The sequence below is a fragment of the Colletes latitarsis genome, unplaced genomic scaffold (genome assembly GCF_051014445.1).
Source record: "Colletes latitarsis isolate SP2378_abdomen unplaced genomic scaffold, iyColLati1 scaffold0013, whole genome shotgun sequence".
Classification (NCBI taxonomy): Eukaryota; Metazoa; Arthropoda; class Insecta; order Hymenoptera; family Colletidae; genus Colletes; species Colletes latitarsis.
Genome location: NW_027488368.1, coordinates 6,362,039 through 6,434,127, shown reverse-complemented (window position 1 = coordinate 6,434,127; position 72,089 = coordinate 6,362,039).

Genomic DNA, 72,089 nt, shown 5'->3' with positions numbered 1-72,089 from the left:
CCCAGTGCGCCCCGACGGCCAGCACCAGTGTGTCATCCGCATAACACACCGTGCTGACGCCGTCGGGGAGGCCGGCCCGCATCACCGAGTCGTACGCGATGTTCCACAGGAGTGGCCCGAGGACCGACCCCTGCGGAACACCGCAGTACACCTCCCTCCGCATATCACCATCCCGGCCCGGATACTCGATCCACCTGCCGCGGAGATAATCCCCGACGACCGCCCTGAGACAAGAGGGGACTCGATGATATTCGAGTCCCCTCCTTATCTCTTCCCAGGGGAGGGTGTTAAAGGCATTGGCAATATCCAAAGATATTGCCAATGCCACCCCTCCCCGGGAGACGGCCGCCCCCGAGAGGGCCCTCACACGACCTATCGCGTCGATAGTCGATCGGCCCCCCCGGAAACCGAACTGGCAGTCGGCCAGACCGGGATCACCCCGCGACAGGTGCTCGACGAGGCGGGCAGCAATCACACGCTCGAAGAGCTTGCCCACCTCGTCGAGGAGACAAATGGGCCGGTATGAAGAGGGAGACTCCGCGGGCCGACCCTCCTTCCGGAGGAGGACCATCCTCGCCACCTTCCAACTGGGGGGGAATCGCCCGTCCCTCAGGCAGCGGTCGAACAACCGCCTGAGGTCGGCCCCAAGGACGCCCTGGGTCAAGACCCAAACCCGGCCGGGCACACCATCCGGACCCGGGGCCGTGTTACGAACCCCGAGCCGTCTGATGGCCGCTGCCAGCTCCTCCTGCGTGACCCCCAGCTCGGCCGTCCACTCCACTGGGACAGCCGCCGCCGCCGGAGGACGCGGTCCCCTCTCCCCAATTGGGAAGAGTGTATTGACCACGTCCTCCAGCAGCCGGGGGTCAAGACCCTCGGTGACGGGGGGCGCCCAGGGGCGGAGCTTATTCAGCACCACCTTATATGGGCGCCCCCATGGATCGTCATCAAGGGTCTGGAGGAGCTCCTTCCATGCCCGGGTCTTGGCCCGTTTGATGGCGACCTGCAGAGCAACCCGCGCCACGCGGTATGCTCCATACAGGTCATCAGCTGTCCTCGCTCGCGCCACGCCGTCGCCTGTACGTTGACGACGGCGCGCGCGGGTGTACTGGCGTCGGGCGCGGACAGTCGCGACTCGCAACTCCGCGATCGCGTCCGACCACCAGTACACCGCCCGGCGAGGAGAAGCCCGCCCGAACCGAGGCATCGCCGCGTCGCAAATACCCGCGACCAATGCTCCGAGCCGGGCGACCTCCTCCTCTATGCTCGGCAACTCGGCCGCTCCCTGCGGCCAAGTTGCAGCGAGGGCAGCTGCCATCAGGGCGTCCTTGTCCAGGCGCCGAAGCGCCCAGCGGCGTGGTGGGGTGCCACGCAGGCGGCCGTGTCGGGATGCACTCGCGGCGGCAGAGACCTCCATCCGGATGTACCGGTGATCGGAGAGTGTCTCTGCCCCCGCGACCACGTGCCAACCCGACACCATGCGCACGGCGTTGGGGGTCGCGAATCCAACATCCACGATGGACCCCCCATATCGCCGCACGCATGTGTGCTCCGACCCCCGGTTCAATACCCGGAGGTCGAGCCCCGCCGCCCAATCGCCCAGGATCCCGCCGCGAACGGAGGTCCTGGGGGATCCCCAAGCCACCGACTTGGCATTGAAATCCCCCAGGACCAGCACCGGCCGGGCCGTGTAGCGCTGCACGCATGCCGCGACCTCGGCCAAGTACAGCTCGAACGCAGCGTGACCGCTACGGGGCGAAATGTAGCACCCCACCACAGCGACTCCCCCCCAGTCCACGGCGACGAATCCCCGACCGCGCTCCAACAAGGAGAACGGTGGGGACCCGTCGCCCCCTCCCCATACCGTCGCCACCAAGCCGTCCGCGTCGCCTACCCAATGAGGGTGATCAGGGACGCGGTACGGCTCGGCGGCGACCGCCAGGCCAACCCCCCACTCCGCGAGGACTTGGGACATCAAGTCCTGTGCCGCGCGGCAGTGGTTGAGGTTGGCCTGGAGGAGGAGGCGGGGCGGCATTAATTAATGGCCGCGCCAGCCTCCTCCCGGCCGTCCGTCCCCGTAGCACCGTCCACCTCCATGGAGGACGATGCCACCGCCCTCGGCACCGGAGCCGGTGCAGCCCGCCTCTTCCTCTCCTTCCGGGAGGGGGGGGGGGAGCACTTCTTGCTCCCCACCCTGTGATCGGCTGGCCTCCCCATGTCCGCACACAGCGGGCAGTGGGGGGCCGCCGAGCACTGGCTCGCACGGTGCTCTTTGGCACCGCAGCGGTAACACTGACCGCTGCGGTCCACCGGCGAGGTGCACCACTGCCTCACGTGCCCCAATTCGAGGCAGCGGTGACACTGGAGCGGGCGCGGCGCGAGGATTTCCACTCGCGCCGAAACCCACCCCACCAACACCCTCCCGGATTCCGCCACCTTACGGGCGGCGGAGAGGGGGCACCGGGCCCACACCGACCCGAGGCCGGAGGGCGACCTGCGGATCTCTCCGATCCGCAGGTCCTCCACAGGCCAGTCCCCCGCCCTCGCAAGGGCACGGGACACATCCTGTGCGCTGACCGAGTCGTCCAGCCCACAAACGCGCATCTCCGTGCGCTTCGTGGGCCGGGCGACCCGGACACCTCGCTCGCCCAGCTGCTCCCGGAGCCTCTGGGCGAGACGATCCGCCTTCGCGCCGCCTTCTGCACCGGGGATCTCCAGCAAGAGACCCCCGGTCACGGCCCTCTTCGCCCTCACGGAGGCGATGCCCAGCTCTTCCAGGGAGATATTCTCCCTGGCGAGCCGCATCGCCTCCGCGAGGGTCAGGTCGCCCCCCTGCGCAACGGTCAGCGCCACCGCTGCCGTTTTTGGGGGACGACCTGGTCGTGCCTTCCCGACCTTCGCGGCCTTTACCTTGGCCGCCGGCGGCGGAGGCGGAGGCTGCGGTTGCGAGGCCTTCCTCGCCGCCCGCTTCGCCTTCCGCCCCACCACCTCACTCCACGCCACCCCCCCTTGGGAGGGTGCTGTGGAGGACGCGACCACCGCGACCACGGGTACACCACCCCTCTTGGGGGTCGCGACCCGGGGCCCTGGTGCCGCAACGCTGGGCGGAGCCTTCACTCCGCCCTTCTTTGCCTTCCCCGACTGTACCGGAACAGGTCGGGGAGGCACCACCTTCCTGCTGACCGCTCTTCCGGCGAGTAGCTCCTCCCGGAAGGCGGCCAGCTTGCCATCAATCATGTCCCCAATCCTCCTCAGAAGATCGTCTTCTGAGGAGGACGGGGACTTCTTCACGGGCGGAGTGCGGGTGGAGGGGCCCGCGGTGCCCCGCACCACTGCCGCCGCACTCCGCTTATTTACCTCCGCCGAGGGACGCGGCGGTGGAGGAGGAGGGAGGATGGGAGGGAGGGCCGCGCTGTTCCACAGCGCCTCTGCCCTCCTCCACCCCTGTCGCTCCTCCTCCAACAGGAGCTGCAGACGGGCGTTCCGCCCTCTGAGCTCCCGCGCCGCCTCCCTCATTTCCTCCGCCGCGGCCTTCAGGGCCTCCGCGCCACCGCTTTTCTGCCCCTTAAAGGCGCAGGCAGCGGCGACTTTCTCCACCCGCCTCAGGGACGAGGAGATCCTCTCCGATATCTCCTCGGTCACCTCGTCCCTGAGGCAACTCAGCCTCACCGACGGGCTCATCGCCCCGCCCACCTCGACGACGGCCTGCCCCGTCCTCTTCCTCTTAGAGCCTATGTGGCTCGTGCTGGAGGAGAAGGACGAGACCGACGCCGTCTCGTCGTCCTCCTCCACCCTCCACGAAGCCGGACCTGGCGCTGAGTGGGGCGCGAGCGCCGCCACCCTAACCCCAACCCCGTCTCCGTCCTCCCCAACCGACAAAACCCGCCCCATCCCCATTTTATTTTCTGTGTCCATAAGAATCCCACGAGATGGTCGGAAATAAAGGTCCACCCGGGCAGAGCCGCCTTACCCGGGTAAGCCTAATACACCGGGGGTTCGGCAGGTTCCCCGGAGGTGGTCGCTTGGGATTGGGCCTTCTCCCCCAACCATGCATCCCATCGCCGCGCACCATAGCTTAGGATTGGAGGGCGATTTTATAGAGTCGCCATACTCGTGGCCCAGGCGGTTAAGCCAAGACCCCCGTTCCTCCTGCCGTCACGTACCATTCACAAAACCAATAGGGAATTGTGAATGGGTCGTTGTGACGACCAACAGCAGGCTTACGGTGTGTGTATGACTCGGGTACCCCGGGTTCGTTAAGCCTGTACTGCAGCTGAAAGGCTGGCAGCCCCTGAGGGATGGTCAACAAGTATGCGAAAAATGCGAAACTACGAGCCAGATGAGGGCAAATACCAGATCTAACCCAAACGTAACCAGCGTTATCCTCGAAAATATTACTCGAAACCAGGTTTAATTGACTGTTTCGGAGTGGAAACATATTACTACAGGATCCAAATCAGAAAAAGCCCAGGATCTGGCCAACAAGTATGCGAAAAATGCGAAAGTACGAGCCAGATGAGGGCAAATCCCAGACCTAACCGAGACATAACCGGCGTTATCCTCGAAAACATTGATCGCAACCAGGTTTAATTGACTGCTTCGGTGTGGTACCGCAATAGTACGTGATCCAAACCAGTAAAAGCCCAGGATATTGCCAACAAGTATGCGAAAAATGCGAAGGTACGAGCCAGATGAGGGCAAATCCCAGACCTAACCCAGACATAACCGGCGTTATCCTCTAAAATATTACTCGCAACCAGGTTTTATTGACTATTTCGGTGTGGTACCGCATTACTGCGTGATCCAAACCAGAAAAAGGCGAGGATCTGGCCAACAAGTATGCGAAAAACGCGAAAGAATGAGCCAGATGATTGCAAATACCAGACCTAACCCAGACATAACCGGCGTTATCCTCGAAAACATTAATCGCATCCAGGTTTAATTGACTGCTTCGGTGTGGTACCGCAATAGTACGTGATCCAAACCAGAAATATCCCAGGATCTGGCCAACAGGTATGCGCAAAAAACGAAAGTATGTGCCAGATGATTGCAAATACCAGACCTAACCCAAACATAACCAGCGTTATCCTCCAAAATATTAATCGAAACCAGGTTTAATTGACTGTTTCGGTGTGGTACCACATTACTACATGATCCAAACCAGAAATATCCCAGGATCTGGCCAACAAGTATGCGAAAAATGCGAAAGTTCGAGCCAGATGATTGTAAATACCAGAACTAACCCAGACATAACCAGCGTTATCCTCTAAAATACTAATCGCAACCAGCTTTTATTGACTGTGTCAGTGTGGTACCACATTACTACGTGTTCCAAACCAGAAAAAGCCCAGGATCTGGCCAACAAGTATGCGAAAAACGCGAAAGTATGAGCCAGATGATTGCAAATACCAGACCTAACCCAGACATAACCGGCGTTATCCTCGAAAACATTAATCGCAACCAGGTTTAATTGACTGCTTCGGTGTGGTACCGCAATAGTACGTGATCCAAACCAGAAAAAGCCCAGGATCTTGCCAAGTATGCGAAAAATACGAAGGTACGAACCAGATGAGTGCAAATCCCAGAACTAACCCAGACATAACCGGCGTTATCCTCTAAAATATTACTAGCAACCAGGTTCAATTGACAGTTTCGGTGTGGTACCGCATTACTACGTGATCCAAACCAGAAAAAGTCCAAGATCAGGCCAACAAGTATGCGAAAAATGCGATAGTACGAGCCAGATGAGGGCAAATACCAGATCTAACCCAAACATAACCAGCGTTATCCTCGAAAATATTACTCGAAACCAGGTTTCATTGACTGTTTCGGTGTGGAAACATATTACTACGGGATCCAAATCAGAAAAAGCGCTGGATCTGGCCAACAAGTACGCGAAAAACGCGAAAGTATGAGCCAGATGATTGCAAATACCAGAACTAACCCAGACGTAACCAGCGTTATCCTCTAAAATACTAATCGCAACCAGCTTCTATTGACGGTTTCAGTGTGGAACCACATTAATACGGGACCCAATCCAGAAAAAACGCTGGATCTGGCCAACAAGTATGCGAAAAACGCGAAAGTATGTGCCAGATGATTGCAAATACCAGAACTAACCCAAACATAACCAGCGTTATCCTCCAAAATATTAATCGAAACCAGGTTTAATTGACTGTTTCGGTGTGGTACCACATTACTACGTGATCCAAACCAGAAATATCCCAGGATCTGGCCAACAAGTATGCGAAGCAAGCGAAAGTATGTGCCAGATGATTGCAAATACCAGATCTAACCCAAACATAACCGGCATTATCCTCTAAAATATTAATCGCAACCAGGTTTAATTGACTGTTTCGGTGTGGTACCGCATTACTACGTGATCCACACCAGAAAAAGGCCAAGATCTGGCCAACAAGTATGCGAAAAATGCGAAAGTACGTGCCAGATGAGGGTAATTACCAGACCTAACCCAGACATAACCGGCGTTATCCTCTAAAATATTAATCGCAACCAGGTTTAATTGACTGTTTCGGTGTGAAACCACATTACTACGGGATCCAAACCAGCAAGGGGCCAGGATCTGGCCAACAAGTATGCGAAAAACGCGAAAGTATGAGCCAGATGATTGCAAATACCATAACTAACCCAGTCATAACCAGCGTTATCCTCTAAAATACTAAACGGAACAAGCTTTTATTGACTGTTTCAGTGTGGTTCCACATTACTACGTGATATAAACCAGAAAAAGCTCAGGATCTGGCCAACAAGTATGCGAAAAATGCGAAAGTACGAGCCAGATGAGGGCAAATACCTGAGCTAACCCAGACAAAACCGGCGTTATCCTCTAAAATATTAATCTCAACCAGGTTTAATTGACTGTTTCGGTGTGGAACCACATTACGACGGGATCCAAACCAGTAGAAACGCAGGATCTGGCCAGCAAGTATGCGAGAAACGCGAAAGTATGAGCCAGATGATTGCAAATACCAGAACTAACCCTGACATAACCAGCGTTATTCTCTAAAATACTAATCGGAACCAGCTTTTATTGACTGTTTCAGTGTGGTACCACATTACTACGTGATCCAAACCAGAAATATCCCAGGATCTGGCCAACAAGTATGCGAAAAAAGCGAAAGTATGTGCCAGATGATTGCAAATACCAGATCTAACCCAAACATAACCAGCGTTATCCTCCAAAATATTAATCGAAACCGGGTTTAATTGACTGTTGCGGTGTGGAACCACATTACTACGTGATCCAATTCAGAGAAAACGCAGGATCTGGCCAGCAAGTATGCGAAAAACGCGAAGGTATGAGCCAGATGATTGCAAATCCCAGAACTAACCCAGACATAATCAGGGTTATCGTCTGAAATGCTAATCGGAACCAGCTTTTATTGACTGTTTCTGTGTGGTACCACATTTCTACGGGATGCAAACCAGAAAAACGCCAGGATCTGGCCAACAAGTATGCGAAAAATGCGAAAGTACGAGCCAGATGAGGGCAAATACCAGACCTAACCCAGACATAACCGGCGTTATCCTCTAAAATATTAATCGCAACCAGGTTTCATTGACTGTTTCGGTGTGGAACCTAATTACTACGAGATCCAAACCAGAAAAAAACCCAGGACCTGGCCAACAAGTATGCGAAAAACGCGGAAGTACGAGCCAGATGACGGCAAATCCGAGACCTGACCGAAACATAACCGGCGTTAACCTCTAAAATACTAATCGGAACCAGCTTTTATTGACTGTTCGGTGTGGAACCACATTACTACGGGATCCAAACCAGAAGAAGGCCAAGATCTGGCCAACCAGTATGCGAAAAATGCGAAAGTACGAGCCAGATGAGGGCAAATCCCAGTGCTAACCAAGACATAACCAGCGTTATCCTCCAAAATATTAATCGCAACCAGATTTAATTGACTGTGTCAGTGTGGTACCACATTACTACGTGATCCAAACCAGAAAAAGCCCAGGATCTGGCTACAAGTATGCGAAAAATGCGAAAGTACGAGCCAGATGAGGGCAAATCCCAGACCTGACCGAGACATAACCGGCGTTATCCTCTAAAATATAAATCGCAACCAGGTTTAATTGACTGTTTCGGTGTGGTACCGCATTACTACGTGATCCAAACCAGAAAAAGGCGAGCATCTGGCCAACAAGTATGCGAAAAATGCGAAAGTATGAGCCAGATAAGGGCAAATCCCAGACCTGACCGAGACATAACCGGCGTTATCCTCTAAAATATTAATCGCAACCAGGTTTAATTGACTGTTTCGGTGTGGAGTCACATTACTACGGGATCCAATCCAGAAAAAACGCTGGATCTGGCCAACAACTATGCGAAAAACGCGAAAGTATGAGCGAGATGATTGCAAATACCAGAACTAACCCAGACATAACCAGCGTTATTCTCTAAAATACTAATCGCAACCAGCTTTTATTGACTGTTTCGGTGTGGAACCACATTACTACGGGATCCAAACCAGAAAAAGCCCAGGATCTGGCCAACAAGTATGCGAAAAATGCGAAAGTACGAGCCAGATAAGGGCAAATCCCAGACCTGACCGAGACATAACCGGCGTTATCCTCTAAAATATTAATCGTAACCAGGATTACTTGACTGTTTCGGTGTGGAGTCACATTACTACGGGATCCAATCCAGAAAAAACGCTGGATCTGGCCAACAAGTATGCGAAAAACGCGAAAGTATGAGCCAGATGATTGCAAATACCATAACTAACGCAGCCATAACTAGCGTTATCCTCTAAAATACTAATCGGAACAAGCTTTTATTGACTGTTTCAGTGTGGTACCACATTACTACGTGTCACAAACCAGAAAAACCTCAGGATCTCGCGAACAAGTATGCGAAAAATGCGAATGTACGAGCCAGATAAGGGCAAATCCCAGACCTGACCGGGACGGTACCGGCGTTATCCTCTAAAATATTAATCGCAACCAGGATTAGTTGACTGTTTCGGTGTGGAGTCACATTACTACGGGATCCAATCCAGAAAAAACGCTGGATCTGGCCAACAACTATGCGAAAAACGCGAAAGTATGAGCGAGATGATTGCAAATACCAGAACTAACCCAGACATAACCAGCGTTATTCTCTAAAATACTAATCGCAACCAGCTTTTATTGACTGTTTCAGTGTGGTACCACATTACTACGTGATCCAAACCAGAAAAAGGCCAAGATCTGGCCAACCAGTATGCGAAAAATACGAAAGTACGAGCCAGATGAGGGCAAATACCAGACCTAACCAAGACATAACCGGCGTTATCCTCTAAAATATTAATCGCAGGCACGTTTAATTGACTGTTTCAGTGTAGTACCACATTACTACGTGGTAAAAGCCAGAAAAAAGCCAGGATCTGGCCAACATGTATGCGAAAAATGCGAAAGTACGAGCCAGATGAGGGCAAATCCCAGTGCTAACCAAGACATAACCGGCGTTTTCCTCTAAAATATGAATCGCAAGCAGGTTTAATTGTTTGTTTCAGTGTGGTACCACATTACTACGTGATCCAAACCAGAAAAAGCCCAGGATCTGGCTACATGTATGCGAAAAATGCGAAAGTACGAGCCAGATGAGGGCAAATACAACACCTAACCGAGACATAACCGGCGTTATCCCCTAAAATATTAATCGCAACCAAGTTTAATTTACTGTTCCGGTGTGGCACTGTATTACTACATGATCCAAACCAGAAAAAGGCCAAGATCTGGCCAACAAGTATGCGAAAAATGCGAAAGTACGAGCCAGATGAGGGAAAATACCAGACCTAACACAGACATAACCGGCGTTATCCTGTAAAATATTAATCGCAACCAGGTTTAATTGACTGTTTCGGTGTGGAACCACATTACTACGATATCCAAACCAGAAAAAACGCAGGATCTGGCCAACAAGTATGCGAAAAACGCGTAAGTATGAGCCAGATGATTGCAAATACCAGAACTGACCCAGACATAACCAGCGTTATCATCTAAAATGCTAATCGGAACCAGCTTTTATTGACTGTTTCCGTGTGGTACCACATCACTACGTGATCCAAACCAGAAAAAGGCCAGGATCTGGCCAACGAGTATGCAGGAAATACGAAAGTACGAGCCAGATGAGGGCAAATCCCAGACCTAACCGAGATATAACCGGCGTTATCCTCTAAAATATTAATCGCAGGCACGTTTAATTGACTGTTTCAGTGTAGTACCACATTACTACGTGGTAAAAGCCAGAAAAAAGCCAGGATCTGGCCAACAAGTATGCGAAAAATGCGAAAGTACGAGCCAGATGGGGGCAAATCCCAGTGCTAACCAAGACATAACCGGCGTTATCCTCCAAAATATTAATCGCAACCAGGTTTAATTGACTGTTTCGGTGTGGTACCGCATTACTACGCGATGCAATCCAGAAAAAACGCTGGATCTGGCCAACAACTATGCGAAAAACGCGAATGTATGAGCCAGGTAAGGGCAAATCCCAGACCTGACCGAGACATAACCGGCGTTATCCTCTAAAATATTAATCGCAACCAGGTTTAATTGACTGTTTCGGCGTGGTACCGCATTACTACGTGATCCAAACCAGAAAAAGGCGAGCATCTGGCCAACAAGTATGCGAAAAATGCGAAAGTACGAGCCAGATGAGGGCAAATCCCAGACCTAACCGAGATCTGTGTGGAACCACATTACTACGAGATTCAAACAAGAAAAAACGCGGGATCTGGCCAACCAGTATGCGAAAAACGCGAAAGTATGAGCCAGATGATTGCAAATACCAGAACTGACCCAGACATAACCAGCGTTATCCTCTAAAATACTAATCGGAACCAGCTTTTATTGACTGTTTCTGTGTGGTACGGCATTACTACGTGATCCAAACCAGAAATATCCCAGGATCTGGCCAACAAGTATGCGAAAAAAGCGAAAGTATGGGCCAGATGATTGCAAATACCAGATCTAACCCAAACATAACCAGCGTTATCCTCCAAAATATTAATCGAAACGAGGCTTAATTGACTGTTTCGGTGTGGAACCACATTACTACGTGATCCAAACCAGAAAAAGCCCAAGATCTGGCCAACAAGTATGCGAAAAATGCGAAAGTACGAGTCAGATGAGGGCAAATCCCAGACCTAACCGAGACATAACCGGCGTTATCCTCTAAAATATTAATCGCAACCAGGTTTAATTGACTGTTTCCGTGTGGTACCGCATTACTACGTGATCCAAACCAGAAAAAGCCCAAGATCTGGCCAACAGGTATGCGAAAAATGCGAAAGTACGAGCCAGATGAGGGCAAATACCAGACCTAACCCAGACAAAACCGGCGTTATCCTCTAAAATATTAATCTCAACCAGGTTTAATTGACTGTTTCGGTGTGGAACCACATTACTACGGGATCCAAATCAGTAACAGCGCTGGATCTGGGCAACAAGTATGCGAAAAACGCGAAAGTATGTGACAGATGATTGCAAATGCCAGACCTAACCCAGACATAACAGGCGTTATCCTCGAAAACATTAATCGAAACCAGGTTTAATTGACTGTTTTGGTATGCAACGTCATTATTACAGGATCCAAACCAGAAAAAACCCAGCATCTGGCCAACAAGTATGCGAAAAATGCGAAAGCACGAGCCAGATGAGGGCAAATATCAGACCTAACCCAGACATAACCGGCGTTATTCTCTAAAATATTTATCACAACCAGGTTTAATTGACTGTTTCGGTGCGAAGCCACATTAGTACGGGATCCAAACCAGAAAAAACCCAGGATCTGGCCAACAAGTATGCGAAAAATGCCAAAGCACGAGCCAGGTGAGGGCAAATACCAGACCTAACCCAGACATAACCGGCGTTATCCTCTAAAATATTAATCGCAAGCAGGTTTCATTGACTGTTTCGGTGCGGTACCGCATTACTACTTGGTCCAAGCCAGAAAAAGGCCAGGATCTGGCCAACAAGTATGCGAAAAATGCGAAGGTACGAGCTTGATGAGGGCACATCCCAGAACTAACCCAGACATAACCGGCGTTATCCTCTAAAATATTAGTCGCAACCAGGTTTAATTGACTGTTTCGGTGTGGTACCACATTAGTACGTGATCCAAACCAGAAAAAGGCCAAGATCTGGCGAACAAGTATGCGAAAAATGCGAAAGTTCGAGCCAGATGAGGGCAAATACCAGACCTAACCAAGACATAACCGGCGATATCTTCTAAAATATTAATCGGAACCAGCTTCTATCGACTGTTTCAGTGTGGTACTACATTACTCCGTGATCCAAACCAGAAAAAGGCCAAGATCTGGCCAACAAGTATGCGAAACATGCGAAAGTACGAGCCAGATGAGGGCAAATACTAGACCTAACCCAGACAAAACCGGCGTTATCCTCTAAAATACTAATCGGAACCAGGTTTAATTGACAGTTTCAGTGTGGTACCACATTACTACGTGATCCAAACCAGAAAAAGCCCAGGATCTGGCCAACAAGTATGCGAAAAATGCGAAAGTATGAGCCAGATGATTGCAAATACCATAACTAACCCAGACATAACCAGCGTTATCCTCTAAAATACTAATCGCAACCAGCTTTTATTGACTGTTTCAGTGTGGTACCACATAACTACGTGATCCAAACCAGAAAAAGCCCAGGATCTGGCCAACAAGTATGCGAAAAACGCGAAAGTACGAGCCAGATGAGGGCAAATACCAGAACTAACCCAGACATACAGAGTTATCCTCTAAAATACTAATCGGAACCAGCTTCTATAGACTGTTTCAGTGTGATACCACATTACTACGTGATCCAAACCAGAAAAAGGCCAAGATCTGGCCAACCAGTATGCGAAAAATGCGAAAGTACGAGCCAGATGAGGGAAAATCCCAGACCAAACCGAGACATAACCGGCATTATCCTCTAAAATATTAATCGCAACCAGGTTTAATTGACTGTTTCGGTGTGGTACCGCAATACTACGTGATCCACACCAGAAAAAGGCCAAGATCTGGCCAACAAGTATGCGAAAAATGCGAAAGTACGTGCCAGATAAGGGTAATTACCAGACCTAACCCAGACATAACCGGCGTTATCCTCTAAAATATTAATCGCAACCAGGTTTAATTGACTGTTTCGGTGTGAAGCCACATTACTACGGGATCCAAACCAGAAAGAGGCCAGGATCTGGCCAACAAGTATGCGAAAAACGCGAAAGTATGAGCCAGATGATTGCAAATACCATAACTAACCCAGTCATAACCAGCGTTATCCTCTAAAATACTAAACGGAACAAGCTTTTATTGACTGTTTCAGTGTGGTTCCACATTACTACGTGATATAAACCAGAAAAAGCTCAGGATCTGGCCAACAAGTATGCGAAAAATGCGAAATTACGAGCCAGATGAGGGCAAATACCTGAGCTAACCCAGACAAAACCGGCGTTATCCTCTGAAATATTAATCTCAACCAGGTTTAATTGACTGTTTCGGTGAGGAACCACATTACGACGGGATCCAAACCAGTAGAAACGCAGGATCTGGCCAGCAAGTATGCGAGAAACGCGAAAGTATGAGCCAGATGATTGCAAATACCATAACTAACCCAGACATAATCAGGGTTATCGTCTGAAATGCTAATCGGAACCAGCTTTTATTGACTGTTTCTGTGTGGTACCACATTTCTACGGGATCCAATCCAGAAAAAATGCTGGATCTGGCCAACAACTATGCGAAAAACGCGAAAGTACGAGCCAGATGAGGGCAAATCCCAGACCTAACCGAGACATAACCGGCGTTATCCTCTAAAATATTAATCGGAACCGGGTTTAATTGACTGTTGCTGTGTGGAACCACATTACTACGTGATCCAATTCAGAAAAAACGCAGGATCTGGCCAGCAAGTATGCGAGAAACGCGAAAGTATGAGCCAGATGATTGCAAATACCATAACTAACCCAGTCATAACCAGCGTTATCCTCTAAAATACTAAACGGAACAAGCTTTTATTGACTGTTTCAGTGTGGTTCCACATTACTACGTGATATAAACCAGAAAAAGCTCAGGATCTGGCCAACAAGTATGCGAAAAATGCGAAAGTACGTGCCAGATGAGGGTAATTACCAGAACTAACCCTGACATAACCAGCGTTATTCTCTAAAATACTAATCGGAACCAGCTTTTATTGACTGTTTCAGTGTGGTACCACATTACTACGTGATCCAAACCAGAAATATCCCAGGATCTGGCCAACAAGTATGCGAAAAAAGCGAAAGTATGTGCCAGATGATTGCAAATACCAGATCTAACCCAAACATAACCAGCGTTATCCTCCAAAATATTAATCGAAACCAGCTTTATTTGACTGTTTCGGTGTGGAACCACATTACTACGGGATCCAATCCAGAAAAAACGCAGGATCTGGCCAGCAAGTATGCGAAAAACGCGAAGGTATGAGCCAGATGATTGCAAATCCCAGAACTAACCCAGACATAATCAGGGTTATCGTCTGAAATGCTAATCGGAACCAGCTTTTATTGACTGTTTCTGTGTGGTACCACATTTCTACGGGATGCAAACCAGAAAAACGCCAGGATATGGCCAACAAGTATGCGAAAAATGCGAAAGTACGAGCCAGATGAGGGCAAATACCAGACCTAACCCAGACATAACCGGCGTTATCCTCTAAAATATTAATCGCAACCAGGTTTCATTGACTGTTTCGGTGTGGAACCTAATTACTACGAGATCCAAACCAGAAAAAAACCCAGGACCTGGCCAACAAGTATGCGAAAAACGCGGAAGTACGAGCCAGATGACGGCAAATCCGAGACCTGACCGAAACATAACCGGCGTTAACCTCTAAAATACTAATCGGAACCAGCTTTTATTGACTGTTCGGTGTGGAACCACATTACTACGGGATCCAAACCAGAAAAAGGCCAAGATCTGGCCAACCAGTATGCGAAAAATGCGAAAGTACGAGCCAGATGAGGGCAAATCCCAGTGCTAACCAAGACATAACCAGCGTTATCTTCCAAAATATTAATCGCAACCAGATTTAATTGACTGTGTCAGTGTGGTACCACATTACTACGTGATCCAAACCAGAAAAAGCCCAGGATCTGGCTACAAGTATGCGAAAAATGCGAAAGTACGAGCCAGATGAGGGCAAATCCCAGACCTGACCGAGACATAACCGGCGTTATCCTCTAAAATATTAATCGCAACCAGGTTTAATTGACTGTTTCGGTGTGGTACCGCATTACTACGTGATCCAAACCAGATAAAGGCGAGCATCTGGCCAACAAGTATGCGAAAAATGCGAAAGTATGAGCCAGATAAGGGCAAATCCCAGACCTGACCGAGACATAACCGGCGTTATCCTCTAAAATATTAATCGCAACCAGGTTTAATTGACTGTTTCGGTGTGGAGTCACATTACTACGGGATCCAATCCAGAAAAAACGCTGGATCTGGCCAACAACTATGCGAAAAACGCGAAAGTATGAGCGAGATGATTGCAAATACCAGAACTAACGCAGACATAACCAGCGTTATTCTCTAAAATACTAATCGCAACCAGCTTTTATTGACTGTTTCGGTGTGGAACCACATTACTACGGGATCCAAACCAGAAAAAGCCCAGGATCTGGCCAACAAGTATGCGAAAAATGCGAATGTATGAGCCAGGTAAGGGCAAATCCCAGACCTGACCGAGACATAACAGGCGTTATCCTCTAAAATATTAATCGCAACCAGGTTTAATTGACTGTTTCGGCGTGGTACCGCATTACTACGTGATCCAAACCAGAAAAAGGCGAGCATCTGGCCAACAAGTATGCGAAAAATGCGAAAGTACGAGCCAGATGAGGGCAAATCCCAGACCTAACCGAGATCTGTGTGGAACCACATTACTACGGGATTGAAACAAGAAAAAACGCAGGATCTGGCCAACCAGTATGCGAAAAACGCGAAAGTATGAGCCAGATGATTGCAAATACCAGAACTGACCCAGACATAACCAGCGTTATCATCTAAAATGCTAATCGGAACCAGCTTTTATTGACTGTTTCCGTGTGGTACCACATCACTGCGTGATCCAAACCAGAAAAACGCCAGGATCTGGCCAACAAGTATACGAAAAATGCGAAAGTACGAGCCAGATGAGGGCAAATCCCAGACCTAACCGAGATCTGTGTGGAACCACATTACTACGAGATTCAAACAAGAAAAAACGCAGGATCTGGCCAACCAGTATGCGAAAAACGCGAAAGTATGAGCCAGATGATTGCAAATACCAGAACTGACCCAGACATAACCAGCGTTATCCTCTAAAATACTAATCGGAACCAGCTTTTATTGACTGTTTCTGTGTGGTACGGCATTACTACGTGATCCAAACCAGAAATATCCCAGGATCTGGCCAACAAGTATGCGAAAAAACCGAAAGTATGTGCCAGATGATTGCAAATACCAGATCTAACCCAAACATAACCAGCGTTATCCTCCAAAATATTAATCGAAACGAGGCTTAATTGACTGTTTCGGTGTGGAACCACATTACTACGTGATCCAAACCAGAAAAAGCCCAAGATCTGGCCAACAAGTATGCGAAAAATGCGAAAGTACGAGTCAGATGAGGGCAAATCCCAGACCTAACCGAGACATAACCGGCGTTATCCTCTAAAATATTAATCGCAACCAGGTTTAATTGACTGTTTCCGTGTGGTACCGCATTACTACGTGATCCAAACCAGAAAAAGCCCAAGATCTGGCCAACAGGTATGCGAAAAATGCGAAAGTACGAGCCAGATGAGGGCAAATACCAGACCTAACCCAGACAAAACCGGCGTTATCCTCTAAAATATTAATCTCAACCAGGTTTAATTGACTGTTTCGGTGTGGAACCACATTACTACGGGATCCAAATCAGTAACAGCGCTGGATCTGGGCTACAAGTATGCGAAAAACGCGAAAGTATGTGCCAGATGATTGCAAATGCCAGACCTAACCCAGACATAACAGGCGTTATCCTCGAAAACATTAATCGCAACCAGGTTTAATTGACTGCTTCGGTGTGGAACCACATTACTACGGGATCCAAATCAGAAAAAGCGCTGGATCTGGCCAACAAGTATGCGAAAAATGCGAAGGTACGAGCTTGATGAGGGCACATCCCAGAACTAACCCAGACATAACCGGCGTTATCCTCTAAAATATTAGTCGCAACCAGGTTTAATTGACTGTTTCGGTGTGGTACCACATTAGTACGTGATCCAAACCAGAAAAAGGCCAAGATCTGGCGAACAAGTATGCGAAAAATGCGAAAGTTCGAGCCAGATGAGGGCAAATACCAGACCTAACCAAGACATAACCGGCGATATCTTCTAAAATATTAATCGGAACCAGCTTCTATCGACTGTTTCAGTGTGGTACTACATTACTCCGTGATCCAAACCAGAAAAAGGCCAAGATCTGGCCAACAAGTATGCGAAACATGCGAAATTACGAGCCATATGAGGGCAAATCCCAGACCTAACCGAGACATAACCGGCGTTATCCTCTAATATATTAATCGCAACCAGGTTTAATTGACTGTTTCAGTGTGGTAGCACATTACTACATGGTCCAAGCCAGATAAAGGCCAGGATCTGGCCAACAAGTATGCGAGAAATGCGGAAGTACGAGCCAGATAAGGGCAAATCCCAGACCTAACCTAGACATAATCGGCGTTATCCTCTAAAGTAATAATCGCAACCAGGTTTAATTGACTGTTTCGGTGTGGTACCGCATTACTACGTGATCCAAACCAGAAAAAGGCCAGGATCTGTCCAACGAGTAAGCGAAAAATGCGAACGGACGAGCCAGATGAGGGCAAATACCAGACCTAACCCAGACAAAACCGGCGTTATCCTCTAAAATATTAATCTCAACCAGGTTTAATTGACTGTTTCGGTGTGGAACCACATTACTACGGGATCCAAATCAGTAACAGCGCTGGATCTGGGCTACAAGTATGCGAAAAACGCGAAAGTATGTGCCAGATGATTGCAAATGCCAGACCTAACCCAGACATAACAGGCGTTATCCTCGAAAACATTAATCGCAACCAGGTTTAATTGACTGCTTCGGTGTGGAACCACATTACTACGGGATCCAAATCAGAAAAAGCGCTGGATCTGGCCAACAAGTATGCGAAAAATGCGAAGGTACGAGCTTGATGAGGGCACATCCCAGAACTAACCCAGACATAACCGGCGTTATCCTCTAAAATACTAATCGGAACCAGGTTTAATTGACTGTTTCAGTGTGGTACCACATTACTACGTGATGCAAACCAGAGAAAGCCCAGGATGTGGCCAACAAGTGTGCGAAAAATGCGAAAGTACGATCCATATGAGGGCAAATCCCAGACCTAACCGAGACATAACCGGCGTTATCCTCTAAAATATTAATCGCAACCAGGTTTAATTGACTGTTTCATTGTAGTACCACATTACTACGTGGTCCAAGCCAGAACAAGGCAAAGATCTGGCCAACCAGTATACGCAAAATGCGAAATTACGAGCCATATGAGGGCAAATCCCAGACCTAACCGAGACATAACCGGCGTTATCCTCTAATATATTAATCGCAACCAGCTTCTATTGACTGTTTCAGTGTGGTACTACATTACTACGTGATCCAAACCAGAAAAACCCATGGATCTGGCCAACAAGTATGCGAAAAATGCGAAAGTACGAGCCAGATGAGGGCAAATACAACACCCAACCCAGACATAACCGGCGTTATCCTCGAAAACATTGATCGCAACCAGGTTTAATTGACTGCTTCGGTGTGGTACTGCAATAGTACGTGATCCAAACCAGTAAAAGCCCAGGATCTTGCCAACAAGTATGCGAAAAATGCGAAGGTAGGAGCCAGATGAAGGCAAATCCCAGACCTAACCGAGACATAACCGGCGTTATCCTCTATAATATTAATCGCAACCAGCTTTAATAGACTGTTTCGGTGTGGTACCGCATTACTACGTGATCCAAACCAGAAAAAGGCCAGGATCTGACCAACAAGTATGCGAAAAATGCGAAAGTACGAGCCAGATGAGGGCAAATACCAGACCTAACACAGACATAACCGGCGTTATCCTCTAAAATGCTAATCGCAACCAGCTTTTATTGACTGTTTTGGTGTAGTACCGCATTACTACTTGGTCCAAGCCAGAAAAAGGCCAGGATCTGGCCAACAAGTAAGCGAAAAATGCGAAAGTACGAGACAGATGAGGGCAAATCCCAGACCTAACCGAGACATAACCGGCGTTATCCTCTATAATATTAATCGCAACCAGCTTTAATAGACTGTTTCGGTGTGGTACCGCATTACTACGTGATCCAAACCAGAAAAAACCCAGGACCTGCCCCACAAGTATGCGAAAAACGAGAAAGTATGAGCCAGATGAAGGCAAATCCCAGACCTAACCGAGACATAACCGGCGTTATCCTCTATAATATTAATCGCAACCAGCTTTAATAGACTGTTTCGGTGTGGTACTGCATTACTACGTGATCCAAACCAGAAAAAACCCAGGATCTGCCTAACAAGTATGCGAAAAACGAGAAAGTATGAGCCAGATGATTGCAAATACCAGAACTGACCCAGACATAACCAGCGTTATCCTCTAAAATACTAATCGGAACCAGCTTTTATTGACAGTGTGGTACCACATTTCTACGTGGTCCAAGCCCGAAAAAGGCCAGCATCTGGCCAACAAGTATGTGAAAAATACCAAAGCACGAGCCAGATGAGGGCAAATACCAGACCTAACCCAGACATAACCGGCGTTATCCTCTAAAATATTAATCGCAACCAGGTTTAATTGACAGTTTCGGTGTGGTACCGCATTACTACGTGATCCAAACCAGAAAATGGCCAGGATCTGGCCAACAAGTAAGCTAAAAATGCGAAAGTACGAGCCAGATGTGGGCAAATCGCAGACCTAACCGAGACATAACCAGCGTTATCCTCTAAAATATTAATCGAAACCAGGTTTAATTGACTGTTTTGGTATGCAACGTCATTATTACAGGATCCAAACCAGAAAAAACCCAGCATCTGGCCAACAAGTATGCGAAAAATGCGAAAGCACGAGCCAGATGAGGGCAAATATCAGACCTAACCCAGACATAACCGGCGTTATTCTCTAAAATATTTATCACAACCAGGTTTAATTGACTGTTTCGGTGCGAAGCCACATTAGTACGGGATCCAAACCAGAAAAAACCCAGGATCTGGCCAACAAGTATGCGAAAAATGCCAAAGCACGAGCCAGATGAGGGCAAATACCAGACCTAACCCAGACATAACCGGCGTTATCCTCTAAAATATTAATCGCAACCAGGTTTCATTGACTGTTTCGGTGCGGTACCGCATTACTACTTGGTCCAAGCCAGAAAAAGGCCAGGATCTGGCCAACAAGTATGCGAAAAATGCGAAAGTACGAGCCAGATGAGGGCAAATACCAGACATAACCCAGACATAACCGGCGTTATCCTCTAAAATATTAATCGCAACCAGGTTTAATTGACTGTTTGAGTGTGGTCCCACATTACTATTTGGTCCAAGCCAGAAAAAGGCCAGGGTCTGGCCAACAAGTATGCGAGAAATGCGAAAGTACGAGCCAGATGTGTGCAAATCGCCGACCTAGCCGAGACATAACCGGCGTTATCCTCTAAAATATTAATCGCAACCAGGTTTAATTAACTGTTTCGGTGTGGTACCGCATTACTACGTGATACAGACCGGAAAAAGGCCAGGATCTGGCCAACAAGTATGCGAAAAATGCGAAAGTACGAGACAAACGAGGGCAAATACCAGACCTAACCCAGACATAACCGGCGTTATCCTCTAAAATATTAATCGCAACCAGGTTTCATTGACTGTTTCGGTGCGGTACCGCATTACTACTTGGTCCAAGCCAGAAAAAGGCCAGGATCTGCCCAACTAGCATGCGAAAAACGCGAAAGTATGGGCCAGATGATTGCAAATACCGGAACTAACCCAGACGTAACCAGCGTTATCCTCTAAAATACTAATCGGAACCAGCTTTCATTGACTGTTTCAGTGTGGTACCACATTACTACGTGATCGAAATCAGAAAAAGCCCAGGATCTGGCCAACAAGTATGCGAAAAATACGAATGTACGAGCCAGATGAGGGCAAATCCCAGACCTAACCGAGACATAACCGGCGTTATCCTCTGAAATATTAATCGCAACCAGGTTTAATTGACTGTTTCCGTGTGGTACCGCATTACTACGTGATCCAAACCAGAAAAAGCCCAAGATCTGGGCAACAGGTATGCGAAAAATGCGAAAGTACGAGCCAGATGAGGGCATATACCAGACCTAACCCAGACATAACAGGCGTTATCCACGAAAACATTAATCGCAACCAGGTTTAATTGACTGCTTCGGTGTGGAACCACATTACTACGGGATCCAAATCAGAAAAAGCGCTGGATCTGGCCAACAAGTATGCGAAAAATGCGAAGGTACGAGCTTGATGAGGGCACATCCCAGAACTAACCCAGACATAACCGGCGTTATCCTCTAAAATATTAGTCGCAACCAGGTTTAATTGACTGTTTCGGTGTGGTACCACATTAGTACGTGATCCAAACCAGAAAAAGGCCAAGATCTGGCGAACAAGTATGCGAAAAATGCGGAAGTTCGAGCCAGATGAGGGCAAATACCAGACCTAACCAAGACATAACCGGCGATATCTTCTAAAATATTAATCGGAACCAGCTTCTATTGACTGTTTCAGTGTGGTACTACATTACTCCGTGATCCAAACCAGAAAAAGGCCAAGATCTGGCCAACAAGTATGCGAAACATGCGAAAGTACGAGCCAGATGAGGGCAAATACTAGACCTAACCCAGACAAAACCGGCGTTATCCTCTAAAATACTAATCGGAACCAGGTTTAATTGACTGTTTCAGTGTGGTACCACATTACTACGTGATGCAAACCAGAGAAAGCCCAGGATGTGGCCAACAAGTGTGCGAAAAATGCGAAAGTACGATCCATATGAGGGCAAATCCCAGACCTAACCGAGACATAACCGGCGTTATCCTCTAAAATATTAATCGCAACCAGGTTTAATTGACTGTTTCATTGTAGTACCACATTACTACGTGGTCCAAGCCAGGACAAGGCCAAGATCTGGCCAACCAGTATACGCAAAATGCGAAATTACGAGCCATATGAGGGCAAATCCCAGACCTAACCGAGACATAACCGGCGTTATCCTCTAATATATTAATCGCAACCAGGTTTAATTGACTGTTTTAGTGTGGTAGCACATTACTACGTGGTCCAAGCCAGATAAAGGCCAGGATCTGGCCAACAAGTATGCGAGAAATGCGGAAGTACGAGCCAGATAAGGGCAAATCCCAGACCTAACCTAGACATAATCGGCGTTATCCTCTAAAGTAATAATCGCAACCAGGTTTAATTGACTGTTTCGGTGTGGTACCGCATTACTACGTGATCCAAACCAGAAAAAGGCCAGGATCTGTCCAACGAGTAAGCGAAAAATGCGAACGGACGAGCCAGATGAGAGCAAATACCAGACCTTACCCAGACATATCCGGCGTTATCCTCTAAAATACTAATCGGAACCAGGTTTAAATGACTGTTTCAGTGTGGTACCACATTACTACGTGTTGCAAACCAGAGAAAGCCCAGGATGTGGCCAACAAGTGTGCGAAAAATGCGAAAGTACGATCCAGATGAGGGCAGATCCCAGACCTAACCGAGACATAGCCGGCGTTATCCTCTAAAATATTAATCGCTACAAGGTTTAATTGGCTGTGTCGGAGTGGTACCGCATTACTGCGTGATCCAAACCAGAAAGAGCCCAGGATTTTGCCAACAAGTATGCGAAAAATGCGAGTGTACGAGCCAGATGATTGCAAATACCATAACTATCCCAGATATAACCAGCGTTATCCTCTAAAATACTAATCGGAACCAGCTTCTATTGACTGCTTCAGTGTGGTACCACATTACTACGTGATCCAAATCAGAAAAAGCCCAGGATCTGGCCAACAAGTATGCGAAAAATGCGGAAGTTCGAGCCAGATGAGGGCAAACACCAGACCTAACCAAGACATAACCGGCGATATCTTCTAAAATATTAATCGGAACCAGCTTCTATTGACTGTTTCAGTGTGGTACTACATTACTCCGTGATACAAACCAGAAAAAGGCCAAGATCTGGCCAACAAGTATGCGAAACATGCGAAAGTACGAGCCAGATGAGGGCAAATACTAGACCTAACCCAGGCAAAACCGGCGTTATCCTCTAAAATACTAATCGGAACCAGGTTTAATTGACTGTTTCAGTGTGGTACCACATTACTACGTGATGCAAACCAGAGAAAGCCCAGGATGTGGCCAACAAGTGTGCGAAAAATGCGAAAGTACGATCCATATGAGGGCAAATCCCAGACCTAACCGAGACATAACCGGCGTTATCCTCTAAAATATTAATCGCAACCAGGTTTAATTGACTGTTTCATTGTAGTACCACATTACTACGTTGTCCAAGCCAGGACAAGGCCAAGATCTGGCCAACCAGTATACGCAAAATGCGAAATTACGAGCCATATGAGGGCAAATCCCAGACCTAACCGAGACATAACCGGCGTTATCCTCTAATATATTAATCGCAACCAGGTTTAATTGACTGTTTTAGTGTGGTAGCACATTACTACGTGGTCCAAGCCAGATAAAGGCCAGGATCTGGCCAACAAGTATGCGAGAAATGCGGAAGTACGAGCCAGATAAGGGCAAATCCCAGACCTAACCTAGACATAATCGGCGTTATCCTCTAAAGTAATAATCGCAACCAGGTTTAATTGACTGTTTCGGTGTGGTACCGCATTACTACGTGATCCAAACCAGAAAAAGGCCAGGATCTGTCCAACGAGTAAGCGAAAAATGCGAACGGACGAGCCAGATGAGGGCAAATACCAGACCTAACCCAGACATAACCGGCGTTATCCTCTAAAATACTAATCGGAACCAGGTTTAAATGACTGTTTCAGTGTGGTACCACATTACTACGTGTTGCAAACCAGAGAAAGCCCAGGATGTGGCCAACAAGTGTGCGAAAAATGCGAAAGTACGATCCAGATGAGGGCAGATCCCAGACCTAACCGAGACATAGCCGGCGTTATCCTCTAAAATATTAATCGCTACAAGGTTTAATTGGCTGTGTCGGAGTGGTACCGCATTACTGCGTGATCCAAACCAGAAAGAGCCCAGGATTTTGCCAACAAGTATGCGAAAAATGCGAGTGTACGAGCCAGATGATTGCAAATACCATAACTATCCCAGATATAACCAGCGTTATCCTCTAAAATACTAATCGGAACCAGCTTCTATTGACTGCTTCAGTGTGGTACTACATTACTACGTGATCCAAACCAGAAAAACCCATGGATCTGGCCAACAAGTATGCGAAAAATGCGAAAGTACGAGCCAGATGAGGGCAAATACAACACCTAACCGAGACATAACCGGCGTTATCCACTAAAATATTAATCGCAACCAGGTTTAATTGACTGTTTCGGAGTGGTACCGCATTACTACGTGATCCAAACCAGAAAAAGCCCTGGATCTGGTCAACAAGTATGCGAAAAATGCGAAAGTACGAGCCAGATGTGGGCAAATCCCAGAACTAACCAAGACATACCCGGCGTTATCCTCTAAAATATTAATCGCAACAAGGTTTAATTGGCTGTGTCGGTGTGGTACCGCATCACTGCGTGATCCAAACCAGAAAGAGGCCAGGATTTTGCGAACCAGTATACGCAAAATGCGAAAGTACGAGCCAGATGAGGGCAAATCCCGGACCTACCGGAGACATAACCGGCGTTATCCTCAATAATATTAATCGCAACCAGGTTTAATTGACTGTTTCGGTGTGGTACCGCATTACTGCGTGATCCAAACCAGAAAAAACCCAGGATCTGGCCAACATGTATGCGAAAAGCGCGAAAGTATGAGCCAGATGATTGCAAATACCAGATCTAACCCAGACAAAACCAGCGTTATCATCTAAAATGCTAATCGGAACCAGATTTTGTTGACTGTTTCCGTGTGGTACCGCATCACTACGTGATCCAAACCAGAAAGAGGCCAGGATCTGGCCACCAAGTATGCGAAAAATGCGAAAGTACGAGCCAGATGAGGGCAAATACCAGAACGAATACAGACATAACCGGCGTTATCCTCTAAAATATTAATCGCAACCAGGTTTAATTGACTGTTTCGTTGAGGAACCACATTACTACGGGATCCAAACCAGAAAAAAACCCAGGATCTGGCCAACAAGTATGCGAAACATGCGAAAGTATGAGCCAGATGATTGCAAATACCTGAACTAACCCAGACATAACCGGCGTTATCCACTAAAATATTAATCGGAACCAGGTTTGATTGACTGTTTCAGTGTAGTACCACATTACTACGTGGTCCAAGCCAAAGCAAGGCCAAGATCTGGCCAACCAGTATACGCAAAATGCGAAAGTACGAGCCAGATGAGGGCAAATCCCAGACCTAACCGAGACATAACCGGCGTTATCCTCTATAATATTAATCGCAACCAGGTTTAATTGACTGTTTCGGTGTGGTACCGCATTACTGCGTGATCCAAAGCAGAAAAAACCCAGGATCTGGCCAACATGTATGCGAAAAACGTGAACGTACGAGACAGATGAGGGCAAATGCCAGACCTAACCAAGACATAACCGGCGTTATCCTTTAAAATATTAATCGCAACCAGGTTTAATTGACTGTTTCGGTGTGGTACCGCATTACTACGTGATCCAAACCAGAAGAAGCCCAGGATGTGGCCAACAAGTATGCGAAAAATGCGAAAGTATGAGCCAGATGATTGCAAATACCAGACCCAACCCAGACATAACCGGCGTTATCCTCGAAAACATTGATCGCAACCAGGTTTAATTGACTGCTTCGGTGTGGTACCGCAATAGTACGTGATCCAAACCAGTAAAAGCCCAGGATCTTGCCAACAAGTATGCGAAAAATGCGAAGGTACGAGCCAGATGAAGGCAAATCCCAGACCTAACCGAGACATAACCGGCGTTATCCTCTATAATATTAATCGCAACCAGCTTTAATAGACTGTTTCGGTGTGGTACTGCATTACTACGTGATCCAAACCAGAAAAAACCCAGGATCTGCCCAACAAGTATGCGAAAAACGAGAAAGTATGAGCCAGATGAGGGCTAATACCAGACCTAACCCAGACATAACCGGCGTTATCCTCTATAATATTAATCGCAACCAGCTTTAATAGACTGTTTCGGTGTGGTACCGCATTACTACGTGATCCAAACCAGAAAAAGGCCAGGATCTGACCAACAAGTATGCGAAAAATGCGAAAGTACGAGCCAGATGAGGGCAAATACCAGACCTAACACAGACATAACCGGCGTTATCCTCTAAAATGCTAATCGCAACCAGCTTTTATTGACTGTTTTGGTGTAGTACCGCATTACTACTTGGTCCAAGCCAGAAAAAGGCCAGGATCTGGCCAACAAGTAAGCGAAAAATGCGAAAGTACGAGACAGATGAGGGCAAATCCCAGACCTAACCGAGACATAACCGGCGTTATCCTCTAAAATATTAATCGCAACCAGGTTTAACTGACTGTTTCGGTGTGGTACCGCATTACTACGTGATCCAAACCAGAAAAAACCCAGGATGTGGCCAACAAGTATGCGAAAAATGCGAAAGTACGAGCCAGATGAAGGCAAATCCCAGACCTAACCGAGACATAACCGGCGTTATCCTCTATAATATTAATCGCAACCAGCTTTAATAGACTGTTTCGGTGTGGTACTGCATTACTACGTGATCCAAACCAGAAAAAACCCAGGATCTGCCCAACAAGTATGCGAAAAACGAGAAAGTATGAGCCAGATGATTGCAAATACCAGAACTGACCCAGACATAACCAGCGTTATCCTCTAAAATACTAATCGGAACCAGCTTTTATTGACAGTGTGGTACCACATTTCTACGTGCTCCAAGCCCGAAAAAGGCCAGCATCTGGCCAACAAGTATGTGAAAAATACCAAAGCACGAGCCAGATGAGGGCAAATACCAGACCTAACCCAGACATAACCGGCGTTATCCTCTAAAATATTAATCGCAACCAGGTTTAATTGACAGTTTCGGTGTGGTACCGCATTACTACGTGATCCAAACCAGAAAATGGCCAGGATCTGGCCAGAAAGAATGCGAAAAATGCGAAAGTACGAGCCAGATGTGGACAAATCCCAGAGCTACTCGAGACATAGCCGGCGTTATCCTCTAAAATATTAATCGCAACCAGGTTTAATTGACTGTTTCAGTGTGGCAACACATTACTACGTGATCCAAACCAGAAAAAGCCCAGGATCCGGCCAACAAGAATGCGAAAAATGCGAAAGTACGAGCCAGATGAGGGCAAATACCAGACCTAACCGAGACATTACCGGCGTTATCCTATAATATATTAATCGCAACCAGGTTTAATCGCCTCTTTCGGTGTGGTACCGCATTACTACGTGATCCAAACCAGAAAAAGCCCAGGATCTGGCCAACAAGTAATGCGAAAAATGCGAAAGTATGAGCCAGATGAGGGCAAATCCCAGACCTAACCTAGACATAACCGGCGTTATCCTCTAAAATATTAATCGCAACCAGGTTTAGCTGACGGTTTGGGTGTGGTACCACACTACTACGTGGTCCAATCCGGAAAAAGGCCAGGATCTGGCCAACAGGTATGCGAAAAATGCGAAAGTACGTGCCAGATGAGGGTAAATACCAGACCTAACCTAGACATAACCGGCCTTATCCTCTAAAATATTAATCGGAACCAGGATTATTTGACTGTTTCAGTGTGGTACCACATTACTGCCATGCCAAGGCCAGAAAAGGGCCAGGATCTGGCCAACAAGTATGCGAAAAACGCGAAAGTATGAGCCAGAAGATTGCAAAACCGGAACTAACCCAGACATAACCAGCATTATCCTCTAAAATATTATTCGCAACCAGGGTTAATTGACTGTTTCGGTGTGGTACCACATTACTACGTGGTCCAAGCCAGAAAAAGGCCAGGATCTGGTCAAAAAGTATGCGAGAAATGCGAATGTACGAGCCAAATGATTGCAAATCCCAGATCTAACCGAGACATAACCGGCGTTATCCTGTAAAATATTAATCGCAACCAGGTTTCATTGACTGTTTCGGTGTGGTACCGCATTACTACCTGGTCGAAGCCAGAAAGAGGCCAGGATCTGAACAACAAGTATGCGAAAAATGCGAAAGTACGAGCCAGATGATTGCTAATACCAGAACTAACCCAAACGTAACCAGCGTTATCCTCCAAACTATTAATCGGAACCAGCTATTATTGACTGTTTCAGTGTGGTACCACAGTACTACGTGATCCAAACCAGAAAAAACCCAGGATCTGCCCAACAAGTACGCGAAAAACGCGAAAGTATGAGCCAGATGATTGCAGATACCAGAACTAACCCAAACATAACCAGCGTTATCCTCCAAAATATTAATCGCAACCTGGTTTAATTGACTGTTTCGGTGTGGAACCACATTACTACGTGATCCAAACCAGAAAAAAACCAGGATCTGCCCAACAAGTATGCGAAAAACGCGAAAGTATGAGCCAGATGAATGCAAATACCAGAACTATACCAGACATAACCAGCGTTATCCTCTAAAATATTACTCGCAACCAGATTTAATTGACTGTTTCGGTTTGGTACCACATTACTACGTGGTCCAAGCCAGAAAAAGGCCAGGATCTGGCCAACAAGTATGCGAAAATCGCGAAAGTATGAGCCAGAAGATTGCAAAACCGGAACTAACCCAGACATAACCAGCGTTATCCTCTGAAATATTAATCGCAACCAGGTTTAATTGACTGTTTCGGTGTGGAACCACATTACTGCCATGTCAAAGCCAGAAAAAGGCCAGGATCTGGCCAACAAGTATGCGAAAAACGCGAAAGTATGAGCCAGAAGATTGCAAATACCGGAACTAACCCAGACATAACCAGCGTTATCCTCTAAAATATTATTCGCAACCAGGGTTCATTGACTGTTTCGGTGTGGTACCACATTACTACGTGGTCCAAGCCAGAAAAATGCCAGGATCTGAACAACAAGTATGCGAAGAATGCGAAAGTATGAGCCAGAAGATTGCAAATACCGGAACTAACCCAGACATAACCAGCGTTATCCTCTAAAATATTATTCGCAACCAGGGTTCATTGACTGTTTCGGTGTGGTACCACATTACTACGTGGTCCAAGCCAGAAAAATGCCAGGATCTGAACAACAAGTATGCGAAGAATGCGAAAGTATGAGCCAGATGAGGGCAAATCCCAGACCTAACCTAGACATAACCGGCGTTATCCTCTAAAATATTAATCGCAACCAGGTTTAGCTGACAGTTTCGATATGGTACCACATTACTACGTGGTCCAAGCCGGAAAAAGGCCAGGATCTGGCCAACAAGAATGCGAAAAATGCGAAAGTACGAGCCAGTTGAGGGCAAATACCAGACCTAACCGAGACATTACCGGCGTTATCGTATAATATATTAATCGCAACCAGGTTTAATTGCCTGTTTCGGTGTGGTACCGCATTACTACGTGATCCAAACCAGAAAAAGCCCAGGATCTGGCCAACAAGTAATGCGAAAAGCGCGAATGTATGAGCCAGAAGATTGCAAAACCGGAACTAACCCAGACATAACCAGCGTTATCCTCTAAAATATTATTGGCAACCAGGGTTAATTGACTGTTTCGGTGTGGTACCACATTACTACGTGGTCCAAGCCAGAAAAAGGCCAGGATCTGGCCAAGAAGTATGCGAGAAATGCGAATGTACGAGCCAAATGTTTGCAAATCCCAGACCTAACCGAGACATAACCGGCGTTATCCTCTAAAATATTAATCGCAACCAGGTTTCATTGACTGTTTCGGTGTGGTACCGCGTTACTACGTGATCCAAACCAGAAAAAAGCCAGGATCTGGACAACAACTACGCGAAAACGCGAAAGTACGAGCCAGATGTGGGCAAATACCAGACCTACCCCAGACATAACCGGCGTTATCCTCTAAAATATTAATCGGAACCTGGTTTTATTGACTGTTTCAGTGTGGTACCACATTGCTACGGGATCCAAACCTGAAAAAACCCAGGATCTGGCCAACAACTATGCGAAAAATGCGAAAGTACGTGCCAGATGAGGGCAAATACCAGACCTAACCCAGACATAACCGGCGTTATCCTCTAAAGTGTTAATCGAAACCAGGTTTAATAGACTGTTTCGGTGTGGAACCACATTACTACGGGATCCAAACCAGAAAAATCTCAGGATCTGGCCAGCAACTATGCGAAAAATGCGAAAGTACGTGCCAGATGAGGGCAAATACCAGACCTAACCCAGACATAACCGGCGTTATCCTCCAAAGTGTTCAATGAAACCAGGTTTAATAGACTGTTTCGGTGTGGAACCACATTACTACGGGATCCAAACCAGAAAAATCCCAGGATCTGGCCAGCAACTATGCGAAGAACGCGAAAGTACGATCCAGTTGAGGGCAAATACCAGACCTAACCCAGACATAACCGGCGTTATACTCAAAAATAGTTATCGCAACCAGGTTTAATTGACTGTTTCGGTGTGGCACCGCGTTACTACGTGATCCAAACTAGAAAAAGGCCAGGATCTGGCCAACAAGTATGCGAAAAATGCGAAGGTGCGAGCCAGATGAGGGCAAATACCAGACCTATCCCAGACATAACCGGCGTTATCCTCTAAAATATTAATCGGACCCAGGTTTAATTGACTGTTTCAGTGTGGTACCACTTTACTACGTGGTCCAAACCGCAAAAAGGCCAGGATCTGGCCAACAAGTATGCGAAAAAAGCGAAAGTACGAGCCAGATGAGGGCTGACACCAGACCTAACCGAGACATTACCGGCGTTATCCTCTAAAATATTAATCGGACCCAGGTTTAATTGACTGTTTCAGTGTGGTACCACTTTACTACGTGGTCCAAGCCGCAAAAAGGCCAGGATCTGGCCAACAAGTATGCGAAAAAAGCGAAAGTACGAGCCAGATGAGGGCTAACACCAGACCTAACCGAGACATAACCGGCGTTATCCTCTAAAATATTAATCGCAACCAGGTTTAATTGATTGTTTCGGTGTGGAACCACATTACTACGGGATCCAAACCAGAAAAATCCCAGGATCTGGCCAGCAACTATGCGAAAAATGCGAAAGTACGTGCCAAATGAGGGCAAATACCAGACCTAACCTAGACATAACCGGCGTTATACTCAAAAATAGTTATCGCAACCAGGTATAATTGACTGTTTCGGTGTGGTACCACTTTACTACGTGGTCCAAGCCGCAAAAAGGCCAGGATCTGGCCAACAAGTATGCGAAAAAAGCGAAAGTACGAGCCAGATGAGGGCTAACACCAGACCTAACCGAGACATAACCGGCGTTATCCTCTAAAATATTAATCGCAACCAGGTTTAATTGATTGTTTCGGTGTGGAACCTCATTACTACGGGATCCAAACCAGAAAAATCCCAGGATCTGGCCAGCAACTATGCGAAAAATGCGAAAGTACGTGCCAAATGAGGGCAAATACCAGACCTAACCCAGACATAACCGGCGTTATACTCAAAAATAGTTATCGCAACCAGGTATAATTGACTGTTTCGGTGTGGCACCGCGTTACTACGTGATCCAAACCATACAAATCCCAGGATCTGGCCAACAACTATGCGAAAAATGCGAAAGTACGTGCCAGATGAGGGCAAATACCAGACCTAACCCAGACATAACCGGCGTTATCCTCTAAAGTGTTAATCGAAACCAGGTTTAATAGACTGTTTCGGTGTGGAACCACATTACTACGGGATCCAAACCAGAAAAATCCCAGGATCTGGCCAGGAACTATGCGAAAAATGCGAAAGTACGTGCCAAATGAGGGCAAATACCAGACCTAACCCAGACATAACCGGCGTTATACTCAAAAATAGTTATCGCAACCAGGTATAATTGACTGTTTCGGTGTGGAACCACATTACTACGGGATCCAAACCAGAAAAATCCCAGGATCTGGCCAACAAGTATGCGAAAAAAGCGAATGTACGAGCCCGATGAGGGCTAGGACCAGACCTAACCGAGACATAACCGGCGTTATCCTCTAAAATATTAATCGGACCCAGGTTTAATTGACTGTTTCAGTGTGGTACCACTTTACTACGTGGTCCAAGCCAGAAAAAGGCCAGGGTCTGGCCAACAAGTATGCGAAAAATGCGAAAGTACGAGCCAGATGAGGGTAAATACCAGACCTAACCCAGACATAACCGGCGTTATCCTCTAAAATGTTAATCGGACCCAGTTTTAATTGACTGTTTCAGTGTGGCACCACGTTACTACGTGGTCCAAGCCGCAAAAAGGCCAGGATCTGGCCAACAAGTATGCGAAAAAAGCGATAGTACGAGCCAGATGAGGGCTAACACCAGACCTAACCGAGACATAACCGGCGTTATCCTCTAAAATATTAATCGCAACCAGGTTTAATTGATTGTTTCGGTGTGGAACCACATTACTACGGGATCCAAACCAGAAAAAAGCCAGGATCTGGCCAACAACTATGCGAAAAACGCAAAAGTACGAGCCAGATGAGGGTAAATACCAGACCTAACCCAGACATAACCAGCGTTATCCTCTAAAATACTTATCGGAACCAGCTTCTATTGACTGTTTCAGTGTGGTACCACATTACTAGGTGATCCAAACCAGAAAAGGGCCAGGATCTGGCCAACAAGTGTGCGAAAAACGCGAAACTATGAGCCAGATGATTGCAAATACCAGAACTGACACAGACATAACCAGCGTTATCCTGTAAAATACTAATAGGAACCAGCTTTTATTGACAGTTTCAGTGTGGTACCACATTACTACGGGATCCAAACCAGAAAATACTCAGGATCTGGCCAACAACTATGCGAAAAACGCAAAAGTACGAGACAGATGACGGGAAATCCTAGAACTAACCGAGACATAACCGGCGTTATCCTCTAAAATATTTATCGCAAACAGGTTTAATTGACTGTTTCAGTGTGGTACCACTTTACTACGTGATCCAAACCAGAAAAAGGCCAGGATCTGGCCAAGAAGTATGCGAAAAATGGGAAAGTACGAGCCAGATGATGGCAAATACCAGACCTAACCCAGACATCACCGGCGTTATCGACTAAAATATTAATCGCAGCCAGGTTTAGTTGACCGTTTCAGTGTGGAACCACATTACTACGGGATCCAAACCTGAAAAAACCCAGGATCTGGCCAACAACTATGCGAAAAATGCGAAAGTACGTGCCAGATGAGGGCAATTACCAGGCCTAACCCAGACATAACTGGCGTTATCCTCTAAAGTGTTAATCGAAACCAGGCTTAATAGACTGTTTCGGTGTGGAACCACATTACTACGGGATCCAAACCAGAAAAATCCCAGGATCTGGCCAGCAACTATGCGAAAAACGCGAAAGTACGATCCAGTTGAGGGCAAATACCAGACCTAACCCAGACATAACCGGCGTTATCCTCTAAAATATTAATCGGACCCAGGTTTAATTGACTGTTTCAGTGTGGTACCACATTACTACGTGGTCCAAGCCGCAAAAAGGCCAGGATCTGGCCAACAAGTATGCGAAAAAAGCGAAAGTACGAGTCAGAAGAGGGCTAATACCAGACCTAACCGAGACATAATCGGCGTTATCCTCTAAAATATTAATCGGACCCAGGTTTAATTGACTGTTTCAGTGTTGTACCACTTTACTACGTGGTCCAAGCCAGAAAAAGGCCAGGGTCTGCCCAACAAGTATGCGAAGAATGCGAAAGTACGAGACAGATGAGGGCAAATACCAGACCTAACCGAGACGTAACCGGCGTTATCCTCTAAAATATTAATCGCGACAATGTTTAGTTGACTGTTTCGGCGTGGTACCGCATTACTACGGGATCCAAACCAGAAAAAGCCCAGGATCTGGCCAAAAAGTAATGCGAAAAATGCGAAAGTATGAGCCAGATGAGGGCAAATCCCAGACCTAACCTAGACATAACCGGCGTTATCCTCTAAAATATTAATCGCAACCAGGTTTAGCTGACAGTTTCGGTGTGGTACCACATTACTACGTGGTCCAAGCCGGAAAAAGGCCAGGATCTGGCCAACAAGTATGCGAAAAATGCGAAAGTACGTGCCAGATGGGGGTAAATACCAGACCTAACCTAGACATAACCGGCGTTATCCTCTAAAATATTAATCGGAATCAGGATTATTTTTCTGTTTCAGTGTGGTACCACATTACTGCCATGTCAAGGCCAGAAAAAGGTCAGGATCTGGCCAACAAGTATGCGAAAAATGCGAAAGTACGTGCCAGATGAGGGTAAATACCAGACCTAACCCAGACATAACCTGCGTTATCCTCTCAAATATTAATCGGAACCAGGTTTAATTGACTGTTTCAGTGTGGTACCACATTACTGCCATGTCAAAGCCAGAAAAAGGCCAGGATCTGGCCAACAAGTATGCGAAAAACGCGAAAGTATGAGCCAGAAGATTGTAAATACCGGAACTAAACCAGACGTAACCAGCGTTATCCTCTAAAATATTATTCGCAACCAGGGTTAATTGACTGTTTCGGTGTGGTACCACATTACTACGTGGTCCAAGCCAGAGAAAGGCCAGGATCTGAACAACAAGTATGCGAAGAATGCGAAAGTACGAGCCACATGATTGCTAATACCAGACCTAACCGAGACGTAACCGGCGTTATCCTCTAAAATATTAATCGCAACAATGTTTAGTTGACTGTTTCGGCGTGGTACCGCATTACTACGGGATCCAAACCAGAAATATCCCAGGATCTGGCCAACAAGTATGCGAAAAATGCGAAAGTATGTGCCTGATGATTGCAAATACCAGAACTAACCCAAACATAACCAGCGTTATCCTCCAAAATATTAATCGCAACCAGGTTTAATTGACTGTTTCGGTGTGGAACCACATAACGACGGGATCCAAACCACAAAAAACCCGAGATCTGGCCAACAAATAAGCGAAAAATGCGAAAGTACGAGTCTGATGAGGGCAAATCCCAGACCTAACCGAGACATTACCGGCGTTATCCTCTAAAATATTAATCGCAACCAGGTTTAATTGACTGTATCGATGTGGAACCACATTACTACGGGATCCAAACCAGAAGAAACCCAGGATCTGGCCAACAAGTATGCGAAAAATGTGAAAGTATGTGCCAGATGATGGCAAATACCAGAACTAACCCAGACATAACCAGCGTTATCCTCTAAAATATTTGTCGGAACCAGCTTCTATTAACTGTTTCAGTGTGGTACCACATTAGTACGGGATCCAAACGAGAAAAAACCCACGATTTGGGCAACAAATATGCGAAAAACTCGAATGTACGAGCCTGATGAGGGCAAATACCAGACCTATCCCAGACATAACCGGCGTTATCCTCTAAAGTGTTAATCGAAACCAGGCTTAATAGACTATTTCGGTGTGGAACCGCATTACTACGGGATCCAAACCAGAAAAATCCCAGGATCTGGCCAGCAACTATGCGAAAAACGCGAAAGTACGATCCAGTTGAGGGCAAATACCAGACCTAACCCAGACATAACCGGCGTTATACTCCAAAATAGTTATCGCAACCAGGTTTAATTGACTGTTTCGGTGTGGCACCGCGTTACTACGTGATCCAAACCAGAAAAAGGCCAGGATCTGGCCAACAAGTATGCGAAAAATGTGAAGGTACGAGCCAGATGAGGGCAAATACCAAACCTAACCCAGACATAACCGGCGTTGTCCTCTAAAATATTAATCGCACCCAGGATTAATTGACTGTTTCAGTGTGGTACCACTTTACTACGTGGTCCAAGCCAGAAAAAGGCCAGGGTCTGGCCAACAAGTATGCGAAAAATGCGAAAGTACGTGCCAGATGAGGGCAATTACCAGACCTAACCCAGACATAACCGGCGTTATCCTCTAAAGTGTTAATCGAAACCAGGCTTAATAGACTGTTTCGGTGTGGAACCACATTACTACGGGATCCAAACCAGAAAAATCCCAGGATCTGGCCAGCAACTATGCGAAAAACGCGAAAGTACGATCCAGTTGAGGCCAAATACCAGACCTAACCCAGACATAACCGGCGTTATACTCCAAAATAGTTATCGCAACCAGGTTTAATTGACTGTTTCGGTGTGGCACCGCGTTACTACGTGATCCAAACCAGAAAAAGGTCAGGATCTGGCCAACAAGTATGCGAAAAATGTGAAGGTACGAGCCAGATGAGGGCAAATACCAAACCTAACCCAGACATAACCGGCGTTATCCTCTAAAATATTAATCGCACCCAGGTTTAATTGACTGTTTCAGTGTGGTACCACTTTACTACGTGGTCCAAGCCAGAAAAAGGCCAGGGTCTGGCCAACAAGTATGCGAAAAATGCGAAAGTACGAGCCAGATGAGGGTAAATACCAGACCTAACCCAGACATAACCGGCGTTATCCTCTAAAATATTAATCGGACCCAGGTTTAATTGACTGTTTCAGTGTGGTACCACATTACTACGTGGTCCAAGCCGCAAAAAGGCCAGAATCTTGCCAACAAGTATGCGAAAAACGCGAAAGTACGAGCCAGATGATGGCAAATACCAGACCTAACCCAGACATCACCGGCGTTATCCTCTAAAATATTAATCGAAACCAGGCTTAATAGACTGTTTCGGTGTGGAACCACATTACTACGGGATCCAAACCAGAAAAATCCCAGGATCTGGCCAGCAACTATGCGAAAAACGCGAATGTACGATCCAGTTGAGGGCAAATACCAGACCTAACCCAGACATAACCGGCGTTATACTCCAAAATAGTTATCGCAACCAGGTTTAATTGACTGTTTCGGTGTGGCACCGCGTTACTACGTGATCCAAACCAGAAAAAGGCCAGGATCTGGCCAACAAGTATGCGAAAAATGCGAAAGTACGAGCCAGATGAGGGCTAATACCAGACCTAACCGAGACATAACCGGCGTTATCCTCTAAAATATTAATCGGACCCAGGTTTAATTGACTGTTTCAGTGTTGTACCACTTTACTACGTAGTCCAAGCCAGAAAAAGGCCAGGGTCTGCCCAACAAGTATGCGAAGAATGCGAAAGTACGAGACAGATGAGGGCAAATACCAGACCTAACCGAGACGTAACCGGCGTTATCCTCTAAAATATTAATCGCAACAATGTTTAGTTGACTGTTTCGGCGTGGTACCGCATTACTACGGGATCCAAACCAGAAAAGGCCCAGGATCTGGCCAACAAGTAATGCGAAAAATGCGAAAGTATGAGCCAGATGAGGGCAAATCCCAGACCTAACCTAGACATAACCGGCGTTATCCTCTAAAATATTAATCGCAAGCAGGTTTAGCTGACAGTTTCGGTGTGGTACCACATTACTACGTGGTCCAAGCCGGAAAAAGGCCAGGATCTTGCCAACTAGTAGGCGAAACATGCGAAGGTACGAGCCAGATGATTGCAAATGCCAGAACTAACCCAGACATAACCGGCGTTATCCTCTAAAATATTAATCGCAACCAGGTTTAATTGACAGTTACGGTGTGGTACCGCATTACTACGTGATCCAAACCAGAAAAAGCCCGGGATCTGGCCAACAAGTATGCGAAAAATGCGAAAGTACGAGCCAGATGATTGCAAATACCAGAACTAACCCAAACATAACCAGCGTTATCCTCCAAAATAATCATCGCAACCAGGTTTAATTGACTGCTTCGGTGTGGAACCACATTACGACGGGATCCAAACCTCAAAAAACCCAAGATCTGGCCAACAAGTACGCGAAAATTGCGAAAGTATGAGCCAGATGATTGCAAATACCAGAACTAACCCAGACATAACCAGCGTTATCCTCTAAAATACTAATCGGAACTAGCTTTTATTGACTGTTTCAGTGTGGTACCGCATTAGTACGTGATCCAAACCAGAAAAAGGCCGGGATCTGGCCAACAAGTATGCGAAAAATGCGAAAGTACGAGCCAGATTAGGGCAAATACCAGACCTAACCTAGACATAACCGGCGTTATCCTCTAAAATATTAATCGCAACCAGGTTTAATTGACTGTTTCGCTGTAGGACCACATTACTACGTAAAACAAACCAGAAAAATCCAGGATCCGTCCTACAAGTATGCGAAATCGCGAAAGTACGAGCCAGATGAGGGCAAACACCAGACCTAACCCAGACATAACCGGCGTTATCCTCTAAAATATTAATCGGAACCAGGTTTAATTGACTGTTTCAGTGTGGTACCAAATTACTGCGTGGTCCAAGCTAGAAAAAGGCCAGGATCTGGCCAACAAGTATGCGAAAAATGCGAAAGTACGAGCCAGATGAGGGCAAATCCCAGACCTAACCGAGACATAACCAGCGTTATCCTCTAAAATAATAATCGCAACCAGGTTTAATTGACTGCTTCGGTGTGGTACCGCATTACTACGTGATCCAAACCAGAAAAAGCCCAGGATCTTGCCAACAAGTAGGCGAAAAATGCGAAGGTACGAGCCACATGAGGGCAAATCCCAGACCTAACCGAGACATAACCGGCGTTATCCTCCAAAATATTAATCGCAACCAGGTTTAATTGACTGTTACGTTGTGGTACGAACATTACAACGAGATCCAAACCAGAAAAAGCCCAGGATCTTGCCAACAAGTAGGCGAAAAATGCGAAGGTACGAGCCAGATGATTGCAAATACCAGAACTAACCCAGACATAACCGGTGTTATCCTCTAAAATACTAATGCGAACCAGCTTTTATTGACTGTTTCAGTGTGGTACCACATTACTACGTGGTCCAAACCAGAAAAAGCCCAGGATCTGGCCAACAAGTATGCGAAAAATGCGAAAGTACGAGCCAGATGATTGCAAATACCAGAACTATCCCAGACATAACCAGCGTTATCCACTAAAATACTAATCGGAACTAGCTTTTATTGACTGTTTCAGTGTGGTACCGCATTAGTACGTGATCCAAACCAGAAAAAGCCCGGGATCTGGCCAACAAGTATGCGAAAAATGCGAAAGTACGAGCCAGATTAGGGCAAATACCAGACCTAACCTAGACATAACCGGCCTTATCCTCTAAAATATTAATCCCAACCAGGTTTAATTGACTGTTTCGCTGTAGGACCACATTACTACGTGAAACAAACGACAAAAAGCCCAGGATCTGGCCAACAAGTATGCGAAAAATGCGAAAGTACGAGCCAGATGAGGGCAAATCCCAGACCTAACCGAGACATAACCAGCGTTATCCTCTAAAATAATAATCGCAACCAGGTTTAATTGACTGCTTCGGTGTGGTACCGCATTACTACGTGATCCAAACCAGAAAAAGCCCAGGATCTTGCCAACAAGTAGGCGAAAAATGCGAAGGTACGAGCCACATGAGGGCAAATCCCAGACCTAACCGAGACATAACCGGCGTTATCCTCCAAAATATTAATCGCAACCAGGTTAAATTGACTGTTACGTTGTGGTACCGCATTACAACGAGATCCAAACCAGAAAAAGCCCAGGATCTTGCCAACAAGTAGGCGAAAAATGCGAAGGTACGAGCCAGATGATTGCAAATACCAGAACTAACCCAGACATAACCGGTGTTATCCTCTAAAATACTAATGCGAACCAGCTTTTATTGACTGTTTCAGTGTGGTACCACATTACTACGTGGTCCAAACCAGAAAAAGCCCAGGATCTGGCCAACAAGTATGCGAAAAATGCGAAAGCACGAGCCAGATGATTGCAAATACCAGAACTAACCCAGACATAACCAGCGTTATCCACTAAAATACTAATCGGAACTAGCTTTTATTGACTGTTTCAGTGTGGTACCGCATTAGTACGTGATCCAAACCAGAAAAAGCCCGGGATCTGGCCAACAAGTATGCGAAAAATGCGAAAGTACGAGCCAGATTAGGGCAAATACCAGACCTAACCTAGACATAACCGGCGTTATCCTCTAAAATATTAATCCCAACCAGGTTTAATTGACTGTTTCGCTGTAGGACCACATTACTACGTGAAACAAACGACAAAAAGCCCAGGATCTGGCCAACAAGTATGCGAAAAATGCGAAAGTACGAGCCAGATGAGGGCAAATCCCAGACCTAAACGAGACATAAACGGCGTTATCCTCTAAAATATTAATCGCAACCAGGTTTAATTGAATGTTTCGGTGTTGCACACAATTACTACGCGCTCGAAACCAGAAAAAGGCCAGGATCTGGCCAACAAGTATGCGAAAAATGCGAAAGTACGAGCCCGATGAGGGCAAATACCAGACCTAACCCAGACATAACCGGCGTTATCCTCTAAAATATTAATCGGAACCAGGTTTAATTGGCTGTTTCAGTGTGGTACCAAATTACTACGTGGTCGAAGCCAGAAAAAGGCCAGGATCTGGCCAACAAGTATGCGAAAAATGCGAAAGTACGAGCCAGATGAGGGCAAATCCCAGACCTAACCGAGACATAACCACCGTTATCCTCTAAGATATTAATCGCAACCAGGTTTAATTGACTGTTTCTGTGTGGTATCTCATTACTACGGGATCCAAACCAGAAAAAGCCCAGGATCTTGCCAACAAGTAGGCGAAAAATGCGAAGGTACGAGCCAGATGATTGCAAATACCAGTACGAACCCAGACATAACCGGTGTTATCCTCTAAAATACTAATGCGAACCAGCTATTATTGACTGTTTCAGTGTGGTACCACATTACTACGTGGTCGAAACCAGAAAAAGCCCAGGATCTGACCAACAAGTATGCGAAAAATGCGAAAGTACGAGCCAGATGATTGCAAATACCAGAACTAACCCAGACATAACCAGCGTTATCCACTAAAATACTAATCGGAACCAGGTTTAATTGACTGTATCGGTGTGGTACGGCTTTACTACGTGATCCAAACCAGAAAAAGCCCAGGATCTTGCCAACAAGTAGGCGAAAAATGCTAAGGTACGAGCCAGATGAGGGTAAATACCAGACCTAACCCAGACATGACCGGCGTTATCCACCAAAATATTAATCGGAACCAGGTTTAATTGGCTGTTTCGGTCTGGTACCGCATTAGTACGTGATCCAAGCCAGAAAAAGGCCAGGATCTGGCCAACAAGTATGCGAAAAATGCGAAAGTACGAGCCAGATGAGGGCAAATACAAGACCTAACCCAGACATAACCGGCGTTATCCTATAAAATATTAATCGGTACCAGGTTTAATTGACTATTTCAGTGTGATACCACATTAATATGCGGTCCAAGCCAGAAAAAGGCCAGGATCTGGCCAACAAGTATGCGAAAAATGCGAAAGTACGAGCCAGATGATTGCAAATGCCAGAACTAACCCATACATAACAGGCGTTATCCTCTAAAATACTAATCGGAAACAGCTTTTATTGACTGCTTCAGTGTGGTACCACATTACTACGTGATCCAGACCAGAAAAAGCCCAGGATCTGGCCAACTAGTATGCGAGAAATGCGAAAGTACGAGCCAGATGATTGCAAATACCAGAACTAACCCAAACATAACCAGCGTTATCCTCCAAAATATTCAGCGCAACCAGGTTTAATTGACTGCTTCGGTGTGGAACCACATTACGACGGGATCCAAACCACAAAAAACCAAAGATCTGGCCAACAAGTACGCGAAAATTGCGAAAGTATGAGCCAGATTATTGCAAATACCTGAACCAACCCAGACATAACCAGCGTTATCCTCTAAAATATTAATGGGAACCAGGTTTAATTGACTGTTTCAGTGTGTTACCACATTACTACGTGATCCAAACTAGAAAAAGCCCAGGATCTGGCCAACTAGTATGCGAAAAATGAGAAAGTACGAGCCAGATGAGGGCAAATACCAGACCTAACACAGACATAACCGGCGTTATCCACTAAAATATAAATCGGAACCAGGTTTAATTGACTGTTTCAGTGTGGTACCAAATTACTACGCGGTCTGAGCCAGAAAGAGGCCAGGATCTGGCCAACAAGTATGCGAAAAATGCGAAGTACGAGACAGATGGGGGCAAATCCCAGACCTAACCGAGACATAAACGGCGTTATCCTCTAAATGATTAATCGCAACCAGGTTTTATTGAAAGTTTCGGTGTTGCACCGCATTACTACGTGGTCCAAACCAAAAAAAGGCCAGGATCTGGCCAACAGGTACGCGAAAATTGCGAAAGTATGAGCCAGACGATTGCAAATACCTGAACTAACCCAGACATAACCAGCGTTATCCTCTAAAATATTAATCGGAACCAGGTTTAATTGACTGTTTCGGTGTGGTACCGCATTACTACGTGATCCAAACCAGAAAAAGGCCTGGATCTGGCCAACAAGTATGCGAAAAATGCGAAAGTACGAGCCAGAAGAGGGCAAATACCAGACCTAACCCAGACATAACAGGCGTTATCCTTTAAAATATTAACCGGAACGAGGTTTAATTGGCTGTTTCGGTCTGGTACCGCATTAGTACGTGATGCAAACCAGAAAAGGGCCGGGATCTGGCCAACAAGTATACGAAAAATGCGAAAGTACGAGCCAGATGAGGGCAAATACCAGACCTAACCTAGACTTAACCGGCGTTATCCTCTAAAATATTAATCGGAACCAGGTTTAATTGGCTGTTTCGGTCTGGTATCTCATTACTACGTGATCCAAACCAGAAAAGGGCCGGGATCTGGCCAACAAGTAGGCGGAAAATGCGAAAGCACGAGCCAGATGATTGCAAATACCAGAACTAACCCAAACATAACCAGCGTTATCCTCCAAAATATTCATCGCAACCAGGTTTAATTGACTGCTTCGGTGTGGAACAACATTACGACGGGATCCAAACCACAAAAAACCAAATATCTGGCCAACAAGTACGCGAAAATTGCGAAAGTATGGGCCAGATTATTGCAAATACCTGAACCAACCCAGACATAACCAGCGTTATCCTCTAAAATATTAATGGGAACCAGGCTTAATTGATTGTTTCAGTGTGGTACCTCATGACTACGTGGTCCAAGCCAGGAAGAGGCCAGGATCTGGCCAACAAGTAAGCGAAAAATGCGAAAGTACGAGCCAGATGAGGGCAAATACAAAACATACCCCAGACATAACCGGCGTTATCCTCTAAAATATTAATCGGAACCAGGTTTAATTGACTGTTTCGGTGTGGTACGGCTTTACTACGTGATCCAAACCAGAAAAAGGCCAGGATGTGGCCAACAAGTATGCGAAAAATGCGAAAGTACGAGCCAGATGAGGGCAAATACCAGACCTAACACAGACATAACCGGCGTTATCCACTAAAATATTAATCGGAACCAGGTTTAATTGACTGTTTCAGTGTGATACCACATTAATATGCGGTCCAAGCCAGAAAAAGGCCAGGATCTGGCCAACAAGTATGCGAAAAATGCGAAAGTACGAGCCAGATGATTGCAAATGCCAGAACTAACCCATACATAACCGGCGTTATCCTCTAAAATACTATTCGGAAACAGCTTTTATTGACTGCTTCAGTGTGGTACCACATTACTACGTGATCCAGACCAGAAAAAGCCCAGGATCTGGCCAACTAGTATGCGAGAAATGCGAAAGTACGAGCCAGATGATTGCAAATACCAGAGCTAACCCAGACATAACCGGCGTTATCCACTGAAATATAAATCGGAACCAGGTTTGATTGACTGTTTCTGTGTGGTACCAAATTACCACGTGATCCAAACTAGAAAAAGCCCAGGATCTGGCCAACTAGTATGCGAAAAATGAGAAAGTACGAGCCAGATGAGGGCAAATACCAGACCTAACACAGACATAACCGGCGTTATCCTATAAAATATTAATCGGTACCAGGTTTAATTGACTGTTTCAGTGTGATACCACATTAATATGCGGTCCAAGCCAGAAAAAGGCCAGGATCTGGCCAACAAGTATGCGAAAAATGCGAAAGTACGAGCCAGATGATTGCAAATGCCAGAACTAACCCAAACATAACCAGCGTTATCCTCCAAAATATTCAGCGCAACCAGGTTTAATTGACTGCTTCGGTGTGGAACCACATTACGACGGGATCCAAACCACAAAAAACCAAAGATCTGGCCAACAAGTACGCGAAAATTGCGAAAGTATGAGCCAGATTATTGCAAATACCTGAACCAACCCAGACATAACCAGCGTTATCCTCTAAAATATTAATGGGAACCAGGTTTAATTGACTGTTTCAGTGTGGTACCACATTACTACGTGATCCAAACTAGAAAAAGCCCAGGATCTGGCCAACTAGTATGCGAAAAATGAGAAAGTACGAGCCAGATGAGGGCAAATAACAGACCTAACCCAGACATAACCGGCGTTATCCTCTAAAATATTAATCGCAGCTAGGTTTAATTGACAGCTTCGGTGTGGTACCGCATTACTACGTGATCCAAACCAGAAAAACCCCAGGATCTTGCCAACAAGTATGCGAAAAATGCGAAGTACGAGACAGATGAGGGTAAATACCAGACCTAACCCAGACATAACCGGCGTTATCCTCTAAAGTGTTAATCGAAACCAGGCTTAACAGACTGTTTCGGTGTGGAACCACATTACTACGGGATCCAAACCAGAAAAATCCCAGGATCTGGCCAGCAACTATGCGAAAAATGCGAAAGTACGAGCCAGAAGAGGGCAAGTACCAGACCTAACCCAGACATAACCGGCGTTATACTCCAAAATAGTTATCGCAACCAGGTTTAATTGACTGTTTCGGTGTGGCACCGCGTTACTACGTGATCCAAACCAGAAAAAGGCCAGGATCTGGCCAACAAGTATGCGAAAAATGCGATAGTACGAGCCAGAAGAGGGCAAGTACCAGACCTAACCCAGACATAACAGGCGTTATCCTCTAAAATATTAATCGGAACCAGGTTTAATTGGCTGTTTCGGTCTGGTACCGCATTAGTACGTGATCCAAACCAGAAAAGGGCCGGGATCTGGCCAACAAGTATGCGAAAAATGCGAAAGTACGAGCCAGATGAGGGCAAATACCAGACCTAACCTAGACTTAACCGGCGTTATCCTCTAAAATATTAATCGGAACCAGGTTTAATTGGCTGTTTCGGTCTGGTACCGCATTAGTACGTGATCCAAACCAGAAAAGGGCCGGGATCTGGCCAACAAGTAGGCGAAAAATGCGAGAGCACGAGCCAGATGATTGCAAATACCAGAACTAACCCAAACATAACCAGCGTTATCCTCCAAAATATTCATCGCAACCAGGTTTAATTGACTGCTTCGATGTGGAACAACATTACGACGGGATCCAAACCACAAAAAACCAAATATCTGACCAACAAGTACGCGAAAATTGCGAAAGTATGGGCCAGATTATTGCAAATACCTGAACCAACCCAGACATAACCAGCGTTAACCTCTAAAATATTAATGGGAACCAGGCTTAATTGATTGTTTCAGTGTGGTACCTCATGACTACGTGGTCCAAGCCAGGAAGAGGCCAGGATCTGGCCAACAAGTAAGCGAAAAATGCGAAAGTACGAGCCAGATGAGGGCAAATACCAGACATACCCCAGACATAACCGGCGTTATCCTCTAAAATATTAATCGGAACCAGGTTTAATTGACTGTTTCGGTGTGGTACGGCTTTACTACGTGATCCAAACCAGAATAAGGCCAGGATCTGGCCAACAAGTATGCGAAAAATGCGAAAGTACGAGCCAGATGAGGGCAAATACCAGACCTAACCCAGACATAACAGGCGTTATCCTCTAAAATATTAATCGGAACCAGGTTTAATTGGCTGTTTCGGTCTGGTAACGCATTAGTACGTGATCCAAACCAGAAAAGGGCCGGGATCTGGCCAACAAGTATGCGAAAAATGCCAAAGTACGAGCCAGATGAGGGCAAATACCAGACATACCCCAGACATAACCGGCGTTATCCTCTAAAATATTAATCGGAACCAGGTTTAATTGACTGTTTCGGTGTGGTACGGCTTTACTACGTGATCCAAACCAGAAAAAGCCCAGGATCTGACCAACAAGTAGGCGATAAATGCGAATATACGAGCCAGATGAGGGCAAATCCCAGACCTAACCAAGACATAACCGGCGTTATCCTCCAAAATATTAATCGCAACCAGGTTTAATTGACTGTTACGGTGTGGTACCGCATTACTACGTGATCCAAACCAGAAAAAGCCCAGGATCTTGCCAACAAGTAGGCGAAAAATGCTAAGGTACGAGCCAGATGAGGGTAAATACCAGACCTAACCCAGACATAACCGGCGTTATCCACCAAAATATTAATCGGAACCAGGTTTAATTGACTGTTTCGGTGTGGTACCGCATTACTACGTGATCCAAACCAGAATAAGGCCAGGATCTGGCCAACAAGTATGCGAAAAATGCGAAAGTACGAGCCAGATGAGGGCAAATACCAGACCTAACCCAGACATAACAGGCGTTATCCTCTAAAATATTAATCGGAACCAGGTTTAATTGGCTGTTTCGGTCTGGTAACGCATTAGTACGTGATCCAAACCAGAAAAGGGCCGGGATCTGGCCAACAAGTATGCGAAAAATGCGAAAGTACGAGCCAGATGAGGGTAAATACCAGACCTAACCCAGACATAACCGGCGTTATCCACCAAAATATTAATCGGAACCAGGTTTAATTGACTGTTTCAGTGTGACACCACATTACTATGCGGTCCAAGCCAGAAAAAGGCCAGGATCTGGCCAACAAGTATGCGAAAAATGCGAAAGTACGAGCCAGATGATGGCAAATACAAGACCTAACCCAGACATAACCGGCGTCATCCTATAAAATATTAATCGGTACCAGGTTTAATTGACTGTTTCAGTGTGATACCACATTAATATGCGGTCCAAGCCAGAAAGAGGCCAGGATCTGGCCAACAAGTATGCGACAAATGCGAAAATACGAGCCAGATGGCGGCAAATCCCAGACCTAACCTAGACTTAACCGGCGTTATCCTCTAAAATATTAATCGCAACCAGGTTTAATTGTCTGTTTCGGTGTAGAACCACATTACTACGTGATCCAAACCAGAAAAAGCCCAGGATCTGGCCAACAAGTATGAGAAAAATGCGAAAGTACGAGCCAGATGAGGGCAAATACCAGACCTATCCCAGACATAACAGGCGTTATCCTCTAAAATATTAATCGGAACCAGGTTTGATTGGCTGTTTCGGTCTGGTATCGCATTAGTACGTGATCCAAACCAGAAAAGGGCCGGGATCTGGCCAACAAGTATGCGAAAAATGCGAAAGTACGAGCCAGATGAGGGCAAATACCAGACCTAACTTAGACTTAACCGGCGTTATCCTCTAAAATATTAATCGCAACCAGGTTTAATTGTCTGTTTCGGTGTAGAACCACATTACTACGTGATCCAAACCAGAAAAAGCCCAGGATCCGGACAACAAGTATGCGAAATCGCGAAAGTATGAGCCAGATGGTTGCAAATACCAGAACTAACCCAGACATAACCAGCGTTATCCTCTAAAATAGTATTCGGAACCAGCTTCTATTGACTGTTTCAGTGTAGTACCATATTAGTACGTGATCCAAACCAGGAAAAGGCCAGGATCTGGCCAACAAGTATGCGAGAAATGCTTAAGTACGAGCCAGATGGGGGCAAATCCCAGACCTAACCGAGACATAACCGGCGCTATCCTCTAAAATATTAATCGCAACCAGGTTTAATTGACTGTTTCGGTGTTGCACCGCATTACTACGTGATCCAAACCAGAAAAAGGCCAGGATCTGGCCAACAAGTATGCGAAAAATGCGAAAGTACGAGCCCGATGAGGGCAAATACCAGACCTAACCCAGACATTACCGGCGTTATCCTCTAAAATATTAATCGGAACCAGGTTTAATTGACTGTTTCAGTGTGGTACCAAATTACTACGTGGTCCAAGCCAGAAAAAGGCCAGGATCTGGCCAACAAGTATGGAAAAATGCGAAAGTACGAGCCAGATGAGGGCAAATCCCAGACCTAACCGAGGCATAACCAGCGTTATCCTCCAAAATAGTAATCGCAACCAGGTTTAATTGGCTGTTTCTGTGTGGTATCTCATTACCACGGGATCCAAACCAGAAAAAACCCAGGATCCGGACAACAAGTATGCGAAATCGCGAAAGTATGAGCCAGATAGTTGCAAATACCAGAACTAACCCAGACATAACCAGCGTTATCCTCTAAAATAGTATTCGGAACCAGCTTCTATTGACAGTTTCAGTGTAGTACCATATTAGCACGTGATCCAAACCAGAAGAAGGCCAGGATCTGGCCAACAAGTATGCGAAAACTGCGAAAGTACGAGCCAGATGATGGTAAATACCAGACCTAACCCAGACATAACCGGCGTTATCCACCAAAATATTAATCGGAACCAGGTTTAATTGACTGTTACGGAGTGGTACCGCATTGCTACGAGATCCAAACCAGAAAAAGCCCAGGATCTGGCCAACAAGTAGGCGAAAAATGCGAAGGTACGAGCCGGATGATTGCAAATACCAGAACTAACCCAGACATAACCGGCGTTATCCTCTAAAATAAAAATGGGAACCAGCTTTTATTGACTGTTTCAGTGTGGTACCACAATACTACATGGTCCAAACTTGAAAAGCCCAGGATCTGGCCAACAAGTATGCGAAAAATGCGAAAGTACGAGCCAGATGATTGCAAAAACCAGAAATAACCCAAACATAACCAGCGTTATCCTCCAAAATATTCATCGCAACCAGGTTTAATTGACTGCCTCGTTGTGGAACCACAGTACGACGGGATCCAAACCACAAAAAACCCAAGATCTGGCCAACAAGTACCTGAAAATTGCGAAAGTATGAGCCAGATGATTGCAAATACCAGAACTAACCCAGACATAACCAGCCTTATCCTCTAAAATACTAATCGGAACTAGCTTTTATTGACTGTTCCAGTGTGGTACCGCATTAGTACGTGATCCAAACCAGAAAAAGCCCAGGTTTCTGGCGAACAAGTATGAGAAAAATGCGAAAGTACGAGCCAGATTAGGACAAATACCAGACCTAACCTAGACATAACCGGCGTTATCCTCTAATATATTAATCGCAACCAGGTTTAATTGACTGTTTCGCTGTAGGACCACATTACTACCTGACACAAACCACAAAAAGCCAAGGATCTGGCCAACAAGTATGCGAAAATTGCGAATGTACGAGCCAGATAAGGGCAAATCCCAGTCCTAACCGAGACATAAACGGCGTTATCCTCTAAAAGATTAATCCCAACCAGGTTTTATTGAAAGTTTCGGTGTTGCACCGCATTACTACGTGATCCAAACCAGAAAAAGGCCAGGATCTGGCCAACAAGTATGCGAAAAATGCGAAAGTACGAGCCCGTTGAGGGCAAATACCAGACCTAACCCAGACATTACCGGCGTTATCCTCTAAAATATTAATCGGAACCAGGTTTAATTGACTGTTTCAGTGTGGTACCAAATTACTACGTGGTCCAAGCCAGAAAAAGGCCAGGATCTGGCCAACAAGTATGCGAAAAATGCGAAAGTACGAGCCAGATGAGGGCAAATCCCAGACCTAACCGAGGCATAACCGGCGTTATCCTCTAAAATATTAATCGCAACCAGGTTTAATTGACTGTTTCTGTGTGGTATCTCATTACTACGTGATCCAAACCAGAAAAAGGCCAGGATCTGGCCAACAAGTATGCGAAAAATGCGAAAGTACGAGCCCGTTGAGGGCAAATACCAGACCTAACCCAGACATTACCGGCGTTATCCTCTAAAATATTAATCGGAACCAGGTTTAATTGACTGTTTCAGTGTGGTACCAAATTACTACGTGGTCCAAGCCAGAAAAAGGCCAGGATCTGGCCAACAAGTATGCGAAAAATGCGAAAGTACGAGCCAGATGAGGGCAAATCCCAGACCTAACCGAGGCATAACCGGCGTTATCCTCTAAAATATTAATCGCAACCAGGTTTAATTGACTGTTTCTGTGTGGTATCTCATTACCACGGGATCCAAACCAGAAAAAACCCAGGATCCGGACAACAAGTATGCGAAATCGCGAAAGTATGAGCCAGATGGTTGCAAATACCAGAACTAACCCAGACATAACCAGCGTTATCCTCTAAAATAGTATTCGGAACCAGCTTCTATTGACTGTTTCAGTGTAGTACCATATTAGTACGTGACCCAAACCAGAAAAAGGCCAGGATCTGGCCAACAAGTATGCGAAAAATGCGAAAGTACGAGCCAGATGATTGCAAATGCCAGAACTAACCCATACATAACCGGCGTTATCCTCTAAAGTATTAATCGCAGCTAGGTTTAATTGACTGCTTCGGTGTGGTACCGCATTACTACGTGATCCAAACCAGAAAAACCCCAGGATCTTGCCAACAAGTAGGCGAAAAATGCGAATGTACGAGCCAGATGAGGGCAAATCCCAGACCTAACCGAGACATAACCGGCGTTATCCTCCAAAATATTAATCGCAACCAGGTTTAATTGACTGTTACGGTGTGGTACCGCATTACTACGTGATCCAAACCAGAAAAAGCCCAGGATCTTGCCAACTAGTATGCGAAAAATGCGAAAGTACGAGCCAGATGATTGCAAATACCAGAACTAACCCAGACATAACCAGCGTTATCCTCTAAAATAGTATTCGGAACCAGCTTCTATTGACTGTTTCAGTGTAGTACCATATTAGTACGTGACCCAAACCAGAAAAAGGCCAGGATCTGGCCAACAAGTATGCGAAAAATGCGAAAGTACGAGCCAGATGATTGCAAATGCCAGAACTAACCCATACATAACCGGCGTTATCCTCTAAAATACTAATCGGAAACAGCTTTTATTGACTGCTTCAGTGTGGTACCACATTACTACGTGATCCAGACCAGAAAAAGCCCAGGATCTGGCCAACTAGTATGCGAAAAATGCGAAAGTACGAGCCAGATGATTGCAAATACCAGAACTAACCCAAACATAACCAGCGTTATCCTCCAAAATATTCAGCGCAACCAGGTTTAATTGACTGCTTCGGTGTGGTACCGCATTACTACGTGATCCAAACCAGAAAAACCCCAGGATCTTGCCAACAAGTAGGAGAAAAATGCGAATGTACGAGCCAGATGAGGGCAAATCCCAGACCTAACCGAGACATAACCGGCGTTATCCTCTAAAATACTAATCGGAAACAGCTTTTATTAACTGCTTCAGTGTGGTACCACATTACTACGTGATCCAGACCAGAAAAAGCCCAGGATCTGGCCAACTAGTATGCGAAAATTGCGAAAGTATGAGCCAGATTATTGCAAATACCTGAACCAACCCAGACATAACCAGCGTTATCCTCTAAAATATTAATGGGAACCAGGTTTAATTGACTGTTTCAGTGTGGTACCACATTACTACGTGATCCAAACTAGAAAAAGGCCAGGATCTGGCCAACAAGTATGCGAAAAATGCGAAAGTACGAGCCAGATGAGGGCAAATACCAGACCTAACACAGTCATAACCGGCGTTATCCACTAAAATATAAATCGGAACCAGGTTTAATTGACTGTTTCAGTGTGGTACCAAATTACTACGTGGTCCAAGCCAGAATGAGGCCAGGATCTGGCCAACAAGTATGCGAAAAATGCGAAAGTACGAGCCAGATGAGGGCAAATACCAGACCTAACCCAGACATAACCGGCGTTATCCTCTAAAGTATTAATAGCAGCTAGGTTTAATTGACTGCTTCGGTGTGGTACCGCATTACTACGTGATCAAAACCAGAAAAACCCCAGGATTTTGCCAACAAGTAGGCGAAAAATGCGAATGTACGAGCCAGATGAGGGCAAATCCCAGACCTAACACAGACATCACCAGCGTTATCTTCTAAAATAATAATCGGAACCAGGTTTAATTGACTGTTTCGGTCTGGTACCGCATTAGTACGTGATCCAAACCAGAAAAGGGCCGGGATCTGGCCAACAAGTATGCGAAAAATGCGAAAGTACGAGCCAGATGAGGGCAAATACCAGACCTAACCTAGACATAACCGGCGTTATCCTCTAAAATATTAATCGCAACCAGGTTTAATTGACTGTTTCGGTGTGGAGCGTCATTATTACGGGATCCAAACCAGAAAAAACCCTGGATCTGGCCAAGAAGTATGCGAAAAACGCGAAAGTATGAGCCAGATGATTGGAAATACCAGAACTAACCCAGACATAACCAGCGTTATCCTCCAAAGTACTAATCGCAACCATGTTTAATTGAAAGTTCCGGTGTTACACCGCATTACTACGTGATCCAAACCAGAAAAAGGCCAGGATCTGGCCTACAAGTATGAGAAATCGCGAAAGTACGAGCCAGATAATGGTAAATACCAGACCTAACCCCGACATAAACGGCGTTATCCTCTAAAAGTTTAATCGCAACCAGGTTTTATTGAAAGTTTCGGTGTTGCACCGCATTACTACGTGATCCAAACCAGAAAAAGGCCAGGATCTGGCCAACAAGTATGCGAAAAATGCGAAAGTACGAGCCAGATGAGGGCAAATACCAGACCTAACCTAGACATAACCGGCGTTATCCTCTAAAATATTAATCGCAACCAGGTTTAATTGACTGTTTCGCTGAAGGACCACATTACTACGTGACACAAACCACAAAAAGGCCAGGATCTGGCCAACAAGTATGCGAAAAGTGCGAATGTACGAGTCAGATGAGGGCAAATCCCAGACGTAACCGAGATATAAACGGCGTTATCCTCTAAAATATTAATCGAAACCAGGTTTAATTGACTGTTTCGGTGTGGAGCGTCATTATTACGGGATCCAAACCAGAAAAAACCCTGGATCTGGCCAAGAAGTATGCGAAAAACGCGAAAGTATGAGCCAGATGATTGGAAATACCAGAACTAACCCAGGCATAACCAGCGTTATCCTCTAAAATATTAATCGCAACCAGGTTTAATTGACTGTTTCTGTGTGGTATCTCATTACCACGGGAACCAAACCAGAAAAAACCCCGGATCCGGACAACACGTATGCGAAATCGCGAAAGTATGAGCCAGATGGTTGCAAATACCAGAACTAACCCAGACATAACCAGCGTTATCCTCTAAAATAGTATTCGGAGCCAGCTGCTATTGACTGTTTCAGTGTAGTACCATATTAGTACGTGATCCAAACCAGAAAAAGGCCAGTATCTGGCCAACAAGTATGCGAAAAATGCGAAAGTACGAGCCAGATGATTGCAAATGCCAGAACTAACCCATACATAACCGGCGTTATCCTCTAAAATACTAATCGGAAACAGCTTTTATTGACTGCTTCAGTGTGGTACCAAATTACTACGTGGTCCAAGCCAGAAAAAGGCCAGGATCTGGCCAAACAAGTATGGAAAAAATGCGATAGTACGAGCCAGATGAGGGCAAATCCCAGACCTAACCGAGGCATAACCGGCGTTATCCTCTAAAATATTAATCGCAACCAGGTTTAATTGACTGTTTCGCTGTAGGACCACATTACTACGTGACACAAACCACAAAAAGGCCAGGATCTGGCCAACAAGTATGCGAAAAGTGCGAAAGTACGAGCCAGATGAGGGCAAATACCACACCTAACACAGACATAACCGGCGTTATCCACTAAAATATAAATCGGAACCAGGTTTAATTGACTGTTTCGGTGTGGAGCGTCATTATTACGAGATCCAAACCAGAAAAAACCCTGGATCTGGCCAAGAAGTATGCGAAAAACGCGAAAGTATGAGCCAGATGATTGGAAATACCAGAACTAACCCAGACATAACCAGCGTTATCCTCTAAAGTACTAATCGCAGCCAGGATTAATTGACTGTTTCGGCGTGGTACCACATTACTACGAGGTCCGAGCCAGAAAAAGGCCAGGATCTGGCCAACAAGTATGCGAAAAATGCGAAAGTACGTGCCAGATGAGGGCAAATCCCAGACCTAACCGAGACATAAACGGCGTTATCCTCTAAAAGATTAATCGCAACCAGGTTTAATTGAAAGTTTCGGTGTTGCACCGCATTACTACGTGATCCAAACCAGAAAAAGGCCAGGATCTGGCCAACAAGTATGCGAAAAATGCGAAATTACGAGCCAGATGAGGGAAAATCCCAGACCTAACCGAGACATAACCGGCGTTATCCTCTAAAATATTAATCGCAACCGGGTTTAATTGACTGTTTCGGTGTGGAACCTCATTACTGCGGGATCCAAACCGGAAAAAACCCAGGATCTGGCCAACAAGTATGCGAAAAACGCGAAAGTATGAGCCAGATGATGGCAAATACCAGAACTAAGCCAGACGTAACCTTCGTTATCCTCTAAAAGACTATCCGGAACCAGCTTCTATTGACTGTTTCAGTGTGGTACCACACTACTACGTGATACAAACCAGAAAAAGCCCAGGATCTGGCCAACAAGTATGCGAAAAATACGAAAGCACGAGACAGATGAGGGCAAATCCCAGACACAACCGAGACATAACCGGCGTTATCCTCTAAAATATTAATCGCAACCAGGTTTAATTGACTGTTTTGGTGTGGTACCGCATTACTACGAGATCCACACCAGAAAAAACGCAGGATCTGGCCAACAAGTATGCGAAAAATGCGAAAGTATGAGCCAGATGATGGCAAATACCAGAACTAAGCCAGACGTAACCTTCGTTATCCTCTAAAAGACTATCCGGAACCAGCTTCTATTGACTGTTTCAGTGTGGTACCACACTACTACGTGATACAAACCAGAAAAAGCCCAGGATCTGGCCAACAAGTATGCGAAAAATACGAAAGCACGAGACAGATGAGGGCAAATCCCAGACACAACCGAGACATAACCGGCGTTATCCTCTAAAATATTAATCGCAACCAGGTTTAATTGACTGTTTTGGTGTGGTACCGCATTACTACGAGATCCACACCAGAAAAAACGCAGGATCTGGCCAACAAGTATGCGAAAAATGCGGAAGTACGAGCCAAATGAGGGCAAATACCAGACCTAACCCAGACATAACCGGCGTTATCCACTAAAATATAAATCGGAACCAGGTTTGATTGACTGTTTCTGTGTGGTACCAAATTACTACGTGATCCAAACCAGAAAAAGGCCAGTATCTGCCCAACAAGTATGCGAAAAATGCGGAAGTACTTGCAAGATCAGGGCAAATACCATACCTAACCCAGACATAACCGGCGTTATCCCCTAAAATATTAATCGCAACCAGGTTTAATTGACTGTTTCGGTGTGGAACCACATTACGACGGGATGCAAACCAGAAAAAGCCCTGGATCTGGCCAACAAGTATTGGGAAAACGCGAAAGTATGAGCCAGATGATTGCAAATACCAGAGCTATCCCAGACATAACCAGCGTTATCCTCTAAGATACTAATCGGAACCAGTTTTAATTGACTGTTTCAGTGTGGTACCACGCTACTACGTGATACAAACCTGAAAAAGCGCAGAATCTGGCCAACAAGTATGCGAAATATGCGAAAGTACGAGCTAGATGAGGGCAAATCCCAGACCTAACCGAGACATAACCAGCGTTATCCTCTAAAATACTGATCGGCACCAGCTTTTATTGACTGTCTCAGTGGGGTACCACATTACTACGTGATCCAAACCAGGAAAAGGCCAGGATCTGGCCAACAAGTAAGCGAAAAATGCGAAAGTACGAGCCAGATGAGGGCAAATAGCGGACCTAACCCAGACATAGCCGGCGTTATCCTCTAAAATATTAATCGGAACCAAGTTTAATTGGCTGTTTCGGTCTAGTACCGCATTAGTGCGTGATCCAAACCAGAAAAGGGCCGGGATCTGGCCAACAAGTATGCGAGAAATGCGAAAGTACGAGCCAGATGAGGGTAAATACCAGACCTAACCCAGACATAACCGGCGTTATCCTCTAAAATATTAATCGCAACCAGGTTTAATTGACTGTTTCGGTGTGGAACCTCATTACTACGGGATCCAAACCGGAAAAAACCCAGGATCTGGCCAACAAGTCTGCGAAAAACGCGAAAGTGTGTGCCAGATGATTGCAAATACCAGAACTAACCCAGACGTAACCTGCGTTATCCTCTAAAATACTATCCGGAACCAGCTTGTATTGACTGTTTCAGTGTGGTACCACACTACTACGTGATACAAACCAGAAATAGCCCAGGATCTGACCAACAAGTATGCGAAAAATACGAAAGCACGAGACAGATGAGGGCAAATCCCAGACACAACCGAGACATAACCGGCGTTATCCTCTAAAATATTAATCGCAGCGAGGTTTAATTGTCTGTTTCCGTGTGGTACCGCATTACTACGAAATCCACACCAGAAAAGACGCAGGATCTGGCCAACAAGTATGCGAATAATGCGAAGGTACGAGCCAGATGAGGGCAAATCCCAGACCTAACCGAGATATAACCGGCGTTATCCTCTAAAATATTAAACGAAACCAGGTTAAATTGACTGTTTCGGTGTGGTACCGCATTACTACGTGATCCAAACCAGAAAAGGGCCGGGATCTGGCCAACAAGTATGCGAAAAATGCGAAAGTACGAGCCAGATGAGGGCAAATACCAGACCTAACCGAGACATAACCGACGTTATCCTCTAAAATATGAATCGCATCCAGGTTTAATTGACTGTTTCGGTGTGGTACCGCATTACTACGTGATCCAAACCAGAAAAAGGCCAGGATCTGGCCAACAAGTATGCGGAAAATGCGAAAGTACGAGCCAGATGAGGGCAAATACCAGACCTAACCCAGACATAACAGACGTTATCCTCTAAAATATTAATAGCAACCAGGTTTAATTGACTGTTACGGTGTGGTACTGCATTACTACGTGATCCAAACCAGAAAAAGGCCAGGATCTGGCCAACAAGTATGCGAAAAATGCGAAGGTACGAGACAGATGAGGGCAAAGCCCAGACCTAACCGAGAAATAACCGCCGCTACCCTCCAAAATATTTATCGCAACCAGGTTTCATTGACTGTATCGGTGTGGTACCGCATTACTACGTGATCCAAACCAGAAAAAGGCCTGGATCTGGCCATCAAGTATGCGAAAAATGCGAAAGTATGAGCCAGATGATTGCAAATACCAGAACTAACCCAGACGTAACCTGCGTTATCCTCTAAAATACTATTCGGAACCAGCTTCTATTGACTGTTTCAGTGTGGTACCACACTACTACGTGATACAAACCAGAAATAGCCCAGGATCTGGCCAACAAGTATGAGAAAAATACGAAAGTACGCGCAAAATGAGGGCAAATACCAGACCTGACCCAGGCATAACCGGCGTTATCCTCTAAAATATTAATCGCAACCAGGTTTAATTGACTGTTTCGGTGTGGAACCACACTGCTACGTGATCCAAACCAGAAAAAGCCCAGGATCTGGCCAACAAGTAAGCGAAAAATGCGAAAGTACGAGCCAGATGATGGCAAATCCACGACAGAACCGAGACATAACCGGCGTTATCCTCTAAAATATTAATCGCAACCAGGTTTAATTGACTGTTTCGGTGTGGTACCGCATTACTACGTGATCCACACCAGAAAAAACGCAGGATCTGGCCAACGAGTATGCAAAAAATGCGGAAGTATATGGCTGATGATTGCAAATACCAGACATAACCCAGACATAACCGGCGTTATCCTCTAAAATATTAATCGAAACCAGCATTCATTGACTGTTTCAGTGTGGTACCACATTACTACGTGATCCAAACCAGGAAAAGGCCAGGATCTGGCCAACAAGTATGCGAAAAATGCGAAAGTACGAGCCAGATGAGGGCAAATACCAGACCTAACCCAGTCATAACCGGCGCTATCCCCTAAAATATTAATAGCAACCAGGTTTAATTGACTGTTTCGGTGTGGAACCACATTACTACGTGATACAGAGCAGAAAAAGGCCAGGATCTGGCCAACAAGTATGCGAAAAATGCGGAAGTACTTGCAAGATCAGGGCAAATACCATACCTGACCCAGACATAACCGGCGTTATCCCCTAAAATACTAATCGCAACCAGGTTTAATTGACTGTTTCGGTGTAGAACCACATTACTACGTGATACAGACCAGAAAAAGGCCAGGATCTGGCCAACAAGTATGCGAAAAATGCGAAAGTACGAGCCACATGAGAGCAAATCCCAGACCTAGCCGAGACATAACAGCCGTTATCCTCTAAAATATTAATCGCAACCAGGTTTCATTGACTGTATCGGTGTGGTACTGCATTACTACGTGATCCAAACCAGAAAAAAGCCAGGATCTGGCCATCAAGTATGCGAAAAATGCGAAAGTATGAGCCAGATGATTGCAAATACCAGAACTAACCCAGACATAACCAGCGTTATCCTCTAAAATACTAATCGGAACCAGCTTTTATTGACTGTTTCAGTGTGGTTCCACATTACTACCTGATCCAACCAGAAAAAGGTCAGGATCTGGCCAACAAGTATGCGAAAAATGCGAAAGTACGAGCCAGATGAGGGCAAATACCAGACCTAACCCAGTCATAACCGGCGCTATCCCCTAAAATATTAATAGCAACCAGGTTTAATTGACTGTTTCGGTGTGGAACCACATTACTACGTGATACAGATCAGAAAAAGGCCAGGATCTGGCCAACAAGTATGCGTTAAATGCGAAAGTACGAGCCAGATGAGGGCAAATACCAGACCTAACCCAGACATAACCGGCGTTATCCTCTAAAATATTAATCGCAACCAGGTTTAATTGACTGTTTCGGTGTGGAGTCACATTAGTACAGGATCCAAACCAGAAAAAAACCAGGATCTGGCCAACAAGTATGCGAAAAACGCGAAAGTATGAGCCAGATGATTGCAAAAACCAGAACTAACCCAGACATAACAAGCGTTATCCTCTAAAATACTAATCGGAACCAGCTTTTATTGACTGTTTCAGTGTGGTACCACATTACTACGTGATCCAAACCAGAAAAAGGCCAGGATCTGGCCAACAAGTATGCGAGAAATGCGAAAGTACGAGCCAGATGAGGGCAAATCCCAGACCTAACCGAGACATAACCGGCGTTATCCTCCAAAATATTAATCGCAACCAGGTTTCATTGACTGTATCGGTGTGGTACCGCATTACTACGTGATCCAAACCAGAAAAAAACCAGGATCTGGCCATCAAGTATGCGAAAAATGCGAAAGTATGAGCCAGATGATTGCAAATAACAGAACTAACCCAGACATAACCAGCGTTATCATCTAAAATACTAATCGGAACCAGCTTTTATTGAATGTTTCAGTGTGGTTCCACATTACTACGTGATCCAACCAGAAAAAGGTCAGGATCTGGCCAACAAGTATGCGCAAAATGCGAAAGTACGAGCCAGACGAGGGCAAATCCCAGACCTAACCGAGACATAACCGGCGTTATCCTCTAAAATATTAATAGCAACCAGGTTTAATTGACTGTTTCGGTGTGGTACTGCATTACTACGTGATCCAAACCAGAAAAAGGCCAGGATCTGGCCAACAAGTATGCGCAAAATGCGAAAGTACGAGCCAGATGAGGGCAAATACCAGACCTAACCCAGAAATAACCGGCGTTATCCACTAAAATATTAATCGGAACCAGGTTTAATTGACTGTTTCAGTGTGGTACCAAATTACTACGTAGTCCGAGCCAGAAAAAGGCCAGGATCTGGCAAACAAGTATGCGGAAAATGCGAAGGTACGAGCCAGATGAGGGCAAATCCCAGACCTAAACGAGACATAACCGACGTTATCCCCTAAAATATTAATCGCAAACAGGTTTAATTGACTGTTTCGGTGTGGTACCGCATTACTACGTGATCCAAACCTGAAAAAGGCCAGGATCTGGCCAACAAATATGCGAGAAATGCGAAAGTACGAGCCAGATGAGGGCAAATACCAGACCTAACACAGACATAACTGTCGTTATCCCCTAAAATATTAATCGCAACCAGGTTTAATTGACTGTTTCGGTGTGGAACCACATTACGACGGGATGCAAACCAGAAAAAGCCCTGGATCTGGCCAACAAGTATGCGAGAAATGCGAAAGTACGAGCCAGATGAGGCCAAATCCCAGACCTAACCCAGACATAACCGGCGTTATCCTCTAAAATATTGATAGATCCAGGTTGAATTGTCTACCTCAGTGCGCCACCACATTAATACGTGATCCTAACCATAAAAAAGCCCAGGAGCTGCCCAACAAGTATGAGAAAAATACGAAAGTACGGGCCAAATGAGGGCAAATACCAGAGCTAACCCAGACATAACCAGCGTTATCCTCTAAGATACTAATCGGAACTAGGCTTAATTGACTGTTTCAGTGTGGTACCACGCTACTACGTGACACAAACCAGAAAAAAACCAGGATCTGGCCAACAAGTATGCGAGAAATGCGAAAGTACGATCCAGATGAGGGCAAATCCCAGACCTAACCCTGACATAACCGACGTTATCCTCTAAAATATTAATCGCAACCAGGTTTAATTGACTGTTTCGGTGTGGTACCGCATTACTACGTGATCCAAACCTGAAAAAGGCCAGGATCTGGCCAACAAGTATGCGAAAAATGCGAAAGTACGAGCCAGATGAGGGCAAATACCAGACCTAACCCAGAAATAACCGGCGTTATTCACTAAAATATTAATCGGAACCAGGTTTAATTGACTGTTTCAGTGTGGTACCAAATTACTACGTAGTCCAAGCCAGAAAAAGGCCAGGATCTGGCCAACAAGTATTCGCAAAATGCGAAAGTACGAGCCAGATGAGGGCAAATCCCAGAACTAAACGAGACATAACCGGCGTTATCCTCTAAAATTTTGATAGATCCAGGTTGAATTGTCTACCTCAGTGCGCCACCACATTAATACGTGATCCTAACCAGAAAAAGGGCCAGGAGCTGCCGAACAAGTATGAGAAAAATACGAAAGTACGGGCCAAATGAGGGCAAATACCAGAGCTAACCCAGACATAACCAGCGTTATCCTTTACGATACTAATCGGAACCAGGTCTAATTGACTGTTTCAGTGTGGTACCACGCTACTACGTGATACAAACATGAAAAAGCCCAGAATCTGGCCAACAAGTATGCGAGAAATGCGAAAGTACGAGCCAGATGAGGGCAAATCCCAGACACAACCGAGACATAAACGGCGTTATCCTCTAAAATATTAATCGCAACCAGGTTTAATTGACTGTTTCGGTGTGGTACCGCATTACTGCGTGATCCACACCAGAAAAAACGCAGGATCTGGCCAACAAGTATGCGAAAAAAGCGGAAGTATGTGGCAGATGATTGCAAATACCAGACATAACCCAGACCTAACCGGTGTTATCCTCTAAAATATATATCGAAACCAGCCTTCATTGACTGTTTCAGTGTGGTACCACATTACTGCGTGATCCAAACCAGAAAAACCCCAGGATCTGGCCAACAGGTATGCGAAAAATGCGGAAGTACGAGCCAAATGAGGGCAAATACCAGACCTGACCCAGACATAACCGGCGTTATCCTCTAAAATATTGATCGGAACCAGGTTTAATTGACTGTTTCGTGTGTGGAACCAAATTACTACGTGGTCCAAGCCAGAAAAAGGCCAGGATCTGGCCAACAAGTATGCGCAAAATGCGAAAGTACGAGCCAGATGAAGGCAAATCCCAGACCTAACCGTGACATAACCGACGTTATCCTCTAAAATATTCATCGCAACCAGGTTTCATTGACTGTATCGGTGTGGTACCGCATTACTACGTGATCCAAACCAGAAAAAAGCCAGGATCTGGCCATCAAGTATGCGAAAAATGCGAAAGTATGAGCCAGATGATTGCAAATACCAGAACTAACCCAGACATAACCAGCGTTATCCTCTAAAATACTAATCGGAACCAGCTTTCATTGACTGTTTCAGTGTGGTTCCACATTACTACGTGATCCAACCAGAAAAAGGTCAGGATCTGGCCAACAAGTAAGCGAAAAATGCGAAAGTACGATCCAGATGAGGGCAAATTCCAGACCTAACCGTGACATAACCGACGTTATCCTCTAAAATATTGATCGGAACCAGGTTTAATTGACTGTTTCAGTGTGGTACCACATTACTACGTGATCCAAAACAGAAAAAGGCCAGGATCTCTCCAAAAAGTATGCGAAAAATGCGAAAGTACGAGCCAGATGAGGGCAAATACCAGAACTAACCCAGACATAACCAGCGTTATCCTCTAAGATACTAATCGGAACCAGGTTTAATTGACTGATTCAGTGTGGTACCACACTACTACGTGATACAAACCAGAAAAAGCCCAGGATCTGGCCAACAAGTATGCGAAAACTGCGAAAGTACGAGCCAGATGAGGGCAAATACCAGACCTAACCCAGAAATAACCGGCGTTATCCACTAAAATATTAATCGGAACCAGGTTTAATTGACTGTTTCAGTGTGGTACCAAATTACTACGTAGTCCAAGCCAGAAAAAGGCCAGGATCTGGCCAACGAGTATGCGCAAAATGCGAAAGCACGAGCCAGATGAGGGCAAATACCAGACCTAACCCAGACATAACCGGCGTTATCCCCTAAAATATTAATCGCAACCAGGTTTAATTGACTGTTTCGGTGTGGAACCACATTACGACGAGATCCAAACCACAAAAAAACCAAGATCTGGCCAACAAGTACGCGAAAATTGCGAATGTATGAGCCAGATGATTGCATATACCAGAAGTAACCCAGGCGTAACCAGCGTTCTCCTCTAAAATACTAATCGGAACCAGCTTTTATCGACTGTCTCAGTGTGGTACCACATTACTACGTGATACAGACCAGAAAAAGGCCAGGATCTGGCCAACAAGTATGCGAAAAATGCGAAAGTACGAGCCAGATGAGGGAAAATACCAGACCTAACCCAGCCATACCCGGCGTTATCCCCTAAAATATTAATCGCAACCAGGTTTAATTGACTGTTTCGGTGTCGTACCGCATTACTACGTGATCGAAACCTGAAAAAGGCCAGGATCTGGCCAACAAGTATGCGAAAAATGCGAAAGTACGAGCCAGATGAGGGCAAATACCAGACCTAACCCAGACATAACCGGCGTTATCCCCTAAAATATTAATCGCAACCAGGTTTAATTGACTGTTTCGGTGTGGAACCAAATTGCTACGTGGTCCAAGCCAGAAAAAGGCCAGGATCTGGCCAACAAGTATGCGCAAAATGCGAAAGTACGAGCCAGATGAGGGCAAATCCCAGACCTAACCGTGACATAACCGACGTTATCCTCTAAAATATTCATCGCAACCAGGTTTCATTGACTGTATCGGTGTGGTACCGCATTACTACGTGATCCAAACCAGAAAAAGGCCAGGATCTGGCCAACAAGTATGCGAGAAATGCGAAAGTACGAGCCAGATGAGGGCAAATACCAGACCTAACCCAGACATAACCGGCGTTATCCCCTAAAATATTAATCGCAACCAGGTTTAATTGACTGTTTCGGTGTGGTACCACATTACTACGTGATACAGACCAGAAAAAGGCCAGGATCTGGCCAACAAGTATGCGAAAAATGCGAAAGTACGAGCCAGATGAGGGCAAATACCAGACCTAACCCAGAAATAACCGGCGTTATCCACTAAAATATTAATCGGAACCAGGTTTAATTGACTGTTTCAGTGTGGTACCAAATTACTACGTAGTCCAAGCCAGAAAAAGGCCAGGATCTGGCCAACGAGTATGCGCAAAATGCGAAAGCACGAGCCAGATGAGGGCAAATCCCAGACCTAACCGAGACATAACCGGCGTTATCCTTTAAAATATTAATCGCATCCAGGTTTAGTTGACTGTTTCGGTGTGGTACCGCATAACTACGTGATCCAAACCTGAAAAAGGCCAGGATCTGGCCAACAAGTATGCGAAAAATGCGAAAGTACGAGCCAGATGAGGGCAAATCCCAGACCTAACCGAGACATAACCGACGTTATCCCCTAAAATATTAATCGCAACCAGGTTTAATTGACTGTTTCGGTGTGGTACCGCATTACTACGTGATCCAAACCTGAAAAAGGCCAGGATCTGGCCAACAAATATGCGAAAAATGCGAAAGTACGAGCCAGATGAGGGCAAATACCAGACCTAACCCAGACATAACTGTCGTTATCCCCTAAAATATTAATCGCAACCAGGTTTAATTGACTGTTTCGGTGTGGAACCACATTACGACGGGATGCAAACCAGAAAAAGCTCTGGATCTGGCCAACAAGTATGCGAGAAATGCGAAAGTACGAGCCTGTTGACGCCAAATCCCAGACCTAACCCAGACATAACCGGCGTTATCCCCTAAAATATTAATCGCAACCAGGTTTAATTGACTGCTTCAGTGTGGTACCACATTACTACGTGATCCAAATCAGAAAAAGGCCAGGATCTGGCCAACAAGTATGCGAAAAATGCGAAAGTACGAGCCAGATGAGGGCAAATACCCGACCTAACCGAGACATAACCTGCGTTATCCTCTAAAATAATAATCGGAACCAGGTTTAATTGACTGTTTCAGTGTGGTACCACATTACTGCCATGACAAAGCCAGAAAAAGGCCAGGATCTGGCCAACAAGTATGCGAAAAACGCGAAAGTACGAGCCAGATGAGGGCAATTACCAGACCTAACCCAGGCATAACCGGCGTTATCCCCTAAAATACTAACCGGAACCAGCTTTTATTGACTGTTTCAGTTTGGTACCACATTACTACGTGGTCCAAGCCAGAAAAGAGCCAGGATCTGGCCAACTAGTATGCGAAAAATGCGAAAGTATGAGCCTGACGATTGCTAATACCAGACCAAACCGTGACAAAACCGGCGTTATCCTCTAAAATATTAATCGCAAACAGGTTTAATTGACTGTTTCGGTGTGGTACCGCATTACTACGTGATCCAAACCTGAAAAAGGCCAGGATCTGGCCAACAAGTATGCGAAAAATGCGAAAGTACGAGCCAGATGAGGGCAAATACCAGACCTAACCCAGAAATAACCGTCGTTATCCACTAAAATATTAATCGGAACCAGGTTTAATTGACTGTTTCAGTGTGGTACCAAATTACTACGTAGTCCAAGCCAGAAAAAGGCCAGGATCTGGCCAACAAGTATGCGCAAATTGCGAAAGTACGAGCCAGATGAGGGCAAATCCCAGACCTAACCGAGACATAACCGGCGTTATCCTCTAAAATATTAATCGCAACCAGGTTTCATTGACTGTATCGGTGTGGTACCGCATTACTACGTGATCCAAACCAGAAAAAAGCCAGGAACTGGCCATCAAGTATGCGAAAAATGCGAAAGTATGAGCCAGATGATTGCAAATTCCAGAACTAACCCAGACATAACCAGCGTTATCCTCTAAAATACTAATCGGAACCAGCTTTTATTGACTGTTTCAGTGTGGTTCCACATTACTACGTGATCCAACCAGAAAAAGGTCAGGATCTGGCCAACAAGTATGCGAAAAATGCGAAAGTACGAGCCTGATCAGGCCAAATCCCAGACCTAACCGAGACATAACCGGCGTTATCCTCTAAAATATTAATTGCAACCAGGTTTAATTGACTGTTTCGGTGTGGTACCGCAATACTACGTGATCCAAACCAGAAAAAGTCCAGGATCTGGCCAACAAGTATGCGTAAAATGCGAAAGTACGACCAAGATGAGGGCAAATACCAGACCTAACCCAGACATAACCGGCGTTATCCTCTAAAATATTAATCGCAACCAGGTTTAATTGAAAGTTTCGGTGTGGTACCACATTAGTACGTGGTCCGAGTCAGAAAAAGGGCAGGATCCGGCCAACAAGTATGCGAAACATGCGAAGGTACGAGCCAGATGAGGGCAAATACCACACCTAACCGAGATATAACCGGCGTTATCCTCTAAAATATTAATCGAGACCAGGTTTAATTGACTGTTTCGGTGTGGAACGTCATTATTACGGGATCCAAACCAGAAAAAGCCCAGCATCTGGCCAACAAGGATGCGAAAAATGCGAAAGTTCGAGCCAGATGAGGGCAAATACTAGACCTAACTCAGACATAACCGGCGTTATCCCCTAAAATACTAACCGGAAACAGCTTTTAATGACTGTTTCAGTGTGGTTCCACATTACTACATTATCCAAACCAGAAAAAAACCTGGATCTGGCCAACAAGTATGCGAAAAAACCGAAAGTATGAGCTAGATGATTGCAAATAGCAGAACTAACCCACACATAACCAGCGTTATCCTCTAAAATACTAATCGGAACCAGCTTTTATTGACTGTTTCAGTGTGGTACCACATTACTACGTGATCCAAACCAGAAAAAGGCCAGGATCTGGCCAACAAGTATGAGAAAAATGCGAAATTACGGGCCAGATGACGGCAAATCCCAGACCTAACCGAGACATAGCCGGCGACATGCTCTAAAATATTAAGCGCAACCTGGTTTAATTGACTGCTTCGGTGTGGTCCCACATTACTACTTGGTCCAAGCCAGAAAAAGGCCAGGATCTGGCCAACAAGTATGTGAAAAATGCGAAAGTACGAGCCAGATGAGGGCAAATACCTGACCTAACCAAAATATAGCCGGCGTTATCCTCTAAAATATTAATCGAGACCAGGTTTAATTGACTGTTTCGGTGTGGAACGTCATTATTACGTGATCCAAACCAGAAAAAACCCAGCATCTGGCCAACAAGTATGCGAAAAAAGCGAAAGTATGAGCCAGATGATTGCAAATACCAGAACTAACCCAGACAGAACCAGCGTAATCCTCTAAAACACTAATCGGAACCAGCTTTTATTGACTGTTTCTGTGTGGTACCACATTACTACGTGATCCAAACCAGAAAAAGCCCTGGATCTGGCCAACAAGTATGCGAAAAAACCGAAAGTATGAGCCAGATGATTGCAAATACCAGAACTAACCCAGACATAACCAGTGTTATCCTCTAAAACACTAATCGGGACCAGCTCTTATTGACTGTTTCAGTGTGGTCCCACATTACTACGTGATCCAACCAGAAAAAGGTCAGGATCTGGCCAACAAGTATGTGAAAAATGCGAAAGTACGAGCCAGATGAGGGCAAATACCTGACCTAACCAAGATATAACCGGCGTTATCCTCTAAAATATTAATCGAGACCAGGTTTAATTGACTGTTTCGGTGTGGAACGTCATTATTACGGGATCCAAACCAGCAAAAGCCCAGCATCTGGCCAACAAGGATGCGAAAAATGCGAAAGTTCGAGCAAGATGAGGGCAAATACTAGACCTAACGCAGACATAACCGGCGTTATCCCCTAAAATACTAACCGGAACCAGCTTTTATTGACTGTTTCAGTGTGGTACCACATTACTACATTATCCAAACCAGAAAAAGCCCAGGATCTGGCCAACAAGTATGCGAAAAATGCGAAAGTACGTGCATGGTGAGGGCAAATCCCAGACCTAACCGAGAAATAACCGGCGTTATCTTCTAAAATATTAAGCGCAACCTGGTTTAGTTGACTGCATCGGTGTGGTACCACATTACTGCGGGATCCAAACCAGAAAAAATGCCAGGATCTGGTCAACAAGTATGCGAAAAATGCGAAAGTACGAGCCAGATGAGGGCAAATACCCGACCTAACCGAGACATAACCTGCGTTATCCTCTAAAATAATAATCGGAACCAGGTTTAATTGACTGTTTCAGTGTGGTACCACATTACTGCCATGACAAAGCCAGAAAAAGGCCAGGATCTGGCCAACAAGTATGCGAAAAACGCGAAAGTACGAGCCAGATGAGGGCAATTACCAGACCTAACCCAGGCATAACCGGCGTTATCCCCTAAAATACTAACCGGAACCAGCTTTTATTGACTGTTTCAGTTTGGTACCACATTACTACGTGGTCCAAGCCAGAAAAGAGCCAGGATCTGGCCAACTAGTATGCGAAAAATGCGAAAGTACGAGCCAGATGAGGGCAAATCCCAGACCTAACCGAGACATAGCCGGCGATATCCTCTAAAATATTAAGCGCAACCTGGTTTAATTGACTGCTTCGGTGTGGAACCTCATTACTACGGGATCCAAACCAGAAAATGGCCAGGATCTGCCCAACAAGTATGCGAAAAATACGAAAGTATGAGCCTGATGATTGCTAATACCAGACCAAACCGTGACATAACCGGCGTTATCCTCTAAAATATTAATCGCAAACAGGTTTAATTGACTGTTTCGGTGTGGTACCGCATTACTACGTGATCCATACCAGAAAAAGGCCAGGATCTGGCCAACAAGTATGCGAAAAATGCGAAAGCTCGAGCCTGATGAGGGCAAATACCAGACCTAACCCAGACATAAACGGCGTTATCCCCTAAAATACAAATCTGAACCAGCTTTTATTGACTGTTTCAGTGTGGTACCACATTACTACGTGATCCAAGTCAGAAAAAGCCCATGATCTGGCCAACAAGTAAGCGAAAAATGCGAAAGTACGATCCAGGTGAGGGCAAATCCCAGACCTAACCGTGACATAACCGACGTTATCCTCTAAAATATTAATCGCAACCAGGTTTAATTGACTGTTTCGGTGTGGTACCGCATTACTACGTGATCCAAACCTGAAAAAGGCCAGGATCTGGCCAACAAGTATGCGAAAAATGCGAAAGTACGAGCCTGATCAGGCCAAATCCCAGACCTAACCGAGACATAACCGGCGTTATCCTCTAAAATATTAATTGCAACCAGGTTTAATTGACTGTTTCGGTGTGGTACCGCAATACTACGTGATCCAAACCAGAAAAAGTCCAGGAACTGGCCAACAAGTATGCGAAATAAGCGAAAGTACGAGCCAGATGAGGGCAAATACCAGATCTAACCCAGACATAACCGGCGTTATCCTCTAAAATATTAATCGCAACCAGGTTTAATTGAAAGTTTCGGTGTGGTACCACATTAGTACGAGGTCCGAGTCAGAAAAAGGGCAGGATCTGGCCAACAAGTATGCGAATCATGGGAAGGTACGAGCCAGATGAGGGCAAATCCCAGACCTAACCGAGACATAGCCGGCGACATGCTCTAAAATATTAAGCGCAACCTGGTTTAGTTGACTGCTTCGGTGTGGTCCCACATTACTATTTGGTCCAAGCCAGAAAAAGGCCAGGATCTGGCCAACAAGTATGTGAAAAATGCGAAAGTACGAGCCAGATGAGGGCAAATACCTGACCTAACCAAGATATAGCCGGCGTTATCCTCTAAAATATTAATCGAGACCAGGATTAATTGACTGTTTCGGTGTGGAACGTCATTATTACGGGATCCAAACCAGAAAAAACCCAGCATCTGGCCAACAAGTATGCGAAAAAAACGAAAGTATGAGCCAGATGATTGCAAATACCAGAACTAACCCAGACATAACCAGTGTTATCCTCTAAAACAATAATCGGGACCAGCTTTTATTGACTGTTTCAGTGTGGTACCACATTACTACGTGATCCAAACCAGAAAAAGCCCAGGATCTGGCCAACAAGTATGCGAAAAAAACGAAAGTTCGAGCCAGATGAGGGCAAATACTAGATCTAACCCAGACATAACCGGCGTTATCCCCTAAAATACTAACCGGAACCAGCTTTTATTGACTGTTTCAGTGTGGTACCACATTACTACATTATCCATACCAGAAAAAGCCCAGGATCTGGCCAACAAGTATGCGAAAAATGCGAAAGTACGTGCATGGTGAGGGCAAATCCCAGACCTAACCGAGACATAGCCGGCGATATCCTCTATAATATTAAGCGCAACCTGGTTTAATTGACTGCTTCGGTGTGGAACCTCATTACTACGGGATCCAAACCAGAAAAAGGCCAGGATCTGCCCAACAAGTATGCGAAAAATACGAAAGTATGAGCCTGATGATTGCTAATACCAGACCAAGCCGTGACATAACCGGCGTTATCCTCTAAAATATTAATAGCAAACAGGTTTAATTGACTGTTTCGGTGTGGTACCGCATTACTACGTGATCCATACCAGAAAAAGGCCAGGATCTGGCCAACAAGTATGCAAAAATGCGAAAGCTCGAGCCTGATGAGGGCAAATACCAGACCTAACCCAGACATAAACGGCGTTATCCCCTAAAATACAAATCTGAACCAGCTTTTATTGACTGTTTCAGTGTGGTACCACATTACTACGTGATCCAAGTCAGAAAAAGCCCATGATCTGGCCAACAAGTAAACGAAAAATGCGAAAGTACGATCCAGATGAGGGCAAATCCCAGACCTAACCGTGACATAACCGACGTTATCCTCTAAAATATTAATCGCAACCAGGTTTAATTGACTGATTCGGTGTGGTACCGCATTGCTACGTGATCCAAACCTGAAAAAGGCCAGGATCTGGCCAACAAGTATGCGAAAAATGCGAAAGTACGAGCCAGATGAGGGCAAATACCAGACCTATCCCAGAAATAACCGGCGTTATCCACTAAAATATTAATCGGAACCAGGTTTAATTGTCTGTTTCAGTGTGGTACCAAATTACTACGTAGTCCAAGCCAGAAAAAGGCCAGGATCTGGCCAACAAGTATGCGCAAAATGCGAAAGTACGAGCCAGATGAGGGCAAATCCCAGACCTAACCGAGACATAACCGGCGTTATCCTTTAAAATATTAATCGCAACCAGGTTTAGTTGACTGCTTCGGTGTGGTACCGCATTACTACGTGATCCAGACCTGAAAAAGGCCAGGATCTGGCCAACAAGTATGTGAAAAATGCGAAAGTACGAGCCAGATGAGGGCAAATAACAGAACTAACCCAGACATAACCAGCGTTATCCTCTAAAATATTAATCGCTACCAGGTTTAATTGACAGTCTCAGTGTGGTACCAAATTACTACGTGATCCAAGCCAGAAAAAGCCCAGGATCTGGCCAACAAGTATGCGAAAAATGCGGATGTATGTGGCAGATGATTGCAAATACCAGACATAACCCAGACCTAACCGGTGTTATCCTCTAAAATATATATCGAAACCAGCCTTCATTGACTGTTTCAGTGTGGTACAACATTACTACGTGATCCAAACCAGAAAAAGGCCAGGATCTGGCCAACGAGTATGCGAGAAATACGAAAGTACGAGCCAGATGAGGGCAAATCCCAGACCTAACCGAAACATAACCGGCGTTATCCTCTAAAATATTAATCGCAACCAGGTTTCATTGACTGTATCGGTGTGGTACCGCATTACTACGTGATCCAAACCAGAAAAAAGCCAGGAACTGGCCATCAAGTATGCGAAAAATGCGAAAGTATGAGCCAGATGATTGCAAATTCTAGAACTAACCCAGACATAACCAGCGTTATCCTCTAAAATACTAATCGGAACCAGCGTTTATTGACTGTTTCAGTGTGGTTCCACATTACTACGTGATCCAACCAGAAAAAGGGCAGGATCTGGTCAACAAGTATGCGAAACATGCGAAGGTACGAGCCAGATGAGGGCAAATACCACACCTAACCGAGATATAACCGGCGTTATCCTCTAAAATACTAATCGGAACCAGCTTTTATTGACTGTTTCAGTGTGGTTCCACATTACTACATTATCCAAACCAGAAAAAGCCCAGGATCTGGCCAACAAGTATGAGAAAAATGCGAAATTACGGGCCAGATGAGGGCAAA